General features: G+C 40.2%; 2 protein-coding genes across 6 annotated transcripts; both read right to left on the bottom strand.

The window, feature by feature from the left end:
• Positions 1 to 4119: 4119 nt before the first annotated feature.
• fermt2 (FERM domain containing kindlin 2) lies at positions 4120 to 39347 on the bottom strand. Of its 4 annotated transcripts, XM_026301625.2 has the most exons (17): positions 39101 to 39347; positions 37351 to 37508; positions 25297 to 25530; positions 19600 to 19728; positions 17247 to 17279; positions 15398 to 15623; positions 15113 to 15215; positions 14783 to 14890; positions 12236 to 12370; positions 11465 to 11514; positions 10876 to 11000; positions 10610 to 10716; positions 10306 to 10524; positions 7711 to 7731; positions 6955 to 7079; positions 6707 to 6848; positions 4120 to 6455 (listed from the first exon to the last, which is right to left on the bottom strand). In XM_026301625.2, exons 2-17 carry the CDS (start codon positions 37505 to 37507, stop codon positions 6282 to 6284), a joined length of 2088 nt encoding a protein of 695 aa, XP_026157410.1. In that variant the 5' UTR covers position 37508; positions 39101 to 39347; the 3' UTR covers positions 4120 to 6281. The 4 variants fall into 4 exon arrangements, with proteins under 4 accessions (XP_026157410.1, XP_026157427.1, XP_026157419.1 ...); XM_026301642.2 differs by lacking the exon at positions 17247 to 17279 and having other exon boundaries at positions 39101 to 39346; XM_026301634.2 differs by lacking the exon at positions 7711 to 7731 and having other exon boundaries at positions 39101 to 39344.
• Positions 39348 to 41612: 2265 nt separating this feature from the next.
• Positions 41613 to 61821, bottom strand: ddhd1a (DDHD domain containing 1a). 2 transcript variants are annotated; one of them, XM_026301612.1, is made up of 14 exons: positions 60594 to 61821; positions 59233 to 59409; positions 53420 to 53521; positions 50645 to 50773; positions 49785 to 49932; positions 47929 to 48038; positions 47180 to 47286; positions 46833 to 47095; positions 46130 to 46205; positions 45764 to 45913; positions 45562 to 45626; positions 45284 to 45456; positions 44848 to 45045; positions 41613 to 44724 (listed from the first exon to the last, which is right to left on the bottom strand). In XM_026301612.1, the coding sequence occupies exons 1-14, from the start codon at positions 61372 to 61374 to the stop codon at positions 44537 to 44539; spliced, it is 2667 nt and encodes an 888-aa protein (XP_026157397.1). In that variant the 5' UTR covers positions 61375 to 61821; the 3' UTR covers positions 41613 to 44536. The 2 variants fall into 2 exon arrangements, with proteins under 2 accessions (XP_026157397.1, XP_026157388.1); XM_026301603.1 differs by lacking the exon at positions 53420 to 53521.
• Between the last annotated feature and the right edge of the window lie 2974 nt (positions 61822 to 64795).

The following is a 64795-nucleotide window of genomic DNA, read 5'->3' as shown; positions in this document are numbered from 1 at the left end:
TAAGCATCATACATAAATAGGCCTTCTTGCCAGACGTCCCCACTGCTCCACGACCTCTGTCACCTGTCCCTGCCTGCCACTAATCCACTCATTCTCCGCTGTGTTACCGTTTTGTTGCCATATAACAGTAAAAAGCTAATTTAGCTGATCAATGAGCAGAGCCCTCTGGGTGACACAAAGATCCAGTTTTATTTTGCAAGTTCAATTTGGTCTTTATTGTCAAGTGGTCTCCCTGTCATGGCCATAACACCACAGGGAGATAATATGGAGATACAGAATGGACAAGGGGAGAATGGAGAATTTGGGATTAATACAGACACATTTCTCATTATGATGTCTGGAAACTATTTGTGGCAAACAGATAATAGAAAGACAGATGAAGCCAAAGATGAAGGCACCAATGACTTCCAAAATAGTCTATTGATTGCTGCACTATTATGAGTGTGACAGGACTGTTTTTCCTCCCTGTCAGACATGTCAGCAGACTTCCCCCACCACAAAAAGAAAAAAGGAAGCTGACACAACAATCCTGGAAATTGCATTTACTTGGCCTGAAAACAAGATTTACACAAACAAAACAGGTTTTCGTGAGCGAAGAGATGCAAATTGCCCAATTTAGTGCAACAGTGCTTAAAGTCAAAAGGTCCCTGGGGGAAGAAGCGGATTACTTTAGAAAAGACTCTCACAGCAAATAACCACAGAGCAGATTCAACTTGAAATGTTGCTTGAGCTGGAACACACAACATCTGTATCCTCTCTAGTTTCAGTGTCTTACACACACAAAAACCTATACATGTACACATGACCACGCAGCCCTGCCGTCATTCGCAAAGGGATGATGCACACAACAGACACACGTCTTGGCTCACAACAGGGCATTCCCATGTGACATGACCTCATCACTCGACAGGACCGTTTTGATGTCATATATTAATAACATGTTCGCAATATCAGCAACTGCAGGCCTGATGTTCCAGACTTCAAGACAAGATTAACAAGGTAGTTGGCCTAAGGCTTCCAAGTACTCTTCCAACAGATGATATGAAGTGGTTGTTTATGGATGAGGTATCTAATAAATCATGAATCGCAGAGGGATTATTGCTTTTGTAGTCATGAGACAATTACTAGCAGGTGAGTCAGAAACAAAGACTTCAAGACAATGACCAAAAAGTGAACTTTATTACATAAAACAGAATATCCCCCCCCCCACCAAAGTATTGGAAAGACCATGTGATAATAGCTTTATACCAGTTTTACCAGTTGTGAATTAATTGATTGCAAAAATGAGCATGAAAGAAACTTGTTTTCCAAGCTCTTTAAAGCTGAGTTTAGCAGTGTAATTTATAACAGCAAGATAAGAGTCTTGGCACTCATTAGTGTTTAGCACAGAAAAGACTTTTCCATGGAAACATATCTGAGTAAAGTGTCCAAGATAATGCGAATAACATATGTGATTTTTTTTTTAAGGTGGAACTTTTATGCGTTGATACGTGAATACAAGAGTTCAAGAGCAGTGACTGTAACTTTATTTGAACTCTTTCTTGCCGTTTATGAGGAAAAGACAGAGTTTCTGTGCAGTACAGACGTCCAACAGTCTGGCTTGCAAGAATATATAATTAAATTAATGCAGCACACAAACTGGAAACACATCAAACTATTGAGTAATTAAAATTCATGCCATTTGTTGTTAATTCACAAACCAAAATATTCAAGGCTCTCAATTATGCAAAAAAGCTTTCACTTTGCAAAGTAAGGTTAAAGAAATATATGTGGAGTTAAAGTATGTTTTTTGTAAGCAAAGTAAATTATAAACAGATGAAATAGCAACATGTAACAAGACAGAGTCTATGGGTCTGCTGGCTTTGTGATCCTCTATTTAGATACAGGCTGGTTTTCTAAGCAAACTGCTAACACAAGGACATTAACTAGTTCACAATTACAATAGTGCTGTGAAGTCAGTAATCATTTAAATTTGGATTGATAATTTGTATTATTATTAATGTCGTTAGTTTTGGAGGAACATTTGATATGATGGTTAATAATAATTCATCTTGATGGGGAAATTAAAGTCTGTACCAGATGTCATGGAAATCCCATAACTGTTAAGGCATTTCATAGAAAATGCCATGGTGACAATATAGGATAAGTTAAAGGTTCAGCTGAAGTCATTAGGGTATAGCGGGTGGGGGCTAGAAATGTATGTTCAAACTCTGGTGCTAATCCACTGAGCAGGTGTTGAGATACTTCTGTCTGGAAACATTCTGTCTGGAGTCAAAACCTGCAAGACCTCTTCACTTTCTATCAACTTGGCAGCAGGACCTTTAGCCCAAAGCCACGATGAAATGTATGCTGGCAATTACATCTTGACAGCTGGGGACAGAAAAAGAGAATAAAAACCAACTGTTCTGGACAAGGTCAAAACACTGGTCTGAAGAGAACAGACACAGACAGAGTTTTATTCAAAAGAAATTTCAAGGTAAAACTGAAACCAGCTTATCAACACGGCTGCTGTCATGGCTGACATTATCTGTAACACTCCACTCGCTGCTGGTAAAAGTCACTCCATGACATTAACAATGACTTTAACCAGCTGTGAACTTCAGGAATGAGGAAAGCAGAGCAACGATCCCTTGGAATTCAGCTGAACACCTGGATGAGTCAGTGGGCTGCTGTGCTGAGTGGAACGGGTACAGCTTCTCTCCCTGTACTGTGCTACTTCTTTTATGTTTTCACTTCCTGCATTTGAATTGTTCGTGAGCAACACAATCTATAAATGTCATCTTAAAGTCTACACATTTTCATCTGCGGTCACATCAAGGCAGTCATCCCAAGGGAACTGAGGAATTTCACATCACTGGGTGGAGCCACGGTCGACACATCTGTGCTTCCCATACACACAATCACTTTTTTTCAACACAATGGGTCGGATCCCACTGGAGCATTGGCTGTACATCAAGGTGACATCAAAGGCCTTAGAGAAGGGCAAGATAATAGGTACATAAGGGTAAGCTTTCAGTCAGTCAAAGAGTTTCTGGGGAGCTATAGCTATCAAACAGGCCAGGTTAAGTGTTGGAGTGAGATATGATTCAACAAGAACAGGATGTTCTAGGAGAATTCAATTCTCTCACTGCTGGAAAAAATGATCCCCCACGAAGAATCTGTCATCGAGGCCGAAGTGTCTGCTAGTTTTTACCTCACCAGAGGAAGCTGTACCTGATTGCAATAAAGTCCTTCATGCACTACATGTGAACCCCAGGATGCTAATATTGACATCTAATGAAAGGGAAATGGTATGGTTCTTGATGATATGTCTATTTCAGCTCTTTAAATACCAACAGTGCTGTTTAGCTGACATTATTGAATCTCACAGCACTTGATACTTGCGTGACCTTTAAACTGTCACCTGTGTTTACAATCATCATCTTTCACATCTATATAAACCCTTCCCTATTCAACCTATGCTGCATGTGCTGTTATTGTGACAGAACTGCTTTAGACATCAGTTAGAGGGAGCAGGTTTCCAGTTATCGCGGCCGCCACCACCTCCATATCCCAGCTGCACGGCAGGCGACGGATGGACGGTGTTCCGTGTCCACTGTGGGGGAATGGGCAAAAGCCTGTAAATAGACAGCCTGTCTGCAGGCGTTCTTTGATCTAATCTCCTCCTCAATCTGGCATTAGGGTTCTGTTTGGATGCCAGGTAAACATGTGAGATTTGGACAAAGCCTTTGGAGAAGTTGGGAACACACTGTACACCAGCCTGCAGGGATAAGCCAGGGAACACAGATGGCTGTACACTGCTCTCTAGTGGAGATACAAAACCAGTGCACATGTACGACAGTAATACCAGTGGGACCCAATCCTGGTCCTCAAGGACACCTGCCCTGCTTCTTTTCCAGCTATACCTACATCTGATTACCTGGATCAGGTGTGTTCAGCCAATCAGAAGGCGGAAGAGCAAAAATAGGTGAAAATAGTTGGTATATACAGTATATGTCTGTATGGTACAGCTAACTAATGCATTACTGCTTGGTCTTTTTATGGGATTTTTTTTTAGTTTAAATAAAAGGTAGAAACCTGCCTAAAATATTGTGTTAAGCAATAGAAGACAGACGACACTGATGTTAAATAAAAATTACTTTATTTTTTTAAAATAAATGCATTTTTTACAGTCATAAAACAGAGCAGCAGGACATGCACTACTGCTCCCAACACTGGAGGCAAACAAAAACAACATAAAAGAAAAAAACAAACAAAAAAAAATAGACTAGGCTTGGTTTTCTTATACCTCTCTGCATTTTTGCTGATTTGTCTCAAACTCCAGGATCTAAATAATATGGATCTCCTTCATATCAGTATTATTAAAATTCACACTTCAGCTGTGTGAAGACCAGACAGTTAAGTAAAGTACTTCAAAAACTACAAATGTCAATCCAAAAAACAAGCTAAAAATGCAACTGCAGACCATAAAAGACATTTAGAGCCATAAATGGCAGAAGGGAAAGCAGAAAAAAACCCCCAATAAAATTAAGCACAAATGCAAGAAAATGAGCACATTGAAAAGGGATACATATCTGAATTTTGGAAAAAACAAAACTTAGTCAGCAAACATCTTTAACAAACCTGGAGTTTGAGACTAGTGTTGTCCTCATATATATTCATATATAACTTCATCTGAAACCACAACATAGGCATACTACATATGTTGACAGATGGCTTCCCCCTTTTATTCTGAAATGAAAAACTTCCAAAACCCAAAAGCAGAAAAAAAAAAACTGTACAATTCTATAAAATGTTTGTGTTTGTACATTAGTTACAAAATAATACTTCATTTACTGATCCTTCATACTGAGGACAGAAGAAAAAAAAAACATTTGCATATTCATTCTTCAAACTCAGTGACCTGCTGGTGTGTAATGATAAATGATAATACTATATGGTGTGAGAAACAGAATGGCAACACAGTAAAAGGTAGTACAGGGAAGTAATGATCCCTCCTGTTATGTAGTGTACATGCACTAAGCAATGAGATGTCAGGGGTTTTCAAATCCAGATGCAATTCAAAGCATGCTTTTGCGTCTGCACAACTCATAGCTGTGGTCAGAATGGCAGCCAAAAACAAAGTGTTAATGCACCTTGGCACAGAACGCTTAAAGTTAGGAAAACAAAATGAACATGCCCACCTTGAAAAATCATTAAGATACAGGTTTAAACATAATTATAAAACCTGCCAACGTAATAATGAGGCACACTGATCTGTGGCATGACTAATCTGCCTCAGCCCAACATCCCCACTGGCAAAGCACATTCTGAATGTTTGAATAAATTATTTTTTAAGATGAACATTTTTGCATTAAGTCAGTTGGAAACCAGATTTTCAAGCCCACAGGACGTTTATCCCAGTCCACTAGACGGTAGTGTGTTTTCAGACCTTCGATTAGACACAAAACAAAACTTGAGCTCTCAATGTAACATCTGTCAGTTAATACAATGAGAAGTCAAAGGAGAACCTAGACTCCCCAGCTCTATAACAAAGACACCAGACAGACATCAAAAATGCAAAAGGAAACTTACCAACAGCTTATTCATAAACAGGACTGTGTACTGTAGAAGTGCTCACATGTGACTTCAAAAAGATGAAACCCTTCATTGAGTGAATAAGATGGAAACCTAGTGCTGCCATCAGTGGCCATTGCTGTTTACAGCTCACTCTTCTGATTAGACTGATGAAATCCATCTTTTAGGATAAATAATTAGATTCTGGCACTACATCACCATATGTTTAAATGAAATTTATGTTAGCTCCATTAATCCAGTTCTGATAAAAAGACAGCAAGAGAGTGAAAAGAGCCAGGAGGATCTTTGGGATTAAACCTGGGTTTGGTTTTAAAGGGTTATCATGTACATAAATTGATGACCATCAGTCCAGGAGAAGAGGAGGCAGGTGGTTGCAAGAAATGAAAGAAACTTCCTGTTGGCTCTACATCTGCTCAAACACAGGAGTTTAAGTTCAGACTTCATCTGGACTGCATTCACCAGTATTAGTGTTGTATAAAATGACCGTGTTGTGTTAATGCAAAAAAAAACAAACAAAAAAACAAAAATGTGTCAGCCATGGCAATAGTCATTTTGGACTCTTCAACACAGCTTCAAACAATTAAAAAGACAGAATTAGTAGAATAACATAAACACATACAATGTGGTTCCACACCCCACCCCCTGCCAATCCCTTCCTGGCACCCTGACCAACAGTTGCTGAGCCATGGTAGTTTAGGAGCAGCTCAGACCCAGCCGCTGGTCAGCTTATAGAACATCTCCTCATCTAAAGACTCGTTCTGGTCCTTGGCACGTGTGGACAGGAAGATGTAGCCACCGATGAACTCATGGACCACCTTACAGTCCACCTCGGCACAAATGAAAGACAGACTGGGCTCGTCTGCAAACTCCACTGTCACCTGAGCACATGGAGCAGACCTTTAAGTCAATAATGCTTCAGTAATGACTGAGATAATGTAATCAGACTTCTTGATAATGTACTGCAACTGTATTATTGTAATGATGAACTAATCTCCAAATCATCTAATTATTTCAATTATAGAAACAATATTAACATCCAACAAGTGATTTATGGCAGGATACAGAGAACTTTCTAAAAGATGGTGACGTTTAAGGAAAAGCTACTGGTCATTTTCTATATGTTCCCTACCATCTTGATCTCCCAGTTGACATTCCACTGTTTCATGTTGCTGAAGCGCCAAGTCTTGATAGCATCTCCGGTGCTGGCATCCATCCGGATCAAACGGTTGTAAGTGATGCCGATCAGTTCCTCCCGCTTTCCACCTTGGAACCTGCAGAGAAGAGGAGCAGAAACCAATGTGAAACAGAGGGTAAATCAAATGACCTAATAAATCGCTGTTAGCACATAAAAGTCTATCAGCAATTTTTGGAACCCACTTGGCCAGGAAATGAGTGATTCCAAACTCAGGAAGGGACTGCCACGCCTGGATAAAGCGCATCTTGGCCTCGATGAGGCTCATCTGGGCCACATTCTGATGAGCTTCAAGGATCCGGGCTGAAATCTGATAAATACAATTGCATACATTACATACATAACATTTCAGTATAGTATCACTACAAACTACAAGTACACTATCACCACAAACCACAACACTAATCCCACCACAGTAAACAAATGTATGCCATCACCATACCACACACGCCTAGGAGACAGACAAATATAATCCTGTGAGCCCTTTGAGTAGCCAGAATAAAGTTAATAAGCATATTACAAAGAACTGTGTAATATGCAAAACTGAACTTAAATCAGTCTAAAGGGTAAAACACATTAAAGAGGAACCTAAAGAACTATAATAAATGGTCAGATTTGAGGTTAAGTATAGGAAACTGTGCTAAATGGGCTAAAATGTTCACCAGCATTGTTTTACTGAATTTTTCTGAACTCACTGTTTGCCATTACGAGCAATTAATAACTTCCTTCACTTCCTTGTCTTTAACCCCCTGAAAACACATCACACAGAAACTAGACAGATGGATGCTACCTCTCCTACTGTGACCATCAGTTACTATGATGATTATTCTGTATATCTACTTCTGGTTAGATGAGGCAACCAAAGCACATGTGTTCAGTTGACACAATCATGCACAAATCTAAAGCTCAGAGGCACCCAGTGGACACACAACTCAACTTACCAAGTCCCTGATATAGCCTGGCTGAAGAGAGGAGGTGGGATGGAAGGAGGACATAGAGGAATGAAGGAGATGCACATCAGGAGAGAACAAGGAAAGATTGGATAAAGAAAACAAGCAAGTAAAATTAATGAAGGAACAAACAAGTAGGACGACATAATTGTAATAGAGTTGGGAGAAGGTCATGCGGTAATCAGCCACAAGACTACAGCAAAAATTGGACAGGGTATAATTTAAGAGAAAAAGAAGGATTAAACAACATGTGTCCTTTCACATTCAGGAAGTGGGAAGGAACTGTACATTTCAGGGCAAGGTAATGTATGTTCTTCAGACTTACACAACTGGCCATTACAGGAATCACACTGCATGCCTGTAATTCCCTTTTGCATCCACAAGATGGTGATATGGACCAACATACTGTCATGGAAAATGTGCCATGTCTCCAAGCTCCAGGACTGTATTCTGCCTTTATCATTTGTTTTTGCATATGTAAACGTATAGCTTTGGTCAGAGATTATGCTATTCTATGTAATCAAAACATTCCTGCGTGTGTATCCGCTGGGAGCCACAGCACGGAAGTCTCAGAGGACACATCTTACAACAGGAAGTCCAGTTTAAGGGAGGTGGGGAGGGGTCACAGCTGACTGAGTACTAACGGGCTTTTCCCAGACAGTTTTCCCGCGCAGCATTCCCAGGCATGGTTCATTTCCTGATGCCCCACACCCACTACATGAACACACTTGAGTGGGTGCATATGCACATACACATACTCTATTGATTCCACTACTCTTTCTTGTTGTGACTGGGGACACCGGCTATCAGGCCGGGTTTGAGATTAAGACAGGAGCTGGACCAGAAAGCACCCCTGCCCCAGATAGACAGTCCTAGCCCCTGTTCAAGCCAGACTCTTAAGTTTTTTTTTTTCATTTCATTTCTGCTTACAAACTTTATACTAACGTTTTCTAACCATAATGTTGGGAAAACAGTGGACAATGACATCTCAGCAGCTAATCTTTATAATCTTTGTCAAGCACTATTTTATTAGTATTTAAAAACTATACCACTCATTAGGTTTTGACAGCACACAAGGCTCATTGGAGCTGTAGTTCCTGAATGCCAGCAAAAATAATTGCTGTTTCATCTCAATTAAAATAAAAGGCTACTAAAAGATTACTGTTCTGCAGTCACAATCTTTGTGTACATGTTCAGTGGCATGTATTAGCTTTTAAGGAAAAGGAAAGAAACTTTTTTTGGCAAAGTAACAATGTAGTATAAGGAGAGAGATACTAGCTTAGAAAAAAATATTAATCAGAAGAAGAAAAACACATTTTTATACTGTGGTCCACTATCAGACGGGTCTACTGCAAACTAAATTCTACCACCACTAGACAGTCCACTGAGCCTATTCAGGCGTGAAGTGAAACCAACCTGGAGGATAAATTGAGATCTCTGACCAACTCCCCTCAGACTCAAGAAGACACTTGGATGAGTGGTGAAACGTTTCAACTCCACAAGAAGTTCAGTTGCCATGACTCAGCGTCTAGATTACTTTACCTGGACAACTGTGAATCTTCCATCATCCTGATCAAGTGGTACTTAATGTGATTCTATTAGCTAAATCTGACACACACTCCTTTGTTCTGCATGTCTTCTCAAAGGTCATCCATTCTTAGATGCCTAAACCTTCCTCTTGTCATCTTTCGTTTCAGGACATGAGCCACACTTTTTCTGAGTCATCATCCTTATAACCTCATTGTAACACTCCCCTTTTCTACCACATTTTTAACAAAACCAGACTAAGTGAGCAAACTGTGGGGAGGCCAACCTCACCTCCCTCCCTCACCCATCACCACCTAACACACATCATGGTGGTCGTGTACTCAGCTGTTCCACTGTACACACACCAGTCTGTTTCTTACAGGCATATCCACTGAGCACTCATGTTCACGGGAAAGTTAACTGACGTTTATTGGTTTAATGGTTTAATGTTACACCTCACTGACATTTTTGCTGGTGGGTTGTTACTGCCACTCAGTTATGGCCAATCCCACAATGTTGTGTTTACTCAAACAAATTCTGATTTCTTATCTGTATTACCACAGGGTCCACATAGAATGGATACCTACAATAGAGATGGCTACTGTTCCAGTCCTTTTGTCTGCAAGCACAAAGAATGAGAGCTGAGGTAAAGTATCCGTTACAGTCTCGCATGAGCAACACTACTGTAAGCACATTGAGTGGTTTGGACCGTCTGCTGTCCTTGGTTCCCCTTGGACAAAGGGGGGTGGGGAGAAGCAACTGAAAATGGAGCAGGAAAAGTAAAGGAGGGGGCGTATACGGAGGCTACATTCCAACACATAACAAACCTGAGGCCAGGAGGCGCCCATCTGGGAAGCATCAGATGCTATTCCATCTAACTCCACAACTGACTCAAACGAATAAACAACCTCCCACAAATAGTGACCAGATAGTTACCTTCTTCATGTGTCCCTTTCTCACTATACACTTTACCTTCCACACTGCTGTAAACAGACATTGCAGTGCATTCAAACATTGTGAGCAAACGCACTGCACAGGAACATGGCCTGCATAACTTACCTGCTTGTTCTTGTACTTCTTCAGATAACGTGGGGAAACCAGGCATTCTGGGTTGATATCAGTGGTGATTGGCTCAATGAACTGAGGGTCAGGGTTCATGTGCTGCATCTTGAGGAAGGAGAGAATGTTCTGCACCTCCAAGCTGTAGGAGCTGTCAGCCATGGTTTTCCCTTTGGAGGCCAAGCGACATGCAGCCATCCAGTGGGCGTACTGTTTCTCCTGGAGAGGAAAGTCAAACGTTGAGAAATACAATTATTCAGAGCACAAGGAATTCTAGCAAATGGTACAATAAATTTAATCTTACAGTGTCACATCGAAGCCAGATCTCATTCATGCCATCAGCCACAGGGATTAGCAACTTGATGTTGAATTTCTGACCGGAGATGTTGACATCTGGAGTTACCTCACAGCCTACACATGTGAAGCCACAGTGTAGAGAGGAAGTAGAGGTCAAAGGTTGCAGCCATTTTTTAGACACACCACCAAAGATAACAGACTAGCAGCAGAAAAATACAGAATAGGTTTTAAATTACTTTGAGTGTTTCCATGTAAGTTCGTGTGAAGTTGTACCTCTGAGATTCATTTGGTGAGCAGGTGTCCCATGTGCCTCCTCTTTACTCTTGTAACAGGAAATTGTAATATCTTTGAATGTGCACCAGTACTGCTTATAGCCCTTCAGTGTCAGTTTCTTGGGTCTGGAAAGTTATAACAGAGTTCAACAAGTCATACTTCTGATGGAATATATCTTCTTTTATTAATAATAAAGTGGGGAAGTATGGGGGGGGTCAATATATAAAAAGAGGTGGGGAAGGGGTTGGAAAAAGAGAGAGGTAAAGGGAAAGGGCTCCTAAGGTGCAAAGTCAGTAAAATGAATAGGAAGGGAGCCAGCACTGGACAAGAACACTGATGGAAAAGCATTAAATAGCAGATGCCTTTTAAAATCATACACTTTTCTTATGATTTATATATTTTATGAGACAATCACCCCAGGGGCCACCTGCCTGTCAGCACACACTTAAAGCCAAAAAATGAATGTGCCTAAAAAAATGCTTGGTCCACTCTACAAATGTCCTTTGGCAAACAACCTTATCTATTACACTGATGCAATACAGGCAACAATGCTTTTTTTTAGCCAGAAATGGTCTGAATGTGGACTTACTTGAAGACTTTGACATAGTCCGCTAGCTCAGGAATAGATGTGATGTCACCCTAGAAGGACGAGGAAAAACAAACGGTTAGCGTAACCCACAACATTTTAATATCACTTAGGGTAGACTGTGAAGATTTTAATATTTAATATCCTAGGGTGACATCACATCAGGAATAGATGCAATGTCACCCTAGGAGGAAGGGGAAAACTAATGGTTAGCATAAACCTAGAAGATTTTAATATATGGCTAAATATAATCAAATCAATAACCTCAGAATTAGTATGTACATTCTCAATGTCATTGCTCAGTAGAGTATGCTAAAGATAACAATTCTCAAAGCTCAGTTTCCTCTGATAAGCTGTATAAACTTTACAACTTTTCAATGTAGGGCTACTGTAACAATAGTACTTTCAATGCAACTATATGAAATTCCATCTTTATGGGGTTTGTTTACATGTCAAATGGCCAGAGTCCTTTGTCAGACACAGGCCTCATTCCTAATAGTGTGAAATTTTGCACTCTGTGAGTTCCCTTCCCATGGGTCAGTATGCAGTGTTTTTGTTACCAGTCCTGTTGTAATACAACTGATGAAAGGAGACTTCAGCAGAAAACAATAGAGAAACAAAAGACAAAAACCACTGCCAGGCCTTCACAACCAGGAAAACAAATTCACATAATAAGTTTGGTTTACAAAAGAGAGAGAACAGGGACAGCCCCAGTAGATGTAATCCAAAGGGTATTTCCTACAGTAAATGTGATGATGTTGAGGTTTATCATACCAGTGTATTGGATGTCTTTCCTCCCTCCAAAGTAATCTCCAGGTCTGACAGGGCTGCATCCACCTCATCCACCTCCTTTTCACTATTATTCATGTGGTTGTCTGAAGACATGATTGACAGCTTGTTGATGTGATACTGAGGAAAAGAAAGAAATGGTCTCAGTTAAGCCCATTTCTTAATAACATTTGAGCACTACATTATCAGTGATAAACCAAGGTTTTTTTTTTCCTTCCAGCCCATTAATATCAGCACAAGACCATAAAATATCAGTACACAGATCGACAACTTAGATGACAATAGTGAATATAAAATATAAAGAAGAAATGACTGCATTGTTCTATAAATTTCCACTTTGGGCAGACTCAAAACTTTTAAAAACATCTAGAAATAATAAATCAACTGACCCTTCTTTTTTTTTTTTTTTTTTTTTTTTTTAAACTTAACTCCCTATATCTGTATGTGAACCAGTTAGAGAGAAAAGTATTAAAAGTATTTAATAGCATCTTCCTTTCAAACACATATCAGATTTTTTTTTTTTTTTTTAGTTGGAACAAAGTCTGCAGTTATAAACTATTTCTATATACAAGAGTTACTCAAGTCTTCTTGGTGAAAAACAGCTATTCTCATAGACTAACTTAAGATAATGAAAAGGGAGTTGCAGATTTTGCTAGCAATTGTTAGCTACTCAAACCCATTCACAAACAATTCTGCAGATTTCTATAAAGCTTCCTGCTATATGTGCTATTGGTGCATAAAGCCCACAAGGTCTTCTTGTGAAAAGGAAAATTGTCTATGATAACATATGAATACTTTAAGACTTTTTTACACAAATTAAGATGAGGACACTAGTTTCAGGAGGGGTGAATGAAGTAGTTGGGGAAGATGACTCAGAAATAAGTGGTACAGTCTGGACAATGTGTTTTCAGCACATCTTTGAACTTTAATGACCCATAAAATTGTTTTTTACTGGAAACATGATAAGAGACTGTGTGTTGATGTAGCAATGGAAACACCAATTCATTAAGGTGGGGAGTTAAACTGTAAACCTGAGCATGTTTTCCTGTTGGTGTGAGCCACAGACACTAAATACAACTTGTTGACAAATGGTATTTATAATGTCAACTCATCACCAACCCCCCACCAACACACAAATGCACAGCTGTTGAAAGAGAGAGAGAGATACAGAGGCAGTGTTAGAGACACACAGGTGAGGTTTTAGCCAGCTAAAGCTGCAAATTGTGGGACAGTCTTGGGCTCTCTAAAAGACTCTGCGTCCCTCACCTCTTTTTAAACTTACAACACTGACGGGCATGGGACTAACGGTTTCCTGTTTATCTATGCATGAGTGGCTGATGGCAAATGTTTATCTGCTAAGGTACAAACTATAACCTGTGCTCCAAGGCTTTCCTCTGGGAAGCCTGGACTATGAGGTTGATTACCGCTCCTGACTCCTCATTACCTCATCTCTACGAACTGCCAAAGAGAGACTTCCAGGTGACAGCATGCTAAAACAACCCAGCAACATACTGGAAGTGGACAATCATTGTTCTTTTTTTAGACCCTGTGCTTCTACTCTCACCAGAGAAACTTCAGCCAAAAAACCTGAGCTCATACTATCCAGCTGAAACACAGCAGTAGCTACTAAGCTGCTAACATACAGGTATTGACAGAGTATCCCCCACTCTGAACACCTAACTCAAATTAGCATATCTCTGAGAAGAGTAATGCAAAACCAGTTACATGTAATTTCAACTGGTATAAAGAAATTCGACTAACATGTAGAGTGCAACAGGGCCGTTAGAGGCATGTGAGCAGGTCTATGAGACAGTGTCGTGCTGGAGTGGGTGGTCTGGGCTGAGGCACTGGGTACAGGGGCCCAAGATGCTCTATAATTAACCTGGGGGTGAGGACGGGTGGCGTCCTCTGGTCTTGGCACCCACAGTTTATGACGGCCAGAAATAGCAGGGGCACCACCCCCAGAAGACTGAAGGCAACCTGAGGGGGTAAAAAGGGGCTCACATCTGTATATCACTTCCATGATTCAACCTCAACTCCACTCTTGCCTTTTTTCTTGACTGATTCTGAGATCCTGAATGTTACACCTGGTTATAAAGATGTTTGCTTACCTTCCTTTAAGTTTGTCTCGAAAAAGAAACTTTGTTTGTGAACTATGAATCAGAAATAAAGTGAAGTGATACTGAAGCATAGGCTCCAGCAGTGACCATGATCATAAATAGGATTAAGCAGGCATAGATAATGGATGGATGGATGGATGAATACTGAAGAATACTGTGAAGCCCTATGAAAATATGTGCAATAATGCCCCCCTCAACAGCCAGGTTTTACTATGCATGCTGTAGCAAAACTGGCAGCACTCAGCTGTCTCTCAGCACTAGGCTGGAAGCCCATTCAATTTATTAGCTTGTGGTTAAGAAGGCAATGTGCCCATTGTCCACTGAAATGAAGACTGCAGAGCTTCAAATTTTAAACCCTGACAAACAATGCTGAAACAGGAAAATTAAGGCCATGCACGCACAGTGTTCTTACCTGAAGGGCAGCAAACATCATCATTTCCTCCTCTGTGCACTCGATTTCCTCCAACAGGATGGCCCACTTGGCTTGCTCATAAAGCTGGTTTACTCGGATGGCATCATACTGTACATACATACAAACAATGAAAGATCATCCAAACTAATCTTCAATTTCAGCATTTACACTGGTTGTGAACAGGGGGCACATTTGGTAAACCCCAATATTACACAACTTTGATATTGTCCTTCAAATAGAAGGGCACACATTTAGACATACAAATTGTCCTCACCATATTCACCAACTGGCTGTAAAGTGAAGTTGTACTGCTTTGTTGATTTGACATACCTTTGGGTTGAGGTCAAAGAAACTGTGGTATTTAAACCTCAGCAGCAGGACCTCATTCTCCTTTACATCTTGCTCCATCAGAGACCTGGATGAGTCCAACCACCTGTACAGAAAATGATTACGGCTAGTTAGAATATGTATAACAACCTCTCTCTGGAAGAAATGAAGCCTCTTGGAAGTTTTTTGATTATTTGAATCACTCAAATATTTTATAAGCCAGTACAGCATTTTAGACTACTAGTAGCTTGACCAAACCACTGAACCACTAAGCAAAGTTCATTTTACCCCTGGTTGATTTTGGCTTTATCCAGCAGGGACTGAGGCTTGTAGAGTTTGACGAGGATGTCTGGTGAGGAGATTGGCTGGCTGACAGCGAGGATACTGGGATTGCCCTCAGACAAGGGGCTGTCCCCAAACCAGGCAGATGTGGGTGACAGGGGGCTGCCATCCCTTGAGTCATAGGTGGGGGTCATAGTCTTACTGTACAAGCCTGGACTGGAGTAAATGCTCCCTGAAAACACACAGGCATAAGTTAGTCCTTTGCAGTAGAAAAAGTACAGCGACAGGGTACATACAATATATTTATAAAGTTAACCTTATTTACATTCATTTTTATTTATGGTTTAATCAAGTGCACATTCACAAAAACATCACTAAAACAGCATCAGGAGAAAAAGGGTGAACACATCTCAAAAGCACACACACTTGCAGCCTAGCAAGGCCAGCTAGTGGTCAACAACACAACGTGACTGCCAGCTCACACTTGGCAGATGAGAAGCTTCAACATTGTCCTCCTGCTGATGGTGGGATTGATGTGGATCAGCATGCAGATGATGCACATGATCACTGGCACTCACTTATTCTCAGTAAAATAAAAAAACCTATAGCACCTGTAGCAATGCACTGCACACAGCAATCTACTGCACAACTTGCCACAGATAGGAGAGAGGGAGGGCAAAGATGTGGGAAGAGGATATACAAATTTTAACACAAACAAATATGGTTGGGGAAAAAAAAGTCTAAAATGTGACTGTAAATTCAGATTTTCAAAAAATTAAATGTCCAAATAATTTAAATGTTTCTTTTATTCCATATATTTGTGTTTCATCTCATTAGGTTTTCAATTTTGATTTTGCTAAAAAAAATAAACAAGTGAAGCTGTTCGCATTTCCTGTTTGTTATTTTTGGCCTCATACCACTCCATTCCCCTTCTCCCTCTGCAGGGCCTAGGTCAAGAAGCAACATTGGCTAAACCACCAAATCCCTTCTGAAATCAGGAAGTGGGCTTGGTTTGTGTTTGTGAGTGTGTGCATGTATGTTTGTGTTTGTGAGCTGAGGTCATGAGAACAGTGTGCAGGCTTTAGCCACACCTCCATTGTGTGGGACAGTATTGAGTGGTTCTTTCAATGTTTCTCCCTCATGCTGAGTTCATCAGGTCAGGGAGAGTACTCCCATCCCCCATGGGGTATTTTGAGGAATCCCAAATATCCAGAGACCATGTATAAGGTGAAAGCTGGCAACCCATTAAAAACACAACTATGTCTCCTCCATCCTGTTTACTGACTTTCTATTACAGGCAAAAAGGCACAAAGAATGTTAAGATTATTGACTCCCTCATCCTCCCACTCTAGGGATTCACAGAGGGATTCAATAGATAGAGGTGGACCACCGTGGTGTCCATGTTGTAAACCATGAGAAAGTGGTTAGTAAATTAAAGTATCTTTTGTGGGTTTGATTTTTACATTAATCTTCTGTGTGGGATGTTGGTTGTGTCGTGTGTATATAGGATTCTGGACCAGTAAAGTATCAGCACTATTCTGAATTCTGAACTTCTATAAATTGAACCTGAAAAACATTCAGCAAGAACAGCGAGCAGGCCTGGAGTAGCTGTAAGAAAAAGTGAGCTATGAGCTAATTTCTAATGAGAGGCAAAGCTTTTATATCATGTGACCGCCAAAATCAGCAGACTTCCTCTAGTGGGGCAGTCAGGTGACTTGGCTACCAGTCCCAAAGGTTATCTCATGTGTCCTCAATACTTCAGCTGTGGGGTGTGGAGGTGGATAGGGAAGAACAGAGGAGGGCGAGGGTGAAAAAGCAGTGCTGAAGAGTAAAGGACAGAGAGAGTAAAGCTTACCTTTGAGAGGTCCGATGTATATTATCTCAGAGGCTAGGATGAGAAGAGAAAGAGTAAGAAAAGGAAAGATGGGAAAGGACTGGAAGAAAGAAGTAGACAGATTTAAGGTACTGAAACTCGACCAGAACAGGAGGAACCAGAAAAGAATAGACAAAAATAGAGAAATACAAGAATGAGGAGATCCGCGGCATTTCCACGGATACTGCCAACTGCTAGCCTCAGGGTGGATGACTCAGTTCACCCGCTTTCCAGAGGGAGATCACCCTGGCATGGGTAGCAAGGTTCTGCCAGTTCCATACAATCATCCAAAGCCATCCAACACAATATGAGTTAATTGAAAACCCAGGCAAGGCGTTGGTCAGTGTGACCAAGCCTTGCATGTATGAATACAGCACAAATATAAAGTACTGGCTGTCTGAGGGTATCTCAGTTTCCATGCTGGCAGGAAAAATAATTAGATACAACAGTGACATTAAGATGTGGTGGGCCACATTGACTAGTATTCATGGGCAACATCATTGCTCTGTGCCTAAGCCATGACAACAGCTGAGGATGTGCAATACAGGGTTTCTATCAAAATGACCAATTTTGTGGAGCACATGAGTGTGCAGACAGGAAGGGGACATGGGGTTTTCTAAATGGTACATTTAAAGCTTAAGATCTAAGCTTCTGGGAAATGTGTGCTAGCCCTTAAATGGAAAAAATTGGTCATATACTCTTTATGACCATCCTTAGTGTTCACCATCTCTCCAAAGTCATTTGCTTTTGAGGTCAGTGTGGATCTTCATTGTACTGCATACAAATTCTATACTGTATGCATATGAGCGATTCTAAGAAATTTAGCTCTCTATTTTTAGTGTTTTTATTCAAAACTGTTGCTGATCAACTGACTAATCGCTGAAGCTCTACAGATGATTACAATTTATTGTAAAAAGAATTTTCTTTAATCAAAGTTAGAAAATGAGGATCTGCAAGGAGTCCTCCTCTATCTCCACAGTGATATGAAGTATACAGAAGCAGCTGGCTGAACAGGAGAAGGCTGTGCATCACTGACTCTGTGCAAAGCCCTGTGATTCTTATCAGGTGACCTGGGCTAAGAGGTGAGCCCTTAGCCACGAGGGGCAAAGCATGGCCGTAAAACCTGGCTGTGAAATACACTCTTGGCTGGTAGCTTGTGATCTGATAGGGAGGAAGGGCGCACACAAGTAAGTCACTCAGAACGACTGCTGACAATAAACATATTGAAACACTGTTTTTCTCCACAACATGTGACCACAGTCGTCCACTGGGATCAAAATATATCTATTCTAGACAATTCAACATAGTAAGCCTTAAAAATGTAATGATGCAACTTTGGGTGTGATCATCATGTGCTGTGCTCATAACTATAATTAAACAATCCTGCTTTTTGCATTTTCTATCACTCATATTTCTATGAGCATATACAATGAACCAAAGTGTCATGTCAACAGAATATTTAGGAATCATGATATTCACCACATAGTTCACGAAAATATTCAGGCAGGTTTATATGCACATTAAGCTGAGTCTAAGGATCCAGTAGACAGTGTTGAGTCATGAGCATAACAGAGAGTCTCATTCACCCTATCTCATAATGTTGAGAAATAAATGCTTATTGCCAACTCTGTGACAGCAGTGCAGCCTGTTTTTTTTTTCCTGCTCCTCCCTGCTCACATGGTTGTAACACTCCCATCATTGGTAGGAGAAGGGAGGAGGGCTAGCATAACTGCAGTCATGTAGCCTGGTTTGGGTTTAAAATGGCAGCGTGACCAACTATGTGTGGAATCTCAACCATTCTTCGTCCTCCCTGCCAAGTAACTGGGAGCCAGGACTGTAGATCCTATGAAGGCCTCAAACTCACACATTCATATTTGGTCACTACAAGCAGCAATCTGGAGTTTTCGAGTGGTTTTTGAACCAAAATCACAATCAGGCACTAAAGACAATGGAAGGCACTGCATAGCAGCCAGTGGAACTTACTCTTCAACCTGCTACTTGAGGGAAAGGAGATGATAACTTTTCACAATGAAACAGGGGAAAAAGAACCCAATAGTCTATTATCACTTCAAAGTAGATTGCAACCTAAGAACTGAATGCATAGACTTATAAATTGTGAAAGCTCATTCTTCTTCATATGAGTCAAGTGCAGAACTTGCACTTGACTCATCTTTTTATTTAAGGAAGGACATTTCTAAATTAGTTCTTAACTCCAAGATTCCATCTTACTAAACAGGAAAAATTCAGGGAGAAATCTTGGACCAAATATTGTGGCAAACTCTTTGGAAGCGCAAATGTTTCATCTTCATACATGAATCACTATTAGTCAACTCACCTGATCCAGGAGTTAACAGTGGACCCTCCAACTCCAGATCATCCTCCTCTGCCTCCTCCAACTTTTTCTTCTTCTTCTTGGGATCACGGGGTTTACGCAGTAGAGATAACTCCTCTGGGTGGCGGATATCTGGAGAGAGAGAGAGTGAGTTAGCAAAAACACACAAACAATATATGGAAGCTTGATAGTAGTAGTAGTAGGCTAATATAGAAATGCTAAGTCAACCTCAACTCGAACAGGGCAAAGTGCAAAACGATTGAAAGAAAAAGCAAATGGTCAGAAGAGATGGGTAAGAACTACAGACAGCTCTGCACACAAGGGGTGGAATATTGCAAATCCCTTTCACTGGGCCCTAACAAATCTTGTTTTAACTGTAATCCCCAACTGAGACAGGGCAGATACAACCTCTACCTCCCTCTTACCCACTCTTCTTCTAACAAACATAATCCAGAATCCAGTTGCAGTTAGTGAGTAGTATGACAGCACAGCTTTTATAGAAACATTATGCTTGATGATAAATGCAATAAACAACCACATTCAAGCTGTGTTTCTGGTAGATGGTGCTGTGTCAAAGATAAAAATCTGACAGGAAGACACCATGCTGAATATAATGTCTAAAACAGAGCAGTTTCTCCCCCCACCTCTCCTCCTTAGACTTGGAGGCTAGGGAACCATCACTCAGCAGCAGCAATGATGTTTTAAGATTGGCTTGGGATGGTTTTGATGTAGCATGTGACACAGCCAGAATGTGTCAAGAGTGGAATAGATGGAGCTAGTAGAAACACATCTGTATTCTCAGCTGGATTTGGTTTTCTCAAAGATTCCATATAAATTAAAATGAATGAACCTATTTTTGAGAGTCCTTACAAAGCTTTGCACAAAAATATAAAAATGTACATTTACCCATATCTGCTGAAACTAAATCTCTTATTTCTAAAAATGTTCTAAAATTGAGGATTTGGAAAGGTGTTGCAGACTGACTGAATTGCTTGATGGGGATGCTAAGGAGAGCACAAGGGGAGCGATAACTTATTGGCTGGATGTGAAACCTTTTGGGTTTGTAACTAGCAAGAGCATTCCAGGAGTTTTAAGAACTACCAGATGGGAGCTCACCCAATCCCTCTCTCATTGCCTCCCTCCTCCTTCTGCTGCTGTGTTGAGCACAATCCCTGTGCCCTTATACAGCCATGTGAGTAACAGGCGTGCTGCCGAGCTTTACGCCACTGAGCTGTGTGAGGAGGCGAGTAGTGTCCGTGGATAGGACTGTGTCTCTTGATGAGGCAGAGGCATGTGGAATTTTACTACAGTGTCACTAACAGTTTATCCTCGTAACCTTTGCCACTAGAAACGTATCCTTAGATATATGCAATAAAAAACCTGAGGTAACTAACACAATGTCACTGATACATCTGAACAAGATGTAGATTTTGAATCAAATGTGTGACAAAAAAAAGATGCAATACCTTTGTCATAAAGTCTTTCAGTATAGGAAAAAAATATTTCTGTGAAAGGTTTGGGCTTTATTCACAAAGGCAAAAATAAAAAAAATATATTTCTTTAAAACCATTTTATGATAAGCTCCTTTACTCAGTCGGTTTTCATTACTCCCATGAAGGGAGTGGAAGGATAGTAAGTATGATGCACATTTCACGTCTACTAAAGTAAACAGGCTGTGAGCAAAATACATTAAAAAAGTGCTTCTTGAACATTTTTATACAGGCAAGCATTACAGGCATGTGCTGATATACTGAGTTGAGAGTTTAATTGTATGTTTATAGTTACAATTTAAAAATCACAATCTGAGTCCTGGACTCGCCACATATTTGTGGCTGGTCTCATGAGGAAGAGTGAGTGATGGCTAGCACACTTACAAAAAGCTTGGTTGATTTCCATTTGCAGAGATGACACCTTAGATATTAAGACCCTAATCTTCTACTGAGCTGACTTGTGGCAGTAAAACACGCCTGGAGCCAGAGGCAAGGACTTGACTGAGAGCCAGATGGGCTCTCAAGACATACTCCTTGGAACACATGATTCACTGCAGAGAGCAAATCCAGGCGCAGCGGAATCACAACAACGTCACAGTCTAATTTTGCAGCACTAAAGTTTACCATACAAACCCTACATGGACAAAAAAAATTAGAGAACAGTGATTTCACCTTCTTAGGTATTTGTTCCAAGGAAGAATAGAGGTGAACGATTACTGACATGCTCACCTCAAAGGGGAACTGATTAGAATGACCATGGTATAGATATTTTATGTGTTAATTTAGCTGATGTTGAAGTGAAACTTTTAGATTTTTAACATTTAATAACATAATTACATGAGACAAGAAAACAGACTAGTGCACTATTTTTCCTATTAAACCTTAAGGTGAAACAACAACTGAATTTAATGGACTGGTTTTCTTCCTAAAGCAAGCAGGAGGCTATAAATGTGCTAAAAGGCCACTCAAAAACAATGCTAATGTACTTTAATGTAGGGGTTGGAGCTGAGACCAAACCACACTCCTCCTCTGTTATGACAACAGTGACCAGCGTACTTGGGCCAGTTAAGCAGACCACAGGTTGATGGGCCATAAATCTGCTAGACCAAAATGATGAAGCAATGGTCTGACACAAATTAAGAAAGGTTTCCGAAGGACAAAGTGCCCTGCCCAAACACTTCACTGAAATACACCTTCTCAGCTGTATCACTTTAAACTCATCCTCTGAGGCCCTTTATATCCTGCGATATTGACATACATTGACCTAGTGACTTTCCTTTATCTGCTTGTTCATCCATTTTTTCAGTCACTTATTTGACTCCCTGTAATGTTTCAAAGCAGTACTGACTAATTCCACAAGTTACTTTATTGCTGCTGACTCTTGTATTTTTCTGGAAAATCTTATTGTGTCTCAGTTTTCCCACACATGGCAGCAAAGAGGTGCTTACAAAAAACACAGTACTTAAGTGAAGCAGCCTGACTCTTGTTACCCTGAAGTGGTGCTTTGCTGAGAGCAGCAGCCTCATTTTGTACTACCTCAGGATCTGAGGTCTACAGTCATGTGTTAGTCAGTCCTGAGGAGTACATTTTGTGTGCTGCCTCACAGGAGTCGTCACACAGTTTCCTTTTAGATGCAGTGTATTAAATGTGTTGGAAGTGAGGCCAATTTGTCTAGATGGGACAAGCTCAGATTGTGACTCAAAGGAAGTAACCTTTGAAGAGTTTGAGCAGACAGTTCAGTACTTTTCTGTCAACTATAGGCCTGAATCTTTGCTTTCCTTAAAGCATTGTAGAGATGAAGTAATTAGTTGATTGATTAGTTGACCAGTAGTTGCTCATATGAAGGATTTTGATTGGTCTATGAATCATGAAGTTATTTATTCATCAAAAACTGCCACAAAATTGTCAAAGGCATTTTCACCGTTTTGACAATTATTAAACAAAATTATAATGAAAATCAATAAATCAATCCATCTCCACAACATAAATTTGCACTATAACCACAAAACAGGACATTTTTCAGACTTCAAACTGAACACAAACATGTCTTCAGACATTTCTCAGAACTGCTGACAGAGTTCAAAAATGTTATCTTGCATCTAAAAGTGGAAAATCCCTGATGCCTTTGCCTTATTATCAAGTACACAGTACAGCACAGGATGTAAGAGCAGCCAAATGGAATCAGAGGTCAAAACAGGAGTAGTGGTAATGTATTACAGTACATTGACCTTTTGCTGAATCCTCTTCTTTCCCAACTAGCACAGATGGACTGTGTCTTTGTCAGAACACAGCTGCCATGGACATTGGAGAAGTACAGTGATAATAATTGGCTTTATACTGTTTTACTGTTGGAGTTGATTTTCTATGCTTTGACACCATATATGGGAAACTGTCAGAATTTTAATTGTGATGTTGACTGAAAAGCAGGCAAAAGGCTTTATGTAAAAACATGCTATTATTAAATATGTTATTCACATTACAAAGTAATAGTGTTGGCAGCAATATTGTAAAATCATAGACCATAACAAGAATGAATATGGGGTTTGCATTGATAACAACAGCCAAATACTACACACAAGGACTAAACTCAGAACTTCGAACAGGAAATAGCTTCTGTGTGACCAACTGACCAGACACGCCAGAACCAAAAGCTTTTTCAGATAAAGTAGCATGAGACAAGAACTGGAGCCAATGATGATCTGCTCATGATTAAAAAAAAATCTATTTTATCCAGTATTGTCGCCCCTCCCTATCCGCTGTCTGGAGTGAAGGCCATTTGGAGAGACTTCATCTCTTTCCCTCTGACTCTCGATGCTGTACTGCTCACAGGCAGTCAGCAGAAAATATACACAGGAAATTGTAAAGCTTAAAGTTGCCGAGATAACAAAAACTAAAATGCTTCCAGGCCAGCCCAGCTGTAAGTCACTAAGGGCAGCTGTCATACCCTCTATTACAGTTAAGAAACCTTCCTCATTTGTTATCAGAAGTTCTTGTTTGTGCAAGCTAATGTACAATGATACTAATTCAACAGGAGAACCATGTCATACTTCAGACAGCACACATTATTTTGCAACATCCTGGCACGCGCCAAGTCAGCCAAAACAAATTTGCAAACCTGAAATAGATTTATTACAGAAGCGCATAATAAGGCCTGGCCCAGAGAAAAGCTACAGGCCTGTCCCTCTCTCTTTTCTTTTCTGTTTTCAAAAACAGTGTTTTTGTATATTCAAACCTAATAAAAAAAATGTGCCATTTCATGTGTTCATTTCATGGAACTACACTGGGAATGCCTTCTGGGAAAACAGCTCAGATCATGTCAAATTAAAAACAAACTCAAGTGCTACCTGCAGAAGCCAATAAAAATAAGAGAGCTGCTACTACAGTCCTGATCTTGCCCACTGTATGCAGTTCATTGACAAAGAGAGAACAGGTGTAATATGAACCAGCCTAATGTAAGGATGTGTTCGGCTGGGGTTCCCCAACCTTGCGAACCTTCCTAGAGACAGTTACTATGAAGCATGGGCAATGGTCTGAATTTTTAAAAAAAGTGGTCGTTCGTAGGTCAGGGGTTGCTGCGGTCCAGTGTGTGACCTCTGACATATTTCTGAAAGACAATATGGTGCCACTGATGGAAACCACCGATGTGTGTGACTCTTAACCATGGGGGACAGTTAAATTTGGAAACGATATGAGTGGAAGAGATGACACTAGGCAAGAGTATAAGTTATTTACATGTACACGAATTTGTACAGTGGTGTGCATCTGTCTTTTAAGCCTGAGACAGATTGATAATCTCTATTTACTAAACATAACTGTGAGACTGATGGAATCAAGGGTCCAAGGACATGGCTCAAGTCAGGAAACGTGACTGGTATGCAGAACTCAGTGTTTAATAAACATAACAAATTGCCAAATAAAAACAAAAGTGAGAGGAAGGACATGATTAGCTAAGTTTGATGTACAGCATTCCCAGAACTATTCCAGAAATAGAACTATAAAAGCTGTTTTTTGGCTGAACAGGTTCGGCACCTTCAGTGGGACTGGATCCAATGTTCAATGTTCAAAAGGAGATAATTCCTGTAACTCTGTCAAACAATCAGACCCCATCTCATACTCACATAACTGTTTTCCACATCACCACAAAAAAATATAAATGATATAAATGCTGCTCTGCCTGGTGTCATGCAAATGTGTCCTCTGTTCAACTTACTGAATGTTTTGCAGATGTCGGACACAGCCTTGAAGACGCGGTCTGAAAAGTTAACCTTGACCTTCATGTGCTTCATGTTGGGCAGCTGGAGACGCAGGAGCTTGTGCTGTGGCGTGAAGAGCAGTCTGGCGTCAGCTTGGATGCCATACTTGTCCAATGTCCAGTGAGTTTTCAACAGCCATGTCTTCTTCTTCTCCCACCACAGTGCATGGTCTGACCAGTCCTTCTTCACATCTATGAAGAGAGAACGGGGGAAGGATAAAGAGATTATTAATTTTAGTATAACTGTAGAAATGCAAAAGAGAAGCAAAAGATTGGCTAGTCTGACTATTTTAGTGTTTTGCATGACCATAATAGTTTCCATTTGTATCTACTGACAACAAAGATGAAGATATTGTTGGCTAAGGGAAAGTCTAAATAGAGCATGTCTGTTTTCATCTCACCGACCTGAACTAAATATATCCTTCTAGGGCAGAGGGTCACACTTAGGATGAAGGGGAGGGGTATCCAAAAACAGTTTGTACAGGGGTGATGTCAAAGTGAGAGGGAGGAGACATCTGACTGTGTGAAAGGCATGGCTGTTTGTGTGACGCAGTGGGGATATCAGGTTCATATCTCCCTCTTTGTTCCAAAAATCGCACTGAGACCACTAAAACAGACACAAGCCATCTAAAATCCAACATAGCTCCCGGGCTTTCGCTCTACGGGAGCTCAGCTCAATGAGGACGGACCTGTGTTCTTAGTGTGTGTGTCTGGATTTCAAGAGAGATGGTGAAAACCGCAGGGATTTGAGGCAACAAAAAGCAGCCATTCTGAAGATCACCTTGCTCTGGTTTCTATATTATCACCACTGTGATGGGCAAATGTTATACAGGCAAGGTAAAAGTGAAAACGCAGTATCACCAAAACTCAAAAGAGTGTGAATTTACTCTTAATCCATACCATATCTCTTTATCCTATCAATGGTGTATACTCACAAAATAGCCAAGTATGTTAAGCTTCAAGTCAAAAATAAATGGTTGGACAACTGCTTCCAAAATAGACTTTTTGGCCATTTACATGTACCCCATGCTATATACATATGTTGCTTTACAGTAAGTGTAAACATAATCACCTTGTTAGCAGAATATGTTAATGAAGCTCAAATAAACAGGCCTTTAGTTTATAGGTTATTATACTTTCAGATGTCCTCTGAGTAGTGATGTCATTACTCCAGCATTAGTCCAAGAAGGCACGTCCCAGAGCAGTGTCTCATTTCCTCCACCCACATACCCCTTCATCACTTCTCCAGCCTATCCTCTGTCTCACTCTGGGTCTCTCTCTCTCTCTCTCTCTCTCTCTCTCTCTCTGTGCTCTCTGAGTCACTGTGTTAGAACACAGACACTGGTTTGCTCAGTCATCCTCTAATCAAATCATTTGAACGGTTTCAACTCATGTAGTGCAGTGTCAGAGGTTTCTGGAAAGACATACATCCTGACTGACTAAAAACTGCCAACAATTGTCATAGCCAGATGTTAATAAATCCCAAAAAACTAAAACAACAGTCAGCCAAAATGGCATATCATAATATTCAGAATGTTGTTACTATTTCTGCAGCATATTCTGGCTGTTAGGAGATCCCATCTTTAAGCAATATAAGTGTAAGTGACAAGGGCTAAATCCAGAGTCCTAATGTTGTGCCAAAATGCATTTTAAAGTTCCTGGTAACACTGTCTGTAGAAACAGTCTATGTATTAGATACACTTCTAAAATCTAAATCCAAGTGAATAATTTTAACAAATAATTTTGCCACACTGACATTTAGCACATTAACTAAATACATCAGACACATTACATCTACTTATGTTCGTACTCGACATGAGGAAGATCACAGCTACTATGAGACAACCTGAAGCCATAATCAATTCAATCACGTAATGATTACATTGTCATGCACAGTGAGCAGATAGTGAACAGAAAAATGCAACTCAGACTTCACATCAACATGGATGGTTGTTTTTTGTTTTTTTTCTTAATACAACACTGCCTGATGCTAATTGCTTCTGGTAACTCTGAAAGGAAGATGGTAATAATAGTAAAACAAAGAATGATTTTGAACATCTCCCTGTGTTGACCTCCTCTGTCTGTCAATCAAACCGTTTTGGTGTCATGGTAACCTAAACTGTAAGTGGTCTTCTATTTCCAGGGTATCCATATGTATTAACAACATGCTCCTGCTGATCCTGTCAAGAAGCTGAATAAATGACATTAGCAAGTGAGTAAGTGAAACACTGGCTGCTTAGAACGAAGAAACAAGAGTGTTGTGATGTGAGTAAAGCAAACTGGGATCAGGAAGAGATTACACTGGTGGTGAGAGTTTGAGAAGAGTGGCCAGCAGCATCTCAATGCAAATATCATTGTGAAGGCCTAGGACTGTGTGAATTGAACTGGGTAGGGGTTGTTTGTCTAGCTGTTGGGTTTTATACTGTTTACTCCTATGGGCAAACACTTGGTACTTGAATGAAAACATTCCAAACTCTGTCTGAGACCCTGTGTGAGTTACTTTAGCAGCATGGGGTCTAGCTGTCATCACTCCATTCTGATGCCCCAGCTGTGCAACACACAATTTCATTGCTACCTTCAACAAAATTGCTCTCTTCAGTGCACTGCAGCTAAATAATAAGAGAGAGTAAGGAGAGGAAATCTGAAAATAAACCTGAATGTATTTTCGTAACTATGCTCACAGTTTTTCCAATTACAAACTTGTAATTTCTGGTGTCTGGGAGCAATACTGAACAGCTAGCATTAAGATTTGGCTCTCAGGTCTTTACCACAGACCAAGATATATACAAACGTCCTCATACTCAGCATGCATGACCACCATACAGTCTGTGGCAAGGCATGAATGCATGTCTTGGCTGATTTCAGTTATCCTCATTACGCTCTCAATGGGCTCTGCTTCGCTGTTGCCTAGTCACCGCCCACCATCACAACCTTACTGGACATTTGTGTTATTATGCAGTGGTTCGATGTGTTATGATTGGTCAAGTGCAACTCGGGTAGGCATTCATTGGGTTGTTTTAGTAACAAGGTGGTAACTTATTCCACATAGAGAGAAAGGGCCAATGGCATCTCCCTGCTAAAAATACAGCTTGCCAAGTCTGACGTAATGCAGCAGCCAGTGATGCGGGGGCCTAAGTAATTGGGTGCATTAAATGTGAACCCACAGTCCCTTATTAGAATGATGTGTGTACACATGTGCAAGGAGGATATGAAAGACAAGGGGAGGAGAACCAAAATTGGAAAACCATGTTTTATGACCTCTGCAGTACAAGAACAACGATACACAGATTGTGTGTGTGTGTGTGTGTGTGTGATTAAGGATTTGTCAAACGGTAGGTGTTCTCATCCATCCATTAACCACATTAGCTCTGTATTTGTGTGTGTCTGTGTCCTTTCACAAGCTAAATTTATCCATAAATTCAAACCCAGTTGTTTTCATGCACCATCACCCCTGCAGCTCTTGACCAAGGCCATTTCCTCAGCTTTGTGCACCACAGCTAGAAATAATTCTTTTAAAACATGTGGATGAATACTGCAATATTCAAAGAAGCAAAAAACCAGTCAAACTCTACTTGAAATTCTGCATTGTAGGCACAAATGTGACCAGTTTGCAGTGCTTTCATTAAGATAATAGAGGAAACTGAAGTGTCCCTGCCTTCCCACTCCCCCTCAACACTCCTCTTCACTCTCTCCATCTACAGTGTTTACATTAGGAGCCTGCTATGTTTATGGATGCCTGTCTCTGAGGGGGTGGGGACAGGACAACAGGGGAGAAGATCAGAAAGAAGGAATAAGAGAAAGGGCAAGGCAAAAAGAGAGAAATTGAGGAGAAGCAGAGGACAGGGGAGGGGAACAATAATATGAGAGCAAGCATGCCACAGAGAAACTCAAAATTAAAATCTACATACAAAAAATACTAAACATATAAACAGCACCTCTATAAATTAAAAACTGCTATTGTGCCTAGGAAAACAACAACAAAAAAAAAATCATGCAGGTCAGTACAGTTGCACCATGTTTGCTCAGTTATCTTTTTATCTAAAAAATGTTTTCCATCAGACGTCAAAAGCTGTTAGCTATCAGTGACAACCAATGGCCATGCAGTGAAAGGCTTTGTCATTTTCCATCATCAGCTGATAAAAACATTACAGCCGGGTGAGGCTTGTCATGCTGTTTCCTTGGTGACTCCCAGCTGACGCCACAGAGGCAGTGGTGCAAGGTGACAACTTGTTTTCATAGACAACAAAGACAGAACACACACACACACACACACACACACACACACACACACACACACACACACACACACACACACACACACACACACACACACACACACACACACACACACACACACACACACACACACACACACACACACACACACTATAACACTATAGCCCTTCTCTTTTGGAATATATCTCATGTCTATTGTACGGTGAAGGATGATTCAGCTTACAACTGTTCTGCACACTCCACAATTGGATCTACTGCAAATGGCTTTTAGGCACTCATTTGCTCATGCAATCATTTTACATATTGTCACCATATATAAAAGGTACAGTAGAGCCAGGTGATGACAATATCTTCAAGGCAGACATGAGATAAAGTCACAAAGTTTCATAGTGAAAGACCTTGGTTTGTGCTCGAAACAATGCATAGCAGTCCTAATCATAGATGTCAGAGATGTAGCAGTCATCTGAAAGAGAGAAACATGTTTCTGGAGTTATGACAAAGGATCACTAGATAACAGAACTAAACTGAGTCATGCTTACAATGCATCTGTTCCATCAATACTGGCAGAACATCATGTAGCTTGACTGTGACACCAGCAAAGGCAAAGTCAGTGACTAATGCATTGAGCTATTCTAGCTGTGTCCTTGAGGTGTTCACTAACAAACAACGCTAAAACTCAAGTGCCTGCCATTGACAGTCTGAGTTTAACGAGGTTAGCTAAACTTATGTCACTCTATTGTGATACACCAGCTGAGCTTCCTGCCAATAATCAAAATAGGCCATTTATCACAGGCATTAAATATGCAACACACACATACTGCTAATGGTCAAATTCAGAAGAAATTTCACCTTTACTTGACAGAGCGCTTAGACAAAGGGACACAAGCAGACAAACTTTTGGGCTGCAGAAATAAGAAACAAAAAGTTATCTGAGGCTGTGCCTTGTGTCAGTGATGGACAGCTCACCTAAGTGGAAGATCCTTAGAGGTCATGGCTGAACAAAGGAGGAGTCGGGGGACATTGTGATGCATTATTGATTTTATTGAGTTTCCTGTCACTATTTCCCACACACAGATATAAACCAGTCGTTTTCAGATAGTAAGGTGCTGTCTAGTTACACACGCACGCACGCACGCACGCACGCACACACGCACACACGCACACACAAAGCCTGCCATAAAAATGCTCTATATATCTGTAGTCTAAAGAATACATAATAAGCTGGATAAGACCTGCCAAGTGCTGGTAATGGTGCATTCACATACACAGATATAATACACTTGGGTGTATCTGGTGTGTGAATGAATCTTTAGTTCTGGGGCTGTGCTGTGTTGAGCATTTACACACCCTGGTCTGAATGACTGTTTTATAATGTATCTAGTGACAACTAGGCTGTCACCCAAAAATGGTGACAATTGTTTACAGCTTTTTGAATCTTTATGTGTGAACTGGCCCTAACCCTAGAGCTCCAGGACAGAGCTTTGATGCATTAGGCTTCACAGGTCAGCTAAGCGGTCCCAAGGAACTCAGTTAGACAAGCTGAGTTTGTTCAAAATACAAATACCTACAGTTGAAGCAATGAAGGCTGAGCAAATTCTACAGTTAGAAGCATACAGCCTGTTATATTAAGAAGAGTGTGCAATAGCAATGGCTTTGGTGCATTAGAAGAGGCCAGGAGGGCTTTCAGAGAAAAACTCAATAGAAGCAAATAGTTTGTATCCATTTGTGTCATAATCCAAACACAGCAAAACAGTATGGGTAGTCCTCCTCCACCCTGACACAGCTTTATACAATTATGTGTTCAGGGACCTGGTGGAATAATAACATTACAAGGAAAATCTGGGTCTAAAATCAATGAAGCAAATAGACAATATCCATCTATCATTCTATCCATGTATACATCCTGCCAGATTTCCCTTCAGGACTGTGATAAGCTGTGAGTTATGTGTTACTTGTGACTTCAACAGGAAGCGCAATTGCTCCCCAACTTTTAGTTGTGTTTCTCTAGAAACCCTGAGGAGAACTTGCATAATAATGACACAATTTGGAATACCTGAGTTTACCAAGCTTGACAGTTTCCATGTTAAATATCTGGAGAATCTACAACAATGCTGAACAGGTGAAACAGGTAACAAGTGAAAATAAGCAAAATATAAAATTTGCCAATGTATTGTTTAGCTTTAATGATTTGCAACAGATATTTCATTCTTTCTTTTACTGACACATCTTTCAGACTATTGTGCCTGCTATGCAAAAAATGGTAAATAAAAAAAAAAAAAAGGAGTGACTATTCATGTTCTATCACAGTTGTCGAATAAAACCTCATTCTCTGTTTATAAAAACAAACACATTCTCTGTTTATAAAAACAAACACCTTGCTTGCTGCAAATGGAAGGGTAATGAAATGAGGGCAGAGAACCTAAACAAAAAACGCCAGATCAGTTTACTTCACTGACACACAGGTGTGTTATGTTACAACAACAATGTGCTGTTCTAGCATTTCCTTCCACTGGATTCAATGTGTGGCCTGACACTACAACAAGAGGGGTTGAAAAGCATCAGGCTTTAGATTCCCAAAGGAGCCATAAAGGTTTATTCCAAAGCATGTTTACAATTCCAACCATAACTAACTGAACAAACAAGCACACTGATCATCCATTAAAGTGCACAAACTCTGGAGTGGACTTCAGTATCAAATCCAATAGCTGTCAAAATTAAGTTTAGTTCACTTTAACTGTAACTTTCTTGTATGTTGTGTGAGTAACTTATTGTCATAGCACAGGTTGACAACCATAACATTTTACCTTGCTTCACAACTTCCTTAAAAATCTGTATGTTACAAAGTCCCAAACTCATTTTATCACAATCCCTGGACAGGTGCAAAAAGGTTGTACCAAGACATTAATAACTGACACTACTAAACAGTTTGACCTCTAATGCTACCAAATGTGGCTAAATTCTGTCTACATTTTGTTCAACCCACAGCTTGAGTTGCATTGCCAATCAGAATACTGAAAGGAATTAACAACAGATCCAAAACATTACTTGGGTGAGATGCCAAAATGACCTGGCCATATATGGTAAACATTGAGTGACTGTGTGCGCAAACATATAGGTCAGGGGTCTATGTAGGATCAGAAGTGTAAGCCTGAGTAATGAACAGCACAATCACTGCAGCATCTTACTACTGAAACAGGAAAGCTCTGGCCTGGGCAGGACCACTACTTAGGCTAACTACTTCCTGTCAGAGAGATTAGAGAGCAGAACTGTCAGGCCATTTCTCACTTTGTAACGACAGACCTTTAGGATGGCTCCACAGTCCCAATCAATGAGTCTCATTACACATGAAGATATATCTCAAATGTGCATCATGGCAAGATGACATGAGTAGGGAAAAGTGGTCATAGCAACCTATTAAAAAGATGTATCATTCTTCTGATGTGAGAGTAAAGATATGGTATCTTAGCTGTTCATCTTGCTTTCTGCAGGCCAGGGAGTGAAGACCAATCTTTCCCTTCTGTGCTAATGAATGACATCCTTCAAAAACTGCTATAAACAAAGATGGAGGGAAGGCCGGAATGCAAGGAAGGCAGAAGGGAGAAGGCGTATAAAAAAAAAAATCCCAAAGGAAGTTCAGCATCCTGTGTTAAATCGTGTCCGTTTCCTAATGAAATCTGCACTCCGTTGTCAAACTGAAACCATCTCTCCCTACCACAATCTCCAGAAGTCTGCATCTCAGCAAAAACGACAGAGAATTTAAAGAATTAGCAAACTGAAGCATTATCTTACAAGTCGCTCTGAAAAAAATAAAGACATCTATAATTGAACCTTGCATGCAGATGTTTTGTTCAAAGGGTTTAGCTAGAGATGCCTCCAAGAGTATTAGAAATTTAAAAAGTTAATGACAAATTTCCTACATGATGATTTGCTCCAACTAAGCTGAACTGAATGTGGAGATGATTCATTCACCAAATCACTTGCGAAGTAAATATGTAGGTCACTGCAAATACAAAACACACATTTTCTCTGACATGCAGGGAAACGTCTCTGTGGCAGGCTGGTGGTACAGCAGCCAAATATTGCAGGCCCCTCACTGGAAACAACTGCATGAACTTTCAGAGCCACACTAAACCAATCTGTTTGCTCAAGTTCTATTTATGGGACATTGAACAGTCAGCAAAGCTGGATCTGAAACCATGAGAAAAATGACCAATATGTATTTAATGATTCCCATTGATTATAAGGCACGGCTACGTGGCTGGAGGAGTGGATGGTGTCAAATATTAAGCTATGGCTGCCAATGTTTCCAAATAGTTTCCACAAAATATATTTTTACATGAGGAGGGAGTAAGAAAGCAGGGTAAAAACACACAGAAGGAAAAAGGGATAAAGGGAGGGTTGAAGGGGGCGGGGTGGATGAAGCAGGCAGCAGAGAATCCAAGGACGGCAGTGACCAGAGTACAACATGCCAAACCCTGGAAGTCATTTCCTGCTTCATCGAAGACTTTTATGGAATTCTAGCAGCATGGTTAACGTCACAACGAGAGGAAAGACAAGCAAGAAAGCAAGCTAAAGCCCTCCTCAATCCACCCCCCTATTTTCTTCTCCATCCAGTCCCTTTGCTCTCAGCTGTCTATGAAAAGCTATGCAGAGTATAACCAGGGTCCCTCCAGAGGTGTAAGTGCAACCACATTCTCACCAATCATTTATGTTTACTAGGATGTGCTCTTTATTGCAAGATTTGACTCTTCTGTATTTTCCACAATTAAAAAAAAACTGTCATCCATAGGCTTAATAGTGTAAAGGCCTTGGCATAAAGCCCAATGTACACTTACCATTAAAAAAAAACTGTTCTTTCCACCTTTAGTGCATGCAAAGCAGCAACATTTGTGTGTGTGTGTGTGTGTGTGTATGTGTGTATGTGTGTGTGTGTGTGTGTGTGTGAGAAACCCTGATAGGACAAACAATTACAGTAAGCCATAATATAGCAGATCTAAAAGCTGTGGAAATTGGGAACAATCCCTTTAATCTAATAAACATCCCGTAAGGTAATGTTTGCACAATATTTGTTTTCCCTCCTAAATGGCACAATGTTTGCTTTTAGAGAGGTGAGTGGAAAAACAGCAGCAATGATGGTAAGCAACAGAAGGATGAAAGGATTACAGTAGCAGGGGACCAGGGGGTTCTCAATCAGCTGGCTTTAAGTACTGCTCTCCTGTAGAGCTGCAGGGGGAAATGGAAGTAGCATTTGTTGCTGTGATCAATAGCTAAGTGCCTTCCTGGCATTTGTCTATTTAATCCATTATCGAAAGCCATCTGAGCCTGTAATGGGGACGGGAGATCTGAAGCTCACAGGAAAAGTTGAATGATGCAAGCAGGACACATGTGGACGAGACACATCCACCGACCCCTACAATCACGCTCACGTTTTGAAACACAAGCACAAATGCTCCCAATGAGAACACTGGTCATCATGCGGACATTCACAATAAACAAATTATTCATAATAATTATTATTCATAAATATTCATAATAAAAGAACAGCATGCAGCACAAAACAGTCCTGATGGAAAAATCAGCAATGTCAGCTTTGTGGAAAGCAATTACTGAATCACAAGAGGTCCTTCATTTTGGAGTGTAGGAGACAAGAGAGAAGAGAGCGGGAGAAAAGACAGAAAGAAATTTGTCATTGCACTAAGATGTTCTTTCAATGTGAGCCTGAGGTGGTGCCTGACAGAGCTTTATGGTATCTACATGTCCCTTTCTACAGCACTGTACATAGATGCACGTACATTTATACATGTACAGTATCTATGTATAACCACCACATCCAAGCAATCAGCAAATCCAACAGTGGGTATGTGACAGCACTTATGAGATGTTCAGTGGCAACTGTGCAGCACTGCCAGCAGTGAGATCTGGGAGGCACAAAAGCAAAGTTACTGACACAAAGACTGAAGTGGAGCGACATATAACAGTTTGCTTTCTAGTTTTCTTCATCTCACACTGTAACTCATTGACTTGCACAGACTGTTCCCTCTGAACTCTAGTAATACCATTACAATTTAAAAAAAAACATGATTTGTTGATTTGGTAATTTGGTATTCTTTGTGACTTCAAATGAAATGTGTATTTTCTTGACTAGTTACACTGACTGTTCCAAACACATACAGTATGTTGTGTTTACCATAAGCAGTGTACAGTCTCCTGCAATGTGTGGCCATGTGGAAAATCCATGTTGTGGACGGGTTAATGATTACAATTCAAAAACAACCTGTTAACTCAGGGTATAATGGAGATGGCAGTCAAATCTAATGTTCCCACACTGTGAAACCAGTCAAGAGGCACAAATACACTCTCAAGCACTCACAGAGTAGTTTAATGTCACTGCAAGAGTTCTGCGTCTCAGTAGGAGGGCTGATTCCCTTCAACCATACTATGTTCGTTAAATTAACTGCATTAATAGTGGTAGTAGAATGATCATGGGGAAGAGATTTAAATATATTCAAGAAGGTTAATCAAAGGGTTTTGATTACTCTTGATTCTGTCAGTGATACAAACAACTACCCACACCCATGTACATCCTGTTATTCTAGCAAAAGTCAACAACCAACTTTGGTCAACAAATCACAAGTAATGTGAACTGTTAGATATGAAAATCTCAAGCCACCAGAATCTTGAGCAGATTAAAAAAAAAGGGGCAATTCAGCTTCATCCATAGGAAAAGCAAAACAATTCAACTCCCCTAACACACATGATGGTTGTGTCTCCAATACAAATTGATAAACCTGTAATACAACTGATAAAATTTTTAACACATGTAGACAAACTTCATTTTTATTACAACAAAAAGCTCTTTTTGTTAATATACTGTTACCCTTCATGGATTCAATTGCTGCAATACAAAGATTAACTAATGTAGGACAAGACCTTCACACTACACCTCAGAAAGGTATCGTGTTAAGAAAATTCATAACCTTGAACCAGTTCTTAACAAAAGGTGCGAACGCTACTCAAACAATGGATAAGACCAGGCCTTGAGTGGAGTTGGGGTGGGAGGACAAATGAATTCATGGTGTCCCACACATGGCAGCAACGCTGCACTTGCCTAGCATGGATGCTGCTCAGTTCAGACAACCACAGAGAACAAAGACCTCAATTATATGGAGCTCTAACAGGAGAGCTAAAAACAGGACCATGGGCAGGGAATAAAACCTTGGAGCGCTGCAGGAATGCCGAGCATTCAAGCACCATCAACACACAACACACTGTCACTCCCAAATCACCCCTGCCACCACCACTGACCTTTCTCCAGTCTCCATGAAACGGGGCAGTGTTCAAGTGGCTGGAACAGAGGACTCTTATGCTCACTTGCACCAAAACTGTCAAGTGCAAAACTTTAGTTACAGAATAGTGCAGAATACAGTGGGGGGGGGGGGTATCATTTCTGCATATTGCTGTGGATATGTACTTCAAGGATACATGTGCTCTGTACCAGTTAGTGATCACAACAGGGTAGTTAAAACTAGGAAAGCAACGTTATCTAAAGGCTTCAGAAAGATGGCTCAGGTCAAAGGAAAAAGCAGTCATTACTGCAAACCAGAACCATTTTCCATTTCCATGACATGCATCTTAAATCTGCAGACTCATGGTGGGTGCTGTCATTTTGACCACGCGTTAAAATGTGGGCAAAAATGGGTGAGCTTATGCATAAGGCAGTTTATAACCCTCAGAAATAGCTGCCATAAACTGTGTGACAGCAGCATGCCTGCATACCTAGTTTCTCCACCAGCTTGAGCATGACGCCACCGATGTGGATTTCCCCAGTGACCCTCAGTGACACATCCCTGTGGAGGTCAGTGACATGCATCTTCAGTTCCCACGTCCCATCAGCGTAGCAGCCATCGGGCATCCGGATCCCGTCCAGCGCCATCCTGTCACAGAGATCCCAAGTGAAGAGGGGAAAAGGTCACGTTAAGGTAAAAAGAAACCGCCTGACTCTTTTAAAAGATATACATTTGATGCAAAGAGTTTATGCATGCAAAGCCTTCAAAAAGAACTGCACTGGGTTACATATTTCAAACAGACACTAGGATAAACTGGATGTGCTATATCATAGAAACATGCTAATGCAGAAATGTAAGGATACTTTCTAACACTATGACAGAGTCTGGGGTCGAACGACATATCAGATGTTAGATATTCATTTGTCCACTATCAGAGACTTTCTTTACCATAATGCTATACCACAGTAGCTATTACTTTTCAAAGAGGCAATGTGTTCATTTTACATAGTAAGATACTAAGTGTACAAGTCATGGCTGATACTATTCAATCCAAGATGAGATGGTTTGAAAATGTGTATGTATATGTATCATGTTTTCATAGCAGTGTCAGTGGAGTTATATCAGCTTGGTTTACAGATTTGCATTGAAAAGAATGAGTTACACAGTGAAGGTGTGGTGTTTGAATTATGCAAACATATACCAGGCATGAAAGGTTTATCAAAAGATACCTGCTGATTTGCTTTATGGGAAATGTACAGTAGGATTCAGTGTTTATGAGGTTTGTTTTTAAATCTGGAAGTACAACACCAAAGCTTGAGTGGTCCTTCATCAGTGATTAGACATACAAACATACAAAACAATTTTAAATACATTTCCCCCATTGATAAACTGATACTTAGACTATCAACACAATGATAAAGGACTTTAATGGTATTGCTCACTAACAGGCTTCATCTTCCACTGTGGGCACTTTTTTTTTTGATATTTATAGACATAGCATTTTAGTGTTTTGTGTTTTGAACGTAGAACTTAGTAGAACCTAGTATTACTACTTTTAGAGGTACTTTTTCCAGCATTGGCGCACTGTTATGGACAACAATGGCAACCTAGCTAAGTGTCGAATTTGACCCTGAAGGATAATTTAGGAAAGGCCGAATAGGAGAAAATTGTAAAAAAATAAAATGAAATAAAATATCTGCACATCACTTTGTCCATCTATACATCCTTGTTGGGAATAAGACGCACCCATCGTGTGAAGTCACTCCTAAAAAAGTTACATTATAGCCCAGCTGTCATTCTTTGATGTCAGGGGGTCCAGTCCAGAGTCGCCCAGGACCAAAACCAGCCGTCTAATCAATAAACACGACGGAACAAAGGCGAAAGGCCCGAGGGTACAAGTTGACCGAGGACCTCTGGCAGCTATTATCTCAGCAAATGTGTCCGTTCACCTGTTAAAAGTAACGGTAAAGCCACTCTGACAAATAGACCGAGGGGGTTAATTATATAAGCAGAGCCCGTGCAGCAACTCCCCGGCTACATGTACACTCGCTGGGTCGGCGGTTAAAGCTGTAAGTTCGCTAGAAGTGGGCCTAAAAGCAAACAAGTCGATTAAATTAGCTAAAAAGTCGTTAACAGGAGGAAACATAGCGAAAACAGTACGAGGGGGACAGCTTTTTATATTTCATTGCGGCGGAGGAGCAAAGCGTTGAGGGCGAACATTTAAATATGTGTAGACTCACCTTCACAAAGACGAAAAAACACTAAAACAGTCGACTACACGGCACAGAGCAGGTTTCCCTTCTTTAAATCATGTAGAAAGTCTTTTGTAGACAATAAAAACAGAAAGAAATCCCCAAAGACCTCGCTGAAGGAGTGAAGTATCCCAAACAGTTTCCCGCAAGCTTCGCCTTAATGGAGTCCAGCCGTCGCTTTTTCTCCCTCCCTCTTTTCCAGCAGTAGATAACGTCACTCCTCCTCCAATCCCACTTTTCCTTTCATACTGGGAGCTCTCCTGGTCGCCTACTGGCCCCCCGTTACCCCTCACATATACATACACATACACACACACACACACACACACACACACACACACACACACACACACACACAGGATCTGTGAGTGTGTGAGCTGCGGGTTACTTCTCTATTTTCACCTTTTATGTTCATTTCTATGGCCAATTTCTAAAAAATCCTGTTATTAGACAAAAATACGAATCTTAAAGTACTCTTAAAATTAAGGTAAAGGTCATTCAAAATTAGAGCAGTTTTAAGCCCTGAAATACATTTGTGCCAGAAGTAGACGGGCCCAAAATGCAGAATTACCTATTGTCAGGTTAATGCATAGCCTATTATATTATTGACACATATTTAAATAACTAATATTCCAATTCTGTAATTTACTAGAGACTAGAATAATAATCATGCATTTGTGCAAACTGTGGTGTCAAAACAGGCAAAATGTAATAAAAATGACTCTCAGCTATAATGAAATTAAACAGATTACGGTTTTTGTCTGTGTTTAATTGCACATTTTGTCAAACTGCAGCCGAATTTGTAGCAGGGATAACGGACATGCAGTTAGGATCTCAAGCTGCCTTTTATGGGAATAGTGCTGAGCCTTGCTGCTGCAGCATCCAGAGACCTTTGGGTCTTTAGCTCTGGGAGTAACAGAACAAAATACCAAGACATTTTAGCTGAAATGTTTCTTTTATAATCCCATTTTGGGTTCTTCTGCATGTACAAACTTTATTTAGCTGTCACACAAGTCCAGTCATTATATACGGTACATTAAATTACAGAAATTCAATAACAGTTTACTCTAATTTGCCAAAAGAATTTAGAATTTAAAATTGTGAGGAAGAATTGTGTAGGTCAACATATCATGTGATTAAAGTCTTCTCTTCCTTCTGCACCAAATTCAAATTGTAATGAGACATTTGCTGATAAAACATCTCTAAGCACAGTACAGGGATGCACAGGGATCACAGGAACCTGAAGATAATATTGTATGCCAGTTGCGGCTGATGTCTTTACTGCTGAAGATGAAAAATAGCATTTTTTATGCAAATTCAATCAAATGATTACACAAATGACACATCAGGGGGGGAATGAGAGAAGCTGTCTTCTTTCTTTCCAAAGCACACTACACAGTTTAAGACACACTCTCCAAGTCTGCAGTAAAGACCCATGAATCATCAGTGTTTCTGGCTCGGTCCCCTGGTGAACTCGCTCAGTTCCAATCCTCCATCTCAGGAATCTGGGCCTTCAGACTACGGTCGGCATCAAAGCAATTTATAACCTCTCTCTCGGCAACTCTGACCCCCTCGTCAGTGTCTGGCATCTGATCCATTGCCTTTTATAGGCTGTGTTTTAATTGCAGAGTAAACATTTGAGTCACTCAGATGCAGAGCAGGAGAGTCAGATAGACAGCTGGCTTGGCTGCTGCTGATGTGGATGAAGAGGGAGGTGGTGAAGGGGAGAGAGAGAGAGAGAGAGAGAGAAGACAGAGAAGTGGAGGCCTTTAAGAGGTTTACACAGTCTGCATGAGTCACCTTTAGAAAAAAAAAAAACAGTTCTTCAGCATTTAGATTCTGGTTTTATATTTTATATGTTGTTATATGTTTCTGTTTCGTGATATTTTAGCCTATACTCAAGTAAATCCTTTCTTTTATTTTACATCTATACGTATATGGGGACCTCAAAAGATAATTAAGTCAAACATTAATAAATAAGAGCATTAACAACTTTCAAAATAGCTCATTTAGTTAAGGGCAATAAACAGGAAGAGACTAGACAACAGATGGTCAATAGGGGTCTTTGTTCTGGTTTTACCAAGAGATGGCTGACCTCTTCTGGTCAAACCCAGAACAGCAAGGCCTAATCCACAGTTTATGGGGACCCCTCTGCTAACTGGTCCCATCTGTGAGCCTTGCCTTTGCAGATGTTGCTGAACTACTTTAAAAACCCTTGTAACTCATATGGCAGCCATGATTGCTTGTGGACTACAATGCAGCCTATTCATGATTTATAAGTCAGCTTTGTAGCTCACATCAGGGGGGTGGCTCGGAAAGAATCTGATCTGAGTTTCAGATGAACAAATAGCTCTATTGTCTTCCAAAATCAGTCTGGAAATGAGAAATGGGACCATCTTCTTCTGATCAGTTCAATCTCCTCCTACGCAGCAGGTTCCAACTTTACTATTTTTCTTCTACTATAATCTGTGAAATGCAACAGAGTAACAAGAAGTAGTCATTGTATCCAAAAAGAAGAAGTGCTTTAATAAAAGGAAATAAATACATGGCTTTGGATGGCAGTTAGAATTGATTACAGGCATAGGTTATTGCACAGCTCTAAGAATAGACAAACACTTTATTGGATATCAGTTCAAAGTTAGAGAGGAGTGGTATCTGACACAAACACATTTCATTCTGTTCACCCACAGTAAGCTTTAATGTGTATTTCTCTTCCTCACTCTATATCTGATTACATATGGCTGCAAGCTCTTTTGTTATAACCCTCTGCACATTTTAAAGACTGGTGCCACGCGTGTTAACAGCCTGCGACCCTTAATAATAGCTTGGAACTGGTGTCAACAGGAGCGTTGGATCCACAAAACATGTAACAGTAGATATTTCCCTGAAACAAATATACTGTCATCATTCAAAATACTGTGCACTGAATGCTCATGTACTCATGCTGACAAATATTCTTTTAAATGCTCTCCAGTTTAGCGGCAAACTTTTTCTCGCAATCATGGTGAACACGGTCGAAACTTTGTGAAGCAAAATAAATGGCAGAAACATTGTTATCCTCAATACACACATATTCGCTGTGTCTGAACCCATATAATGTGACATAAAAATGCAGAGACAGTGGAGCTATTACTGTATTTTCCATTGCATGCCTGCTGTTCAAGTCATTAAAATTGCTATTGCTGCAATGTAAAACATGGTTAGCAAAAATGAATGAATAAAGTCAACAGTGGACTGTTTTCTACATAATTTCTGTGTATTTCATAGCTGGTGAATATTTGCACAATCCTCCAGGTCAAATTTAGAAACATGTTCATATCATGCTCCCATAGTGGTCCCTGCTTCCATACTATGTCCTGATCAGCCATCTGGTCAACTAAAAGGCAGCCTGGTTTTAGTTGGTAGGCTTTTGTACACACAACACAGACATTAAACACCAATAACCTTCTATTTAATAGTAGACCAATCAACAGCAGCCCTTGATTGTTTGAAACAGTAAAGCAGCAGCTTACGCCATAAGAAATTATTAAAAGCTCTCTGACAACTATGATATTATGACAAGTAGAACACAAAAACAATCGACACTGACAATAATCAAGTCTTATGTCACATGTCACAACTCCTTAAACATTAACATTAGGGTAGTTCTATTTCATCTGCAGCAAATGTTTTCCAAAAGATTTCATTCGAAATCCATCAATCATAAATGCATTTTTTTTAATCAGAAATTCATATTTCTCAATATGTCTTGACACTCTGCAGTGTCTTTTTGTTCTTAAAACATGTAAAACTGTCTCCTGAGACAGTTTTACATGTTTCTTTTTGGAGATAACAGAAAACCCAGGTTGTTAAGACTGAAGAAATACAAACAAAAACACAATCTGACAAGCAAGTCAACTGCTCCTAAGGGAAAATGTGAATTAGTCAACAATTCACAAATAGGCGAACAAAATGTGCAATGTATCACAAAAACTACTTTTACCCTAGGCCAATTACATTGTGCAGTTAAGCAGTTAGACACATAAATGTTATATGGCCACAAGTTTGAATACAATTTTCCCACAACCCATATTTATACCCACAAGAACTTGAATCATTAGGAAAAATATTCATTTGTTTTTAAGAAAAAATACAGCTTGTACCGCTGATTTGATCTGGATATTGATATAAAGATGAGCACAGAACTTTTTCAACATAACTTATCCTTAATCAAGAAGCACGGAAATTAATTTGAATTACCGCGTTTGTTTTCAGTGACCTCTTGTCTAGTAAATGGCATTAAGAGATTTTGGATTTATAAACTCTGTGTAAGAAAATAACTATACATGCCTGGCTCTTGCTGAAGAGCGTAGATATGCCTGTCATGACACGAGCCTCATGGGGTTGTAAACCTCTGTACATAAATGTCACAACTAAAGATATCCAGTATGGTGTTCAGCTGCAACTGTGTTAGTAAGAGACGTTCTGTCCCTGATACTACAACAAAAAATTTCACGGTCAGTTACTGAAGTCTAATATATAATGAACGTAGTACTGTATAAAAAAAAACAAAACAAAAAAAACACTGGCGCTTTAATCATTTTTACTTTTTAAATTTCACATCTAAACAATGTTAAGAGGCAAACATGAACTTAAGTAATAAAAACAACCCCCCCAAAAAAGTTTATTATACCTCTCCTTATACTGGCAAAAAATTATTAAAGGGATAATGCCCTAGAATTTTGTTTGTACATGAGTAACATTTTTTGGCTAATTTTGAAAGGCATTGCATGTGCTCAGTATTACATTTTTTACGTGTGAAAACTAAAGTTTTTTTTTAAGAATATTGACATGATAATTATTTTTCTCTCTTTTAAATAAAAAAGTTAAAGAGATTAGACACAGAGGCCAAAGCCTCAGTGACTAAGCTACATGCCAGGCAAGTATGTCCCAAGGTTCCAGACCGAGTGTGTGGCAGAGAGGCTGAAGCTCTGACTAATAGGAAACCTATAGACACTTTATCAGCAGGTGACAGCTGTTTGAGTTAAGGTTGACGACTTGGGGATAAGGTAAGAACTCCTGCAAATAAATCAGACTCATATTCCATACTCATATGCAGCTTGTGGTCATACTGGCAAAGTAAGCACCTCTTTAGGGCTTCCTGTTCCAACACTGGCACCTTTAGGGTGAGTGATTGTGTACAAACTGCACAAAAAAACAAAAATGAACATCTTGGAGAGATGGCAGGTTGCCATTAATGCTTTGAAGTTTTAAGAGAGTTAGGTCACAGGGAGATACAGGGAAAAAAAAGGATGATTGTATCAGAGGAGTCTGTGTGCAAGAAAAATAAATAAGCATATTTTTGTGCCTTGTCTAGATTATGGCACACTCTTTCAGGGTTATAAGACACCATTCAAGTGAGTGCATTGTGACAAACCGGCTGGATCAGTCTGGCTCTGTTGGATCTTCTACTGGTTCAGTGGGAGTAGTCTTCTGTTTGTATATGAAGGTCAACAGGAAGAGAGCTATGTCATGTGAGCACCAGTAGCTTGTGTGTGAGGTCACTGCTGACCAATAGCGACTCTCCACCAGACCCTCTCTGAGTTCAAAGTCAATGCGACGCTCCAGTTCCACTGTAAGACAGAAAGTCATTTGTGAGTTAATGAGTATAACCCCAACACCCTTTAAAAGTAAAGTTTTAACAAAAGGAGACTTTCTCTATAATAGTTTAGTGTTAGACAGGTAGGTTAACTAACATGATGTGTCTGGAGTTGGTGACGTGGGTCGAGTCATGGTGGAGAGGCCGTACGCTGACTGGCTTTCTGTTCGCTTCTGCTCCTCTTCCTCAGTGTTTGTCCCTCCCTCAAGTCCTAAGGACACTGTGGGCTGGCTGTTGGAGCGGGAGAAACGTGAGAAGAGGATGCCTCCAATGCCCTTTCCTATGCTTGCAGCTCCTGCATTGAGAATGTGTGAAACGGGGAGAGGATGGGATGTGAATCACAAGACAAATAGAGAAAGAGTATTAATTTTATGTTTATCTAATTTTTAATTCTTTATCTCTCCACAGGTAGGCACTGTTGACACAGTACACAGATCTTTTCAACTCTTATCATTTTATCAATTTGTTTACAGAAAACAGTTTCAGCATCTTAAAATGTGTTTCATAAAGATAAAATTATTGTAATGGTTTACCCAGTATGCCGGCCTTTCCCAGGCTAGTGATGGACTCCCCATAGTGCCTGCGGGGGAGGACAGGAGAAGTGCTTGGACTGGGGATGCTCTCACTGTCAGAAGTCGGGTCTTTGACTGGATTCAGGAAAGTTGGCCGGATCTCATCATATGGTGTAGGGTTGGTAGCGCTACACCTGATTAAGTTAACAAACCACAAATATTTACATACTTTACAAAGACTGAAAACATTCTCTGCGTTTACATGGATAGCCGAGTGGTAGAAGACGTGAAGTTCCTACCAGTGTATCTGAACAGGTGTGATGTTGCTGTAGTGCTTGAGGATGAGGGGCTCCAGTCTGTAGGCCTGAAAAGAGCAAAGAAAACTCATGAAGTACAGAAAAGAAAAGGCAAACAGGAAAGACAATCTTGACCAGTTGTCATAACCCATGATTGATTGACACAGAGCATCCGCATGGATTGAGGTAATCCAGGGTAACTGACCACAGGGTCTGTGGGGTGGAAAACATTGAAGAGCCGGCTGCAAATGGAGGTGGGCAGGATGTGGTCCTGATGGCAGCTAGCACCAGGGCGGATCCCTCTTAGTGCCAAAAACACTGACAGAGGAGATCCCATGCAGAAAAAGTTCTCCACCTGAAGACAAAAGGTAAAAAGTCTATATAAACATCTTTATGGAAGTCTCTGGTACTGAAACTGGTCTGAAGCATTCATGTTTCATTCAGTGATACAACATGGCTCATGAAAGTACCATGACAAATATTTGTATAAGGAAATGCCATTTTGTGGCTCTCCATACTTTTTATATATTCAGAATATTGTACATTCTGTACAGATTAGTAACAATCTTACTTTAAATTTGAGGGCTGGGGGTGCTGAAGGTTTAGAGGCCTCCAGCGTAAGGAACTGATTTTCCAGCTCTCGTAACCTGTTGAGAACAAAAGCAGTGTGTCTTAGACATTTGAATTAGAATTTCTAATACACACAGTTACCTAAACACAGACACCCATAATTTGCAGAGACCTTTTGTTCTCAAGAGCATTTTCAACCTTTTTTTCCAGGCTTACTTCACCGTGCACACACTAAATGATATTGCACACAAAAGGAAGAGGGTGGTGCAGAGGAGGTATGTTAAAAGCCTCATCTATTTGATAATGAGGCATTATAATGCGTTGCCGCCTGACAAAAACAAATAGAAATCTGAACTTGCCACCTGTACACGGAGCATGTGAAGGCACACTGTATTATGTCTGCCAGAAAAGGCAAGCACTAGGTTTAATGGTGAATTTAGAGGAAAAAATAAATGTATTAGCACATGATGAAGGTATACCATGGAAATGGACATGAAATTCAGTATATATATCCAGCTAGTTCATTGTTTGGTACTACCTTCTACTGAAAACTGTTATCAAAACATATAAAAAATTATATATCAAGCTTCATTGAGGTCTTGACTACTGTCTCTTACACTTTCTTCAAAAATCTCTTAAGGATCCTTAAAGACGTAGACCTAACCATATGGTCCCTGAGATCGATGTACATTAGCAAGCCCAACCTATTTCTTGTAAACCGTAGCTGCTCTAACAGGTGCCGCTCCTCAAAAGACATCCAGCGCAGGTCCAGCTCCTCTTCCACAGCGTGATGCTCCTGCAGACAGAATCGCACAGGATCCCATCCTGTCATGATGTCGTAAGTGATGACGCAGCCAAGAGAGTGAGACACTATGGACACTTTGCCTCCCTTCTCCTCAAACCCAGGATTACGGCAGCAGAAGAGCGTGTACAGTCTGTTTAGCTCCTGTGTTAGGCCCTTAGTGATCTAGAAAGATATGAAATAAAAAACATTTAATGGAAGTACAGTGTGCAACAGAGATGATAGTTTTTGAAAGTGTGTTAGTCTCACCTCATCCCTGTAAAGGGGGCTGTTGTAATACATAATGTCCATAGCACTACTGTTGAGGAGATCTCTCAGTCCTCTTACTTTGTCTGGTGTGATTGAGTCTACCGTATCTACAGAAACATACCAATATCACAGTTATACAGTATATTAGATTAGATTAGATTAGATTCAACTTTATTGTCACTGCACATGTGGGAACAAGGCAAATAAATACAGTTAGCATCTAACCAGAAGTGCATTTTCACAGTGCAAATAGCATATATAATCAGTATATAATAATTTGCATATATAAACAATATGTAAAAATATATAAATAATTTGCATATAGAAACAGTATACAGAGGGAGGTAAACACTGTGAGTGCAAATGAGCAAATATGTAAACAGTATGCAGAGAAGGAGTTATATACAATGAGGAAGTTATTGTATAAATTGTATAAATAATTTGCATATGTAAACTGTACACAGAAAGGGTTATATGCAGAAAAGGTTATATACACTGATAATAATGTGTTCAGTCAACGTGTGTGTGATTGCGTGGAGGCAATGCTCAGCAAAAAAACAGCTGTGGGGAAAAAGACATTCCTAAACCTGCTTGTCTTGGTCTGGAGGCTCCTATAGTGCCTCCCAGAAGGCAGGAGGGCAAAGAGCTTATGGGCCAGGTGACAGAAGTCCTTTATGATTTTGCGTGCTCCGCTGAGACAATGCTTCCTTTATACACAAAGAGAGATTCAATGCCAAAAACACACAAACCTCCATCCAGTGCAAGTTTGGAGCGCCACTCGACAGGCAGGAACTCCACATGTTCGTCATTGTGCTCTGAAAAGTGCTTCTCCTCCATTTTCCTCACACCCTCCCTCAACCTGAATAGACAAATAAAGAATATCCAGGATAACGTTGCATATTTACAGTGTCTTTAGCTTAATTTAAAAACTATATCATCACAATACTGTCTGAGCACCAGTGTGTTATAATAACAGGGTCTGAGTGGATGATTAACATCCTCAATGTATATCCAGCCCTGCAGATAAATTAGAGAGCCTGGCTTTGCACTCATTCTCTCACAGACTGGTCCTATATGTGGCAACATTAGGAAATAATACATGAAGGCAGTGAGATAGGGCTCTTACATGGGCAAATAGAGGATGAGATAGGCTTTTAGATGACTCTGAATGGGGCAACTAATGCAGGTCTTATCAGGACTGAGTAGTGTGTCTGCAGGGGAACTTACATACTGAGAGCTTTAGTTCTGAATTACAGAGCTTTGTGTACTGCACCCACAGGGATTCCTCAGTTTTAAAGTTTAAAATGCTAGGTTGCACAGCAATTTTCCCCTCGAGGGACAGTAAAAATCTGAACTGAACTTTAGTTCCTGATTTTGTTTTTGAATTTAACAATGTTCTAAACCCCATAATTTCCTCTTTAACTGCTGATGATGAATCTGAGACAGAATGAATGTAAAAAAAGAACAATGGTAAATAAATAAACTAAAAAAAAAAAACAAAACATCAAACTGGCTATACACATCAGGTAAAGTGTTCTGCAGCTTGACTTGGTCTACTTTACCTGCTTAGCTGAGCTAAGCTGCAGGTAGTGGCCCAATTCTAACAAAGACACACATGATCTAGTCTGCACATTCTGTACTACTGCCTTCTGTGTATTGGCCAACATAGTGGTGCCTTTCTGGGCTGAATATACTGTACCTTTAAGCAATCAAAGATGCAAAAATAGAAAATGGCTGGAGCATAACTCACAATTAATAAATAGCCAATATACTGATCACTGATGAGCTGCAGTGAGACGCCATCAGTCTATCACTCTCAAAAAGGCAATGTTGCACAACCTGTGTTATTAGATGTGAGTTTTGTGCTTCATCATTGAAATTTCCAAGAGGTTTGTGAAAGACATTTTCTCTTGACTTTGTCTTGTGAATGCTATATTTTCTACACAAACATCTTCTATTTCCAGAGTTCATTAAAAGATGAAGCTGTTAAAAGGCAAAAGATAAGACTGATTAAAAGGTCAGCTAGCAGTATCAGGCCATGCTAATAGTTTTGGCTTTATATTCCCAAGTTATCAGATGTCCAGTTCTGAAAGTTGAAACATAGCCCAAATAAAGATTTTTGCTATATTAGAAATGATCAGTAGCACAAGGATGAAATGTGAATTGATATTGTTGGTGTAACATAGTTTATTTAATATTAGAATGTGTATAGTATTTCATTTTTCCTGTTTTTATTGCAGGTACATTTCTTGTGCTGCATGCATATTACCTGCACTGTTTCTATATTTGTGCAGCAGTGCATCTCTCTATTCACATGATTTTAAAATCAAATTTCAGTGCATAGTACTTTCTTGGCCACCAGACTGTAGGCACTTTAACAACACCAAGAATAAAGCACAAAAACAGCAGGACACAAAAAGTGTGAGAAAACCAGGGAGAGGAGAACAAAATGCAAACGCTGCAAGAGAAATACTTGAAATAAACAATCTGATGAAATAAGAAGTATGAGAGAGATTCTTTTAGGAAAAGAAGATAAAACAAATGAAGAGTGCAAGCACACAGAAAAAAAAACAACTTTCATACAAATCCAAAAACTGCAACTCACATTCCAGTGTTTTTAATAATACGTCCTTGGTCCATCTTTTGTCCAATGCCATGGACCACAAAAACAACGTGCGTAGTCTGAGGAGGTCGGTCTTCAGGTGAGGCCTCCTCAACATAGCCCCGATGGAGTCGTGTCCCGCTGCTGGAGGCTGGGAGAGGACAGAGGACAGCGGCTGAGTATCCATTTATTATAACCAGCTTTACATTTTTTGTGCAAAAAAAACGAAGAACATGTTTACAGGATTTCCCTCACTGTATTGCTAAATACATTTCCAAACAGTTCACTTGAAGGCTATAAATATCTGAGTGATGGTGTTTAAACAACACCAAGGTGCTGTTCTGTGTCCAAAGAGGTCAGTAGGTGAGACAGAGTCCTTCTGTCACTGTCTGACAGCCAGTAGAATTTGCTGCTGCCTGGATAGAGCTAAGGAGATTTCCCTTCAGTGACCATTTGTATGTCAGGGGAGTCCTCGTATGTGGATTTAACTATAGAGCTGGGAAATTGTAGAACTGATTCACATGAAAAAAATCAGACCTGTATTCAAATTTTATTTGCCAATCTTTTCTGTTACACTCAGTCATAGCCCCTAAAAACAGCAGATGGGCACTGTGTGATTTTCTGGATAATCCAGTTAAGAGACTTGACTGTCCCCATTCACATTTAAATATCTGTTAACAGATGTTACTAGTACTAGCAAATGATTGCACACTGCTAATCTAGTAGTAAGCATGACATTTGTGCATTAGATGGACAAAGTAGGCGGAGGTGCTGATCTAGTGATATTGGAATGCAACAAAAAACAGAAAATTGGCCATCCAAAATTTTTATCTGGAAAGTGTTGACATTGTTTTATTACAGACCTTTGGAGAAGCCCAGTTTCTGAGTGACGGTGCGTGCAATTTTGGAAGTGGTGGCATCACTGTAAAGATAGACCTCATCCACGCTGTGCCAATCCACATGGGTGCGACTCAGCTTCAGACTGTGGATGGCTGCAGGGGTGCAGTAAGAGAGGAGTGAGTGAATGCATAGGGAGAGAAAAGACAGGAGAGTATTGGCAGTTAGTGTGGGAAAAAGGACAAAAGTTTACAAAAAAAAAAAAAAAAAAGGAAAAGGTTCACCAAATGTTGTGATTACAGGTTTTGGGGAGAGTACACAGGGTAAGAAAAATGAAAAACATAAGAAGAATACATAAGAATCGCATCATCTTAAATCTTTTAAGTACCAACAAGTCAAAGTCTAGTATCGGTTTACTCAAAGGGCTCAATCAAATGCAGTCTGGAGCATTGATCTGCAGTTGGGAAAAAAAACACATCAAAGTACTGTACAACACACCATGACTGCATATTTCAGCTCTTGCTTGTCCTGTGTGTGTCCTTTGTCCTTTGCCAGTAGTCGGGACACATTTATGTGCTTGTGATGTAAAAGATGATAAACTTTACTTTAAGTTCAGTTTTTCCCCAAATTGTTGCTTCAAAGGTTGTTGCGGTGACTAAAACAAGTAAGAGCAGAGATATGGCTAGAGAGTGGAGACCATTTTCTACAGAAACTAAGAGCGATAAATGGAACTGGTTGCCTTGAGAGAGTTATTTATGTCTCTGCAGCATGTCCTTTAAATGCCCTTTGCAGTCAAGTTCATCTGGATGAGTGCTGGACTTTGGCATTAGTCCAGCACATCATCATAGCCCTTTCCATGGCAAGAACAGGGTAAAGTACTTAGAGAAATAAAATGTTCCAAATGACTTTTTGCATTAGTGGACACTGTCCCATAAAGAATGTCAAATGAAATGACAGAAGTGTAGAAGAAACATTCATATTGGATTATTATGGTGTTTCACTCTGAGAACACATTTTGAATGTCTGCTGATACAGATACATATAGTACTGTACGCAGTTGAAAAATGAATGGAATGGTTTGGACATTTACGAGACATTACTTGTTGCTATGATGGCCAGGTCTACAAGGCAGGAGCAAGTTATATATTTATCAAGTCAACCATCTCTTTCCACTTCCCATGTTAATTAATAAAACTAGAGATACTGTATATCAGCAGAGCCTATGTGTTTGTGTGTCATATGCTGGAATTAAGCTGGGACTTTGTAGCCTAGGAGGCTAGTTTCTTCATTAGACAAGCATGACTGGTGGACAATGACACACTAAGCAGTTATTGCTGAGTCCTATTCACTCTGAGTGCAACCAGTTTGAAACCAAATAAATGCTTCTAGAAGGACAAGAGGTCTGGAAGAGTTTGTCACCAAGACTAAAGGGTACTAGGCAATTTTGAAATAACAAAAGGGAATCTTTCCTGATCCTCAAATGAAACCACTTAATAGTAAGTTAACATACATTCATACTACTATATAGCAAAAGAACAGAATAATTAGTTAAGTTTTCTATAGCATTAGCAGCAAATGAGAACAAGCAGCTCTTCTGAAAAAGGCACCTTTCAACAGAGTTTACTTAGCTTGTTCTCTATTTGCCATGGAGACTTGATCAGGATACAGGATGAAGGAGAGAAATAAAACCTCATCAATGAGTGAAAAAGAATGTGACAAAAATTGGGAAGTAAAAGAAAATAAGTTAAAGAAGGAGTTAAAGAAAAATGCAGTAAGAACGGAGAAAGAATGAATGGTAGAGATGAAAGAGAAGGTCTTGGGAAATGAATGACATAATATGATACTGATCTGGGGTTGTGACATTTGTTTTTACGTCAAGATAACAGATAAAACCTTTTCTTGACTATGGCAATACAATCATATCAGCTACATTCCCTTTATAAGGTTTTCCTACCACTTATCGAGCAGGAAAAGACAATATTAGTGCAATGTAGCGTTAGAAAAATATATATTACAATCAATGTAATATTGTAATACTCTCACGCCAGACAGTGTGTTATGCAGAAAACCCACTGCTCTCTATGGTCTTCTTTATACATTAAGTTTAATTCACCATTTTTGATGAGGGTCAATACACCCAGAACTAGGACAGTGATGGAGCTCTGAGGCCAAGTCTGCACAATATATTTTGGGGGATATAGTAAAGGGACACAATGACTCTTCTGTTCAGCTCATCATTTGTGCTCGGCCTCTCAATAGAGAGCTTTGTTCAATGATGTTAAGGAGGAAGCCGGTGATGGTGGCTCATTAATGGAGGTTATATTGCCAAAGGGGGTGAGAAAAAGAAAGCAGTGGGAGAGAAAGTGCAAGATGCAACATGAGAGGTAAAAATGGGGTAAAATAGGGTGGCCTTTTTGAGGATCAGCTTAGTCATTCCACATCCACTAGTTTAAAGAGTCTAGCCCTGGTAGAGTACATGAGTGAACTACTGTATGCTGTCTACTCAAAATCCCATCAAGGGGATGGGAGATATTGACAGTTCCTCAAAAAGCAGCTACAGCAACAGCAGTGGCACCAAACTCTGGGACACAGCACAAAAAGAGGAATTTTAGCAACTAGGCCCAGTTAAGGCTGCAATGGAGATCTTTTAATGCAACCATTTCTAACTGAGCCTAGGTCTAGCTCTAAGTTTTAGATTTATTTACTAAAAAATGAAAGGAAAATCTAGCCCCAAAGAAACCAAGATCTAGCAGATCTAACAAAGCAGAAGTAAAACAAAAAAGCTTGGTATTTTACAGTACCTTGGCAGCGTTTGCGCTTGTGACATGTAGCTTTAGCACTCGTCTGATATCCACTCCATTTGAACAGAAACGGGAGGTAGAAAGGTGGCAGGTGGGAGAGAACTAACAACCGACAGTAAGTGAGTAATGGCTATTGGCCTGGTGTCAGTCACAGGCTACCACTGTCATTGCACTTGAACAGCTCAATCTGTCAAGTAATGCTGTTATCAGGTTATACCTTCAAGGCAACGGATATAGAACTTCTGCTGGTTACTGATATGATTTGGTGACTGCATGTATATGTCATGGAAATACACTTAAACACTGTGTTAGTAAGAGACCAGCCCAAAGTGCAGCGATGCTTTACACATGTATGAGGACTGGGGTAGCACCGAATAACACTCATTACAGTAACTTGTTGTTTCTTCAACACAATGCAAGACAAAATATGAAGAAACTAGTAAAATAACAGGACAAGTGTTTATTATGGGGGGAAAAAGTTATAAAACATTTCAAGATATTTTGCCAAAACATATAAAAAGATAAATTAGAGCACTGAATCACACACTTCTGACAGCATCTACAGCATTTATATTTCCATTTGGGTGAATGAATATTTTATACTTTGTATATTAAAATTGTTTTAGGGAACTGACTATGTCCCACTCAGAGAAAGACATACTGACTCCAATATGAACACTACTTTTGGACTACACTACTTGTTATCTTAATCATTATCAAACCATCACATACACCTTAAAAATTGACAAACTCACTGAATCAGTTCAATGATTGGCTTGCTCAATCATTTAAAAAGGTCTCCTCAGCATTTGCTAATCAAATCACTAAAGTCTACAAGTCTCAGATCTGACTAAATCATTCATTCCATGACAACAGAGACATCAGACTTGCAAATGTAAGCAGTGTCTCCTTCAGCTGAGGGGAAAGGCCGGAGAGGAAGAGAGACCTGCTGACTGCACAGGAAGTGTGTTTGCTGTAAGAGCTATCAGTGAAGTCAATTTGGGCATTACAGCACCGATGGATCCATCCAGAAATAAGTGGTACTTAATGACTGGGATACTCTCAATTCACAAAAATCAAAAAGAACAAATAAACCTTTTTTCAACGGCAAATTATAGTGTATGGCAGTCCTTATATTTTAGGATATACAACTTTACATCACATGAAAGCACAGCTAGACAACCAACAATAATTTCCAGCTCAAACCTAGACAAGCTATTGTTGTTTCAGTGAGCAATAGGCTTAGAAGAAGTCAAAGTAATTTGGAGGTAAGCTTTTCTCTCTTGCCAGCTGCTGAAATTAAACAACCCCAAGAACTAGTTATTACACGTGCAAATGATTTCTAGTTTTTTCTTCTTCTGTAGCACGCTGCATAAGTCATGCAATGTGTTACCAGGCTCATCTGCTGGTGAAATAAATAGCTGATTATTGGTATAGAGTGTACAGCCTAAAAGCAACTTGTGTGCCTTGTCACCTTGCTTATGTCAAAAATTCATAAAAGTGTTACGCTGTCAGGTGACCGAGTTTCATTCTTCCTTGATGCATGCCTGGGACATCTGACAGGCTGGGACACACCCTATTGTTTCCCCACATAAGTTTTCAGCTCTTTACTAAACTGGTTACTGTTCTAAACAAAAACAAACAAAGACTTAAAGCAAATAAACATTTTTCTCCTCTTCTTTTTATCTGTTTCATCTTCAGCTGGTTCTCTGAAAAATGACAGCCATCACACCTCAAAATAAACTATAAACATTCACAGCACAGGAATGGGATTTGTGGGAACATAAAGTCTATACATTTCTGTCAGAAAACTATTTGTAAAGAATATTTTATCTTTTTAAGGATGTAAAATTCATCAAATCAGTCCTTATCCTAAAGAATCACCTAGAAAATGAACAGTGTATATTATAACACTAAAACTGTTGAGCTTTTTTAGTAGCATATATGAAAACTATACTTTACTTCTGGTTTTGCCTTTCTCCTTTACAATTCATTGTGTAACAGCACAAAAATACATTTGTATCGCAATATAACAGGACATTCACACACTAGCAATAGTCCTGCCCACAAAGTGACGTTATGCCTGCATAGCTCACTGGTTTACCTAACATATGTTTTCTGCTTCACTAACCTTTAGCCTTAGCTAGCTACCAAAGCCTAAGGAGAAAGGCAGAATGGAGAGAGTAGAGACAGGGAGGGGAAGTGTATTCACTGCAGTAATGCCAGAGAGCAGCTCGCTCGCTCACTTTAGGTTTCATTTATCAATAGTAATGCAGTGCGTCAAATTTTTAGGTCCAAGATCAAATATTCTACTGTCTCCCTGCAATGACATACAAACAAGGTGTATTAACAGGATCTATCACTCCTTCTGATTTACTGTATTGCTAAAAGTAGAAATTCATATCACAGGAAGGAATCATAGGTCTAAAAGCACGTTGAAAAAACAAAATCAATTTTAACTGTATAACAGCTTTATAGAATTAAACTGCATCAGTGCTAGAAAGCTAAGGTCATATGATCTGTGTGTTTTTTATTGGACGATCTTGCAAGTGACACAAAATCAATCAGTGTGCACTTCCACTGTATTTCACAAACCTGGCAGATAATCTGAGAATGACCCCTTTGTCCTCTGGTGCTTACAGGTCCGTAAAATAGAGATCATTCAAATACTTACACAGGAGTGACTTTCGGGTTGTTTCTCTAAACTTTTGTGATTCAATGTCATGGGAATCCTAGCAGCTAGCAGAAGTATTGGAGTGATTACTGAACAAAGGATGACAATGCAGATGAGATGGCCCTAACTACTGCAATCAACTTCCTCTGTTCTGTTGATGGTTTTATTTGTACACCTTCATTTATGCAAATGCAAATGTCCTGACATGTCTGACACATTGTCAGCTAAGCAGATAGAGCAAAATAAAATAATATAAAATAAAATAAAATAACCTATTCAAAAACTTAGGCTTTGTTGTTTGCTAGAAATATAAAAGTCGGTCATTATGCAGTTATTTAAACACAACCCAAGTTACGGGATCTACATAATTAAATATACAGTATTTTACGATTTAGGGTATGTTTCAGACTACATTGTTGATGTTTTGATGTATGTTTGTGTGCATGCATGTTTTTATACCACATACTCACTTCTTACAATGCACACTAAGTATTTTTTCACTCTCTAACAGTTGCTTCATCTTTTTCTTTCTGTTTTTATTTATCTGCCACATTCACACACCTACACATTCATCACCAGTCAAGGTCCAGCACATTTGGCTGCCTTAAGGAGGCTGCTGAATCAAAGAACCTCTTTCTTATTGCCTTTCACAGCTGAAGCCTGCCATATTTCGCCTGAGTCAGCCATTCGAGAGGGAAGTGCCAGAATGTATGTGCTGCACCTGTTATATACTGGAAGGATGACGTGACAAAACCTAAACACGTAATTGGAGGCACCTGCTCCATTCATTTGCCATCACTGTGCATCAATACTACAGTAGGCAGCGATGTCACATTTTACACAACTCATGATGCTTTTCTTCTGGCTTTATGACGATGAGGGTGACTATTATATCATATATACAGACCAATATCCAACCTGCCATTTATTTCTAAAATCCTAGAAAAAGCTGTTGCTAAGCAGCTATCAGACCACTTACACAGGAATGAACTATTTGAAGATTTCCAATCAGGATTTAGAGCACATCATAGTACAGAAACAGCACTGTTGAAAGTTACCAACGATCTTCTCTTAGCCTCAGATAATGGACTTGTTTCGATACTTGTCCTCCTAGACCTTAGTGCAGCATTCGACACCATTGACCACAACATCTTATTACAGAGACTGGAGCATGTGATTGGTATCAGAGGAACAGCGTTAAAGTGGTTCCAATCCTATTTATCGGACAGATTCCAGTTTGTTCATGTCCATGATGAACCTTCCACACGAACAAAAGTTAGTTATGGAGTTCCACAAGGTTCTGTGCTAGGACCGATTCTGTTCACCCTGTACATGCTTCCTTTAGGATATATCATTAGGAAGCACTCTATTAATTACCACTGCTATGCGGATGACACTCAGTTATATCTATCTATTAAACCTGTTAACACAAACCAGTTAACCAGACTTCAAGCCTGTCTAACTGACATAAAGGCTTGGATGACCAGTAACTTTTTACTTTTAAACTCGGAGAAAACAGAAGTCATTATATTTGGGCCTAAAAATCTCAGAAATAACTTTTCTAAAATTATAGCTACTCTAGATGGCATAGCCCTGGCCTCCAGCACTACTGTAAAAACCTTGGAGTTATTTTTGACCAGGACATGTCCTTTAACTCACACATAAAACAAATTTCTAGAACTGCATTCTTTCACCTGCGCAACATTTCCAAAATTAGGAACATCCTGTCTCAAAATGATGCAGAAAAACTAGTCCATGCGTTTGTTTCCTCAAGGCTAGATTACTGTAACTCATTACTATCTGGATGTCCTAATATCTTAATAAAAAGCCTCCAATTAATCCAGAATGCCGCAGCCAGAGTCCTGACAGGAACTAGCAAGAGAGATCATATTTCTCCTATATTGGCTTCTCTTCATTGGCTCCCTGTAAAATATAGAATAGAATTTAAAATCCTTCTTCTCACATACAAATCCCTTCATAATCAAGCTCCTTCATACCTTAAAGACCTCATAGTACCATATTATCCCAATAGACCACTTCGCTCTCAGAGTGCAGGCCTACTTGTGGTTCCCAGAGTTCTCAAAAGCAGAATGGGAGGCAGAGCCTTTAGCTATCAAGCTCCTCTCCTGTGGAACCAGCTCTCAGCCTGGGTTCAGGAGGCAGACACTCTCTGTACTTTTAAGGCTAGACTTAAAACCTTCCTCTTTGACAAAGCATATAGTTAGGGCTGGCTTCAGGCAACCCTGAACCATCCCTTAGTTAGTTATGCTGCTATAGGCCTAGACTGCCCGAGGACCATCGGTGCACTGAGCTCCCCCCCCCCCATGTATATTCCACCATTGAATGTTACTAACCTTGTGCTCTCTCTCTCCCCTAGTTTGTGCTCTCTCCCTCCCTCTCTCTCTCTCTCTCTCTCTCTGTACCTTCTGCAGGTGTCCCTGGTCCTGGAGCTGTTTATCGCTGATGTGCAGTTAGTGGCCCCACCAACTTGCAGTGTCTATTTGTTGTTTATTGTTGCTGTTCTTTTCTCTCTGCTCTATCCACTCACCCCAACCGGTCGAGGCAGATGGCCGCCCAAACTGAGCCCGGTTCTGCTGGAGGTTTTTTTTCTTCCGTTAAAGGGAGTTTTTTCCTCTCCACTGTCGCCAAGTGCTTGCTCATAAGGGAATTGTTGGGTTTTTAGTTTTAGTTTTTGTAAAGTGCCTTGAGATGATTTGTATTGTGATTTGGCGCTATACAAATAAAATTGAATTGAATTGAATTATTTTTAAATGGTATTTATAACTAACAATGTATTTCTTCATTCTCCTCTCTCTCTGCAGCACAATATTCACATTATTTTAGGCACTGCGTGCCTGGAATAAAGATAATACACAGTGTGTTGAATCCACCAATAAAGAAGAGTATTTTCTATGGTGCTGGTGTTTTGGTTCTGCCTTTTGTTTAAACTCCAAACCCCATCGTATGACATTATGACATTAACCATCAAGTTAAAAATCAACTAGTTTAAATCATTACTAAAGTCATTCTTAGATAGCAAACCAGAATCTTCATTGCTTGTTTAAAAGGATTTAAAACATTCTGCTTGAAAAATACTATTATTCTTATTTTTCTAACCATGCCCTTCTCATTGTCTTACCATCTTTGCTGTCCACGGTCTTGACAACCAAATCTGTCTCAAATGTGTCTTGCATCTGTTGCCCACGGAAATGGTTCAGGTGCTCCTGTTCAATAAGGTCACTCTCCTCTTCCTCTAACGGGAGCCAGGTACCATCAATAAACCACTGGCCTCTCATCACTGGAATATGGTCTTGTTCTGATGGCAAAAATGGCACAATGGATTTGGATTACACAAACTGATTTCGATTAAACTCAACAAGTCAAGACAAATCCAGGAGCACAAAGTCTCAGTGGCTTATAGAACGAGGCCAGTTTTAATTACTGTCTTGGATGACATTATTAACTGATCCTCTGGTGGTAAATAGAAGTGTAAAAGTAGATCCGAGTGTAAGCACACTTTTCAAAAGACAGGGTCTTTCTGTACAGAGGAAGACTGTTCATGGGGATGAAAAGAAAACATATATACATACTTGTAATTACAGAGAGGTCCTCAATGACACTAAGGCTTAGATAAATATAAAAAAAAAAAACAGAAATTTACAGTAGAGAAAAACACTCATTTATCAAAGGTGTTCATATCTAGTCAAAGAAGATAAGTCTGTAAGTCAATACAGTGAGAGCACAATTCTAGCAAGTTTCTTTTGATTACTTTGTAAATAATCTCCTTGTTTTAGTTTCCATATCAGACTCTGTGCATCAGGGTCTTAAACGCTATCATGAAACTTAAGAGTGGTACAGGACAAGCTGAAACAGCACAGTAAGGGTCAGGCCTGACCATACAGGACTTACATCCAAAGCATGAGCTTACAGGAACATAATTACTTCTCTAAATGTCACTTGGCATTAAATTTCAAAAGAACCAGCTAACCATGAAGTCTTTTATTGAGGTCAGGTTTTTTGAGGCTCTAGAGTGACTGCCTTATTTGTTCTCTACCTTTTCTGGAAAAATCCATGAATAAGTTAGAAGCTGAGCAACGGTCTAACATTTTAGCCTGTTTGGATGTTCCCAAAAGGCCAGGCTAAGTAATTACCTAGCCAGGGAAAAAAAGCAAAACAATGCAGGACTCAGCAAGTAACTATACCGAATGAATAATTAGCTGCTGGCTTGTATCTTTCCTGGGAGACCATCAGGGATGGATGTTGCTTACAATGAGCCTCTGAGTAAGACATGTGAGAGGCTGTGGGTCATTAACCTGAATGCTGTCAGCCATTATATTGCAAAATATGAAGTGAACCATGGGCACATATGCCTATGGGAGTGAGTCCCTGTTGGCATGTTGATGCTCCTGGGACCTGCCACCAATTACTACAGGATTCGTGACTGAGGAGGATCAGAAATATTTTATGACTATCATCAAGGGTGATCTTTATGATACTCACGTTTCCAGTAAACAGGATAACACTCCCTCTCTTTAATGTCCACTTCATAAAGACCTCCACGGACACAAACAGGTTCAACGTTGACCTCGATGCTCTCAGAGTCCCTCTCTTCCAAAGACACCGTAGATGTGTCCAAGGCCCCCCGTCCTCCATGTACGCTGCTATTATTCGTCTCCACCGGTACTGCCCCATTCAGTCCTCCGCTGTCCGCATTGTTATTACCGCTCTCCTCCTCCCCGGGGCTGACCCGGGAGCCTATTGCACCAGGGTTCAGTTCGCAATATTTCCGAAACGTAAGCTCAATTTTAAGCGAGTCGTGTCCGACAAAGGGCTTCCAGGTTTTCTTGTCCTCTCTGTAAAACCACCGTACCTCCTCCGGACCGAGCTCCGTGACCACGTCGTTAAAACGGTGTCTAGAGCTGTTGGACCTCGACCTCTTTCTCCTCTCGAACAACGGACCAGCGCTGTTCGCATCGCTGTCGCTGTACTCCAGAGAACTGCTGTCGATGTAGGATCCCGGGGAGTTCAGGTCCAACAGCAACCCACCCTGGGCGCCGTGGTGCCCGGCGTGTAAGAGCGGCAGGTGTCCGTCCAGTCCCGGCTGGACTGAGGACATTCCTGCCTGCATCGTATCGTCCATTGGACTCATCTCGTGGCAGTACGAAAACACATCGATTCCCAAATCCCACTGCCTGTTGTTGCTGTTGGCACTGTTAACGCTGCCGGTGGTCAAAGCAGAGCTTAGCGTGGAGGTCTGCGTTACGATGTTGAAGCTGCTCATAACTATCTGAGCAACCCAACCTCACAGATACCGCCGCGTATGTCACTTTGGCTTCACAAAGCTCTCACTACCTCGCATAATTTGACACCTGTCGAAGGTAAAATGAAAATTAAAGACTCCCAGACAAGCCCACACCGCATTTCCTAGGTAGCTAGCTAGCTAGCTATGCTAACGAAGCCGGGTAGAAAACTACGGGGCTAACGGTAGCGCACTAGCAAGTCTACAACGACCCAACCGGAAAACACGTTCGTCTTATCCACCTCTAACTAACATAAACACAAACCAAACCAATTTCCGGTCACCGACTCGCTTTCGTCCCAGCGTGTCTGACGTGCTGCAGTCACCATACTTTGAGTGTTGCAGCTCTCGGAGGAATGTCACATTCATTTGTTGTCCAAACAGCTCTCGCATAGAAACAGTGCTGTAGTGTGCGTGTGTGTGACTTGACAGCTGACGCACAGATCACAGGATTCTTTCGTGAACGCGCACGTAGATATGCGCAAGCATGACGAGAGGCTTTTTTTCCTATCGCTTCTGTTCAACATGCATTCTTCTTTTCGTGCATTAGATGGAGACAAACACCTGCCAATGGACATAGGACTTGCTTTAGTTTTTTACAACTTGCAATGACTTGACCTCACACTAGAGCACAGCAAAGACCTGCTCATTCAAAAACAGCAGCATCCCAGCTGGTGGGGCCAGAGTAAGTTGACTTTATAAAAACGCAGTTGAAGACTTCGGCAAAGTTTCTAGTCACGAAGGTGAACAGGACAACAGGAGCAGTGCAGTATACCATCAGTGTAATCGTTACCAGTCACAAACTTTAAAATAAAGAAAAGCAAACACATTTATGACAGTAGAAATTCCATACAGACTATTTACCATATGAATATTGGAAATAAGACTAAAATATCAACAAATAAGTCCTAAAGTAATTATCTTTCTGTATACGTTTGTGAGTGCATGAGTTTGTGTTGATGTCTGTTGGCATAAAAGTGCATCGTATATGCATGTGCCCATTTGTTTGTTTGTTCAAGTGCATTTGTTTGCATACTGTGTGTTTCATGTAGTGCTATTTGTGTGTGTGTACTGCTGGTCCAGGTGATGCTGGGGCCATGGTGTGGTCTGTGGGGGAGAGAAAAAGAGGGATAGGAGAGAGGCCCAGGCAGCTGTATTTGGAATAAACAGACATTACCCTGCTGTGTTCTAATTTACTGCAGACTGGGAATTAAACTTTAAACTTGTCCCGCCCCTTTACAGAAGAATACTCCATGCTTCTGGCCATCAACAGCCACTTGCACAATGTGTGTTATTAAAGTGTTACTCCACCCAAAATCAGTCTTTTTTGTATCAAATTCACACCCCCTGTAGGCTTGAAAGGTGGTTGTAAAAATGCTGTCTTTCAAAGAGACAAAGCTTCCAGGGAAAGGTCAGGGCACTAGTACAATGTGGAGGCCGTATATAGTATGTAGGTCTAGCTCTAGTTTGTCAAAATGTATGTTTTGGAGCATAGTGAGCGTTTGAATGGACATCTGAGAAGTGGATTATTCTGCACATTTTTTTATCCACCCTGAAAACCTGTCACCATTGTAAGTGACTGAAATCAAGCTGTGCTCAGCTGCTGCTTATTATCAACAAAGAAACTTTGAATGGGGACCTTTCTAGGCCATTGATGGTAAGTGTCTGGTACTGAAAAGATAGATTAAAAGATTTACAATTTGAATTATTAACAGCTATTACAATCCACAGTCCACACTGTGCAGTTGAGTAGAGTTGCTTTTCATAGCTGTGACAGCAGAGCAGCTAGGGCCATATTACATTTTAGATCTCAAATTTACTAAAATGATTGAGTCTTGATTATTTCTAAATTGCTGAATGGAGAATGAATGTTCTGTCAACTCAGCATGAACATTCTAATACTGGGATTTTCCAGATGATACTTATAAAGAAGAGCTCTAACGTTGCATAACCATGAGTGTAAGACTTATTCTAAATGCAATAATAGCTAGTGTGTATGACCCAGAGCTTTCTCTTTCTGAAGGGGATGAAATGAGGCTTTCATATACAAATTCATCGAATTCCTCATTTTCTTCTAGTCACATGTGAACAGGTTGGCCTTTTTCTGTCTGTCTCTCTTCCTTGCTCTTTTTCTCTTTGGTCTGATGTTTTGCAACCGCCGGGCCCACCACACCTGGATGAGTAGATGACAAACAAGAAGCAAATTTTCCTTCCAGTAACTGACCAACTAGATATTTATAACCAGCTGGCCACCTCCCCAACCCAGTGCTACCCACCACCCCCCTTCCAAGCCACGGCTGTACGAATTCCCTTTAAAAAGCAGTTGTGTCACTTCTGGCTTTGTTCTTAAACAAAGAAAACTGCCCCTCATCTGCCCATAATTGGGTCGACTCTTGGAATGTGCTTGATGTCCATGCGTGGGCCACTGCTGTTCCAGCAGATAGGAATGGATTACTGAGACATGGGAGATTAACTTAGTGGAAATCCATCTGCAGACTCTGTTTTATTCTGCTTTTCTTTCTTTCTTTCTTTCTTTCTTTCTTTCTTTCTTTCTTTCTTTCTTTCTTTCTTTCTTTCTTTCTTTCTTTCTTTCTTTCTTTCTTTCTGTCTTTCTTTCTTTCTTTCTTTCTTTCTTTCTTTCTTTCTTTCTTTCTTTCTTTCTTTCTTTCTTTCTTTCTTCTCTTAGCCACCTGCAGTACTCAGTGTGGATCTCCCATTGCAATAAAGAAGCTTCACTCTCATGGTAAATGGAACAGTATGCTGTTTGACTTCACTGGGTCTGTCTGGTCTCTCTGAGCTGCACCACCTTGCTAAGGTGGAGTTTCTGGACACACTACAAGGCCAGTCTGCGGCACATGTCACTAGCAGTTACTGAGGTGATGTTGACCATGGGCAGATGTTGGAAAGGGGATTGGAGGGTGTTTACTGCATTGTTACTAAAGGGAAGTAACTTAGAGAGTTCAAATTCCACTTGCAAGGAAGGAAAAATGTTGAAACAGTAACTGGCAGACTACCAAAAGCCTGAGCCACTAATTGTTTTCATTAATAGCAAATAATCTCCAAATGCTCACTCTGTATTCTGGGACACATTATGGTGTTATGTTCAAGACAGGTACATCTGGGAAGTTTCTGAGGATTAGTTTAGAAAGGTTTTAGGACTTTTACACTCCATTCACAGATGTGTCTTGTTGGAGGTGTTGTGTATCCTGTGGTGTTTAAGCAACCTTGTCCCCAGTATCTAACCCTTTGGTTTTGGTCATGACTCATTTACTCCTGAATCCTTCACCTTTCACCCCAGCTCCACTCTCCATGTCACCCACTAGCTACCCCGAATAAGTAAATACATGATGTAATGTGTGGTTTTCGCCTCCCACTCGCTTCCACCCACATCCAGAGGTGATTA

The sequence above is a fragment of the Mastacembelus armatus genome, chromosome 22 (genome assembly GCF_900324485.2).
Source record: "Mastacembelus armatus chromosome 22, fMasArm1.2, whole genome shotgun sequence".
NCBI classification, from domain to species: Eukaryota; Metazoa; Chordata; class Actinopteri; order Synbranchiformes; family Mastacembelidae; genus Mastacembelus; species Mastacembelus armatus.
This window is presented reverse-complemented; position numbering and strand designations above follow the sequence as displayed.

What these genes read in the sequence shown, in the direction of transcription:
- fermt2 (XM_026301625.2), bottom strand. Translation starts at nt 37,507, where the DNA reads ATGGCGCTGGACGGGATCCGGATGCCCGATGGCTGCTACGCTGATGGG. An exon ending in TCACCAAATGAATCTCAGAG is followed by an intron (nt 10,717 to 10,875) that starts GTACAACTTCAC and finishes TCACATGTGTAG; the next exon opens with GCTGTGAGGTAACTCCAGAT. An exon ending in CAGGCTATATCAGGGACTTG is followed by an intron (nt 7,080 to 7,710) that starts GTAAGTTGAGTT and finishes TGTATTTATCAG; the next exon opens with ATTTCAGCCCGGATCCTTGA.
- ddhd1a (XM_026301612.1), bottom strand. Translation starts at nt 61,374, where the DNA reads ATGAGCAGCTTCAACATCGTAACGCAGACCTCCACGCTAAGCTCTGCT. An exon ending in GACCGTGGACAGCAAAGATG is followed by an intron (nt 53,522 to 59,232) that starts GTAAGACAATGA and finishes GTCGGTTGTTAG; the next exon opens with TTCTCTCCCACCTGCCACCT. An exon ending in ACCAACTCCAGACACATCAT is followed by an intron (nt 44,725 to 44,847) that starts GTTAGTTAACCT and finishes TCTGTCTTACAG; the next exon opens with TGGAACTGGAGCGTCGCATT.